Source organism: Topomyia yanbarensis, chromosome 3 (assembly GCF_030247195.1).
Source record: "Topomyia yanbarensis strain Yona2022 chromosome 3, ASM3024719v1, whole genome shotgun sequence".
In the NCBI taxonomy this organism is placed as follows: domain Eukaryota; kingdom Metazoa; phylum Arthropoda; class Insecta; order Diptera; family Culicidae; genus Topomyia; species Topomyia yanbarensis.
In genome coordinates this window covers 112,115,278-112,187,366 of record NC_080672.1, presented here as the reverse complement: position 1 = coordinate 112,187,366, position 72,089 = coordinate 112,115,278, and the positions used below count along the sequence as shown (strand labels likewise).

At 38.0% G+C, this 72,089-nt stretch overlaps 3 protein-coding genes across 4 annotated transcripts; 2 read left to right on the top strand and 1 right to left on the bottom strand.

Annotated features, from left to right (window-relative positions):
- The first annotated feature begins 40,624 nt into the window (after positions 1-40,624).
- On the top strand, positions 40,625-41,991 carry LOC131690647 (ribosomal RNA-processing protein 8). Its single transcript, XM_058976578.1, has 4 exons — positions 40,625-40,785; positions 40,842-41,353; positions 41,410-41,646; positions 41,699-41,991. The coding sequence occupies exons 1-4, from the start codon at positions 40,699-40,701 to the stop codon at positions 41,910-41,912; spliced, it is 1,050 nt and encodes a 349-aa protein (XP_058832561.1). The 5' UTR covers positions 40,625-40,698; the 3' UTR covers positions 41,913-41,991.
- Positions 41,992-42,009: 18 nt separating this feature from the next.
- On the bottom strand, positions 42,010-44,126 carry LOC131690646 (acetyl-CoA acetyltransferase, mitochondrial). Of its 2 annotated transcripts, XM_058976576.1 has the most exons (3): positions 43,987-44,126; positions 42,594-43,804; positions 42,010-42,397 (listed from the first exon to the last, which is right to left on the bottom strand). In XM_058976576.1, the coding sequence occupies exons 1-3, from the start codon at positions 44,002-44,004 to the stop codon at positions 42,115-42,117; spliced, it is 1,512 nt and encodes a 503-aa protein (XP_058832559.1). In that variant the 5' UTR covers positions 44,005-44,126; the 3' UTR covers positions 42,010-42,114. The 2 variants fall into 2 exon arrangements, with proteins under 2 accessions (XP_058832559.1, XP_058832560.1); XM_058976577.1 differs by lacking the exon at positions 42,010-42,397 and having other exon boundaries at positions 42,434-43,804; positions 43,987-44,107.
- An 11,819-nt stretch (positions 44,127-55,945) lies between these two features.
- On the top strand, positions 55,946-58,715 carry LOC131690698 (baculoviral IAP repeat-containing protein 7-A). Its single transcript, XM_058976630.1, has 4 exons — positions 55,946-56,274; positions 56,341-56,618; positions 56,727-58,053; positions 58,114-58,715. Exons 2-4 carry the CDS (start codon positions 56,442-56,444, stop codon positions 58,200-58,202), a joined length of 1,593 nt encoding a protein of 530 aa, XP_058832613.1. The 5' UTR covers positions 55,946-56,274; positions 56,341-56,441; the 3' UTR covers positions 58,203-58,715.
- Positions 58,716-72,089: the final 13,374 nt, after the last annotated feature.

Here is a 72,089-nt window from a genome sequence, read left to right as displayed (position 1 = left end):
CGCAAATATTTTCTTGTTTTCGAATTCAAATATAATATTTCGAACTCAGAATAAATTTATCAAGTAATTTATAAAGTAATCTTATTTAAATCAATGCTGTGTCTAGTCCTTTCTGCAGTTTTCCGAATTGTAGTTCAGTCATAAGGCTGTGCTTATTCTTTGCAAGAAATGTTTATCAGTCAGTTGTCAAAATAATGCTCATTTTCATCCAAGATACTTTTCCGAAGACACAAATCCTTCAGGATACATACCCAGGGCGCTAGAGGATTTGAGCGTCGAAAGTAGCATTCTGCCCACTGTGCCGTCCTGTAGAATTCTAACAATCTTCGCGCACTTCTCGAGTGCAATTCCCCTCATTACGAATATGTAAAATAGCATTTAATTCGAATCGCTTTTCTTCGGCCCACTGAACGTCAAAACTTGAACAATTCACTGAATGGTAGTGTTGATTTCGCTCCTGGGGCTGTTATGTCTTCTTTCTGAAAATTATTGAACAATTTTGTTTAAAAAACACAGCTCTTTTAAAAAATTAATAAATTTATTGCTTCTCCATAACTAACCCATCGTTTATCTTTCAAATGGAATTGATAGATTGAAAATCGAACTGCAATGCTTGAAGATATTTAGGTTTGAAGAAAACCATTTTTGTTGTAAAAATCCCTTGCAACTTGCCCATATTATAGGGAAAAGTCGTCGGTTGTTGGCACTGGTCGGTTGTCGGCACCCCTATGTAGCTTTTGACAGAAACCAGATATGGACATTCTGATAAATATTATTTGTGTTATATATTAGCGCGATCTTTTTGTGCCGATTGCTGAAGCAGACTCGAATGTTCTGTTCTACAACCAATATATTTTTTGAACAAGTGAAACTCTACTCAAAAGTTTTTTTTGATGATTTGCTTAGTGTAAATCGATCGAAAAAGTATGTGCATTGAATATTTACGATGTGAATTTATTCTATTTTGTGATTCAACGTTGAATGGCGCCGAAATGTTCGTCACAAGTTTTCTTTTGATCAATTTTCAAAAAGGTTACTAAAATCGGTTGTCGGCACTCAAACATGGTCGGTTGTCGGCACCCATTTTTTTGTGGCAAATGCTCTCAATAACCTAATCAATATGGGTATTTTGGAACGGGCTTTACGAATAGATACCAGAGATCGATCTTTGGCATCATTCTGAAAAGCAGGAGGGCGACTTCCGGTTTAGCGTTTTACATTTACATGAAGAAAGTTGTTTTCACCGCTAGGTAGCACCGTATATACCAGATTGTCACGACAAGATAATTTGGTGGGGGGCCCTGTAGTCCCTCTATCGTTTTGACTGACTTCTATCTGATCTGTCTGAAGCTTTGGTAAAAAACTGGAGTGCCTGAAACTAACTCAATGGCAGTGAATGCGATCCGTCAGTGCATTAGCAGTGCGTAATATTCGCACTAGTTTTTCACATACACATATTGTGCTTCTGATGAAGAATGATGTTCATAATACCTTTGATGGGTATTGAACTGAATAAATTTCCTTTTCCCTTTGAATCGTGATGATCATCATGCATATTTTTCCATTTTTAGTAAATTTTTTTAGGGTGCCGACAACCGACATTTTTCAAAATGGTAAACAGTTATCATTTTACTAAATTGTTAATAACTTTTTTTAAGTTGACAAATGAAATTTAATTCTTCGATAAGTGTAAAATATAGGTAACCCTTAAATACATAACACTGTTTTAAAACAACATTGCGAAAAACATCTCAAAATTATCACAGTAATGTATTGAAGCTATGAGACAATTTTCACAATATTAAAAAATTGATTTGCGCCTTTGAGGGTTAATATGACTCCCATGTTTGGAAATGAAGTCAAATGTGATATAAATTGATACAAAAAAATATCTTTTGCACATTTCTAAAAGACTTGTTATGACCAACAAAAATGTTGCCAAAAACGGAACCCATTTGTTGCCAAAATTGGAGTGTGCCAAAAAGGGAGCATGCCAAAAACGGAACGTGCCAAAAACGGAATCTTACTGTACATAAATTATTGTCAAACTGAAAAAGAGAGAGAGGTAAAGTAAACGAAAAAGAAAGCTAAAGTAAACACCAAAGTGGCGCAAAACTGAGATTCCGCCAAGGGCGCCAAGAAGACCACGCTACGGCCCTGTCAGTAAATGTCTTTTGTCTCTTTTAAAGTTACTGGTAATGTTGTGAAAGGTAATGTTGTGAAAAACATAACTCATAATCCAAGTTACGTGTGCCTTACTGACAATTTGAACTAGTTACAATCAATAATAAGATAAGTGGAATTCCAGGAAACTCAAGTTCATCAAAATGATCGTTCGACCGGTTTATGTGATTCTAATTTTTATGTTCTAAAGTTGACTTGCTCAAAATCACATTCATTGTTATGTCTTTCAAATTCCTTACCCGCCGTTTATCGAGGAAAGCCAATAAAAATCGGTATGTAATAAACCAAATGTTTCCTTTCGTCGCAATACTCGTAAAATATACACTAAATCATAACTTTTGTGATCGTAAACTTGCTCGGTCGATTCAACGTTTTATCCAAAAACATATCATGACGATTAGTATCATCTAATGACGTATCAATATGGCACACTGAATTCTAAAAATAGCACAACTTGTCTAATCAAGCTTATGTTCTTGATCTGGTCTAATCATAACAACATAAAACGATCCATAAAAATCCGTCATATGTTGCTCCTACTTTATCCGCCGTTAACTTTTTTATTAGCATTAGTTACACCAACTACTGTTGGTATACCTGACAAATAGGATCCGTCGCAGGAAATTGGTTGAGCTATTCCACGCGTATGTAGCCACTTAGGAGTTTCACGAAAAGTTCATCAGCTTGAACACCCGATCCCATTATAGCAAAGACGAAACCAATTAACTACACCGAATGACTGAATTAAAGTCACACAAAAGCAGGAATATGCCTACCGATAAACTTTTGCTGGTGAACTTCTTCAAGTTTATGACGTACACACAGCGCAAAAGTTACACTTCAAGCATTCGGGTAGTGCTGGCAACGTCATTTTCGGGAGATGGGAACTTGTATATGTGCATGTTAACCGATCCATTTGCAACTTTCGGAACGTCAGGCGGGATTAACTTCTTTTTATTGCAACATCTACAACGTTTGGGGCTTGACTAGTAAGATGTAACGGAAAACATATTGGGGGTATTGTTCAAAATTCTACTTGAATTAGATGGTAATCACAGGAAGTATTTTTGATCTCACAGTTTTTTTTCTGAATATTGATGTCACGTAATTTAATAGCATCCCCCGTGCTCACGGTTTGATGTACAGGCCGTTAAACGAGTGAACATCTTCTGCCCGCACCTCTATCATGCCCGAAGCTATGCCTCCATGCACCACTAAAAAGTAGAAAACTGTGTAAATGAACTTCCGCCTGTGGGTGAGGTTCGTCGCTCGTAACAGCCTTTCTCCAACTAAAGAGGGAGATGAAAAAATACGGCAAACTTTGAACACGGCAAAGGGAAAACTTTCGCCGCTCTTACTCCGGATAAATATGCTTTGCATTATTAAGGTTTACATGCTGGCGCTCGAAAATTGCACTGCTGATGGGTTTGGCTGATTGCCACCGAAATTTCTTTCTTCGTGTTTGAACTCGAAACTAAAAGGCAGAAAAGAAAATATTCACTCACTCCTTGCGACAAGATGACAAATGCTGCAATTACTTTGTGCAAGAGGCAGCGCGTTTTATCTCAGTGGTACTTATCGCTACCACGCAGAAATCGTACTCGGAGTATTCTGGGTCAATGCTACATACAATTCTATGAACAAACATTTTCATGAAGACTTGTTTACACAAGCTGTGGAAGCGAATTTAAACGATTTATGTATGTTTTAAGTGTTCCATCGCTTTTGTTTGGTTGTGGCGTTGACGTTCGGTGAATTTGTGAGAAAAAATGTAAAATTATCTGACCACGAACGGCGTTTCTGCGAACAGTTTACGAATAAACATCCGTGTTGGTGAACATTTTTGTGATAATCATATATTCATTAGTAGATGAAACATTTTCTTTATTAAATTTATGTTGGATTTTTTATTTGAAACTCGTCGATTTTCACTCTTTACTCTTCATTCTTCACTTTTCACCCTTCATTCTTCAATTTTCACTACTCACTACTCAGTCTTCACTGTTCACTGTTCACTGTTCACTGTTCACTGTTCACTGTTCACTGTTCACTGTTCACTGTTCACTGTTCACTGTTCACTGTTCACTGTTCACTGTTCACTGTTCACTGTTCACTGTTCACTGTTCACTGTTCACTGTTCACTGTTCACTGTTCACTGTTCACTGTTCACTGTTCACTGTTCACTGTTCACTGTTCACTGTTCACTGTTCACTGTTCACTGTTCACTGTTCACTGTTCACTGTTCACTGTTCACTGTTCACTGTTCACTGTTCACTGTTCACTGTTCACTGTTCACTGTTCACTGTTCACTGTTCACTGTTCACTGTTCACTGTTCACTGTTCACTGTTCACTGTTCACTGTTCACTGTTCACTGTTCACTGTTCACTGTTCACTGTTCACTGTTCACTGTTCACTGTTCACTGTTCACTGTTCACTGTTCACTGTTCACTGTTCACTGTTCACTGTTCACTGTTCACTGTTCACTGTTCACTGTTCACTGTTCACTGTTCACTGTTCACTGTTCACTGTTCACTGTTCACTGTTCACTGTTCACTGTTCACTGTTCACTGTTCACTGTTCACTATTCACTCTTCACTCTTCACTCTTCACTCTTCACTCTTCACTCTTCACTTTTCACTCTTCGCTCTTCGCTCTTCGCTCTTCACTCTTCACTCTACACTCTCCACTCTCCACTCTTCACTTTTGATTTTAATTCTCCGCTCTATTTTTTCAGCATAACTATTTTTGCTATACCACAATAGTTTCCTCTCGAGCTACAGAAACGTAAAAATTCAAAATAACATTCGCATACATTAACATATGCAGTGTAGATCTTCGTTAAACTGCATCTTTTGCAAAAATAACAAGATTCCCAACGGGAGGGAAAATGTTTTCTTTAAAACCTGTCCGTTTTCCAAGCCGTTTCCTTCACAAGAAAATTTATGTTTCCCTCTTGGTTCAATGCATATTTCCCTCACAAAACCGAGCGGCTGGAGGATGCGTATGATTGTGTTGCCGAAGAATAAGATTCCGAAAGAAGTGTGGGTACCTAAGAAGCCACTGTCTGCTTGCGAAACTCTGGCCTGTCTGTTGTTTCCTGAGCACAGCGTCGAGAAGGAGGAGTCAACCAGCAGCCAGGCGGCGGTTTTGGTTTCTATCCGCAAATATTTGCAACCCACTTCTCGCTAGGATGTTTTGCTAGTTGGACAGCCATGAATAAGCTGCAGAATGAACCGCTTTCAACGGATACATTATTCTGAGGAATGTGTAGCTCTTGCTGCGGTTGCTGACTCACGATGGCACGCTACGAAAAAAACAGTGGAAACTATGCTAGAAATGATTGATATAAACTCCCATATTTTGTATACCGGTAAGATTCAAGCGATACAGACAAACTTACTCTAATGGTGCAAACATCAAAGTATTTTGCATATTCCGAAGGTATGCCTTGAAGTGTTCCTTAAGAAATGACAAATTTCATGTTCATTTATAACTGTGTTGCGTGTTACCGGCCTGCCCGGAGGAGTTTCGTTCAAGAAGCTAAAGATTTGTCTAGACAAATTTACCACAATCGTTCTACCGAGGGTTTTGGCATTCTCCGACCCACGTATGCGGTAAGCGGTTTGTACAGACAGCGTTTATTTCGACGGTGACAAATGATTGAACATTGGAATTGTCGAGCGTAAAGGTAAACTTGGTCAAACCTTCAACGTTATAAAAGCGTGAACCGAGGGTCCGGGTAACCCGTCATTGGTTATTGGGAAGAGAAATGTTTTTATGCAGTTCGTTTATTTGATAAGGCACGTTTGCGTTGGCTTGAAGATACCAAATTCTTTGTTCTACATTTTGAATTTCCTAAAACTCGAGGATTACATATTGAAATGATTTGTTTATTGTATTTTAAAAGGGAAAATTTCACAGCTATCTTAAGGCTAGGAATACGTTCCGATATACAAGTAGAAGTAATTGAATTTTATTGCAGGGCCGGCGGTTAATGTGGGTAGTATAGGTAGTCCTACCCAGTCGAAAGTAACAGAGTGGGTAATTTCCCGCTCAAAATTTTGGACTAATTAATTTGAAATCTGCCACACATGTGTGAAAGCTTCGATATACCACGATCCCATTTGCATAAACACATCACAAGTGATTTTGTGTGATTGTAATGCAAGCGTGTGCAAATCGCCAGTAATGGACCTCTCATCGTATGATTATCTTTACTACTCACTCGGGCTAAAAGTGTAACGCCGTCCCTGTTTTATTGAGATAAGGTGGATCGTTTAGAACTTTGGTTAATTAATGCAGTTTGGCATTTTTTTAGTAACAAAGATTATAGAAGCAATTAATTACATCAAACTAATGAGAACAATTTTACAATAATCTTAAGGGGTCATGGAGTTTTTACCCTGTTTTGTGACACATTTTCAATTTTTTTTTCTCAAAAAGTTTTACGAAAACCGCTTCACCACCATTCTCCTCCGGCTCTTTAAAGTTGCCAGAGCAACAAAAATATTGAATTCGGAACCATAGATTGGCGCTTGAACGTAAATTAAAAACTCGAAACGGATTTTAAAGCATATTAAATTTTCTAATTCTTTGCCCATTTTTTAATTCAATTATAAACAAAATGGTAGGTATTTCGTAAGTTAATGTCACACCTTTTTCTCAGGGAATTCTTGACCGATTTTTATAAACTTGGTTTCAAATGAAAGATACAATACTCCCATGGACTGTCATTGAATTTCATTCATATCTGACATTTGGTTCCGGAGTTACAGGTTTGTTATTGCGACCACATAGGAATTTCCCATATAAACCGGTACAATCGTAATACTTCATAGGTTAAAATTCCATTTTTATTTGCACGTCTAGGAGCACATCATTTCGTTTTGCAAGGCTAGATCTTTGATGGCCAATCTAAGATTCTTTGAATATAATGTCCACTTTCGACAGTTCCGGAATTTTCGGGTTCTGGACGTATTCCAGAATTAGTCACATCGATTACTCGATGATGACTGAACCGATTTTCATAAACCAAATCTCAAATGGAGGGTATAATTTGTGGGTGGGTGTGGCATTCTCCATCAGCCCCCTCTCAACTTCCCCTCACACTATCTCTTTCTACATCACATCCCCCTTCTCTCCCCTTTGACCTATATTCTCTTCATCCGTTATATACATTTTTAGAGAATTTCGTCCCATAGCCATATATTATAAGTGAATTTGGAGTCGCTCAACTCAAATTTGATATCGAAAAGATCGGATCGATTCATCTTATAGTGAATTGTCACACATTTTATGATATAAGTTTTGCCAATAGTTGGTAATGAATACGAATGAGAACATAAATAAACTATCCGATTTCATTATCGTCAATTAGCTTTTTGCGAATTAGATTCCAACGTACTTTTGTGAACCGTAACTTTTTTTACTGCAAATTTTTTATTAAATGATAGAATCTATCGTCATTCTTACTATGACTTTCTGAACTTTACTAGCAGAATTTTCATAACAACTTACATCAACTTTAGACAATTCTAATACAGTGAAGATCCATTTTGAACAGCCCTTTGGTGAATTTTAGGCTGTTAAAACGGGGATATTGACAACATCGGGACATATATTTTTCTATCTTTTCAACAAACCGAAGCTCTTAAAATATTCTTCTTTAGTCCCTAGCTCCATAGCCCTTTCCGATTATTTAGTTTAAATTCCGATTAATAGGATCAGACAGCGCAAAATTTAAAATAAAATTAAAATTTGAATTTTTTCATATTTAGGATCTCTAAGATAAGAAAAATATGCTCAAGAAAAAATTTACTCGAATTCAATTTGGTTCGTCTGCTAGAGTCCGTCAAACTTCCAACCATCAATTTCCATATGAGGCTGACGGAAATTGGATAAAAAAGCTGACAAAATTGGAGGCTGATAAAATCGGGTCTTCACTGTAATCTATCAATCGTACAATGTAATGGAATCGTTCTCTCTATAGTGTAGATATGTGCATTGAAGGTACCTTGCTTGAAATAGTAACAAACATGACAATAATGTTCCATAAATACCTTATCGTCTCATTGCGACTGTACTCTCCGCAAGATAGATCTTTGTCACACACGCATATAGCGAACTAGTCCATTGTTCACATTGTTTCTTCCAATTGATGTTCTTTGTGTGTTTCAAACAACTCGCATAATTAAAAATCATATTCGATTTTATTCTGTTTGCTTTCATCCATTTCTGGACCGCTAGTTTATAAAAGGAGCAAATGAGTTATTTTAAATCTTCAATCTTTTCCTAATACACTAGTTAAAACACTATTTGTTACTTGTATGGACTTGTCAGCTTCAGATTCGTCCAAATCTGAAAAAAATCAGATCCGTTATGTTACCTAATTGCCAGCTTATAATTGTTGCTGAAATAATACTATTAATGTTAGAAGTATTATTCGAACAGCATCATCTTGAATATAGCCAAACATGCTTACCATGTTCTTGAACATCTATTACGAAAAAATATTTACACAGCTGAACTAAATAGGCAACCGTTCAAAGAAGCTACAACTAGAAAAAAATATTTCACAAACAGTACTACTTTTATTAGTTGTTTTCTCAAATCAATCGACCTATCAAATATTTCATTACGAAACAAATCTACTTTGACGAATACTGATAGGAAATTAGTTTGGCTTGGAAATATAAATGATGTTTGGACTTCTTATATACATATTGGGCAATCGCTCCAAAAAATCGAGCTGCCAATCGAGTCCCAGAGGGCTAAGTGTCACATACTATTCGGCTCAATTCGTCAAGACCGCAAAATGTCTGTGGGAGCATGTGTGTGTCAAAGCCGCTCAATTTTCTCAGAGATGGCTGTACCGATTTGCACAAACTTAGTTTCAAATGAACGGTTCTAACGCTCCCACAATCTGCTATTGTATTTTTTATTGATCCTACTTCCGGTTCCGGAATTACGGGTTGAAGACTGCAGCCACATAGCAAATTCGCGTATAAACTTGCATAATGAAGATGTCCAAATGATGCAATACATATTGAAACGGATTTAAGGTTGAACAAAAAAAGGGTAAAATTTGCAAACGAAAAAAGCAGTTTTTTTCCACACCGTATGTCAGATTTTCATAAAAATCAATCAGCAGTACTGTAACAACATTCTACATACGCTGATTGATTTGTACGAAGATCTGACATAAGGTGTGGTAATTGCTTTTTTTTCGTTTGCGAATTTTGCGCTTTCTCTGTCCAACCTTAACATTACTTGGATTAGCGGGCCTAGATTACTAAAAACCAATCAAAGTAGCTTTGGCCATATTGGCCACCTCTTAGGGGGGTGAAGATAGCGTAGTTGGTAAATTGGACTTCTACGTAGGTCACCTGGGTTCAATTCCCAACCCCGAACATAGGGTTAGAGATTTTTCTAAAGAGATTTCTCTAACCCGACAAAGAGGCGAATGACCCTAAGGTTAAAACCTCTATAATCAGAATAAAAAGCATATTGGCCACCTATGACAGTTCTTGATACTCTCGGGGAACTATCAAAGTTCGTAAGATAATGTCACACCTATTCCTATTTCTCAGCAAATTCTTGACTGATTTTTACAAACTTGGTTTCAAATGATAAATACAATACACTCATTGACTGTTATTGAATTTCATTCAGATCTGACTATTGATTCCGGAGTTACTACAGTTACATAGGAATTTAAACCGAAACAAGGTACCGGGCATATTCCAGAATTAAAGTCACATCGGATTCGGTAATGACTGAATCCATTTTCACCAACTAGGCCTCTCTCACATCCTCTTTTACAGTTATAATCCCTTTCCCCTTCCACTGCATTCCAAAATATGTTAACACGAAAACAACGTTTAATTCATGCTGATTTATTCACTTAAATGTATTTTTCAAAGGACGTCATCTTAAACATGTTGCTCATCAGGTTCGTGGCAGTTGTGCCCTTGTAAATACGTGCAAAGTGTAATAAGAATGTAATAGACATTTTCATAAATATGTTGAATATAACTTGCCATTAGATAAATGAGAAAGGCAAAATATTTGTCCTTCATTCCATTTAGAATTTTCAAATCTGAAAACGGATTCGTAATAAGCGACCTCGAAAACCCCAATACCTACATTTAACTTCCTGTATGCGCATTTTTTGAGAAGAAAAGTTGAATGGCCCACTTCTCCCTACAATTTCAAAAATATCAAAAAACTTTTTTTTTAAATCCATAAAAAATTAATTCCTTTTTTGAATATATATGATAGTAAAAGTAGCGTTTTTTGGTCTCCGATCGATTTAAAAGAAATATCGCGGAAATTTAGATTTTTAATAATTTTACGACCAAAAATCAAAACGTAGCCCGCTTCTGTTACATTACTCTACCCATACAGAAAATACAATATTTCTTACCGGATAGCTCGGCAGTGAAACCACTTGTTGAATTAGATTGCTCAAAATTCATCATTGTCGAAGGAGAGCATTCCTCACCGATGCAATCTTCGAGGTGTTGCACTCGTTGCTCTATAGTGAAAGTTGAACCTATATTAGTTGGTTCAGTTAGTTCTAGAATAGGAAAGTAAATTTAATTATTGCAACCTGATCTCCACAATGCTTTTATTGGCTGTGCTTCAAAAAAGTACATTTCAACAGACTTTCTCAATTTCATCAACTAACAAACCGCATTCCGATAGCCGGAGGAAACTCAATAGATACTTCTTCAATCGCAAAAGACATAGTTTTAATATCGCATCTACGGAGTGGAGTTAACGGCATATCAACCACTTCAGGCACACTTTTTCAAATTTGTAACACGAATCTAAAAGTTAAATATATAACACAAGCCAGAATTTCTGAAGATAAATATTAGATAATGTTACCTTCTCATACCATCTCATCGAAGGTAACAGATCCTTCACCGTAATCATCAAACACTACTGGTGAAACAACGTCCAGCACTAAATCAGACACTTCCAACGAATCACTGGTTGGTTCCCGTATATATCCTGGTTCCAACATATCTTCGGCAAAACAGTTCGGTCTTGTTCTTTTCCGGATTTTGCGAATGATGGCTGCCTTCCTTTTCTTTGTCGGTCGAAGCATTTTGGAATATTGCAATACTTTAACTAACTGTTTTTGTTTTTTTTACAGTCCCGATTAACTTGGCAGTGTTGCGGATGTCTTGGAGTAAACATTTTGCTAGAGATTAATGTTGTCGAAACCGGTGTTATTATTGCTTTGGGAAATATATATCACAACAGAATCGAAAGTATGGTAATATTTTTCTAATAATTTTGATTATTTGTAGCGCTGTGAGTCATAAAATATAAACATATGAGGAATTCTTTTTCATTTCTTTGAATCAGTTTTGGCACGACTGCCGATAAAACTGGGTAATATTACCAATACTAAATCACAGCATGCGTGTTGGTAGGTACCGTCGCGAGTGTTTACATTGCGAAAAATTGGAAACTGAAACAAAAATTCAAACGCACAAATAAGAGTTTTCGGACGTTTTTCTTCGGTAATTTGCACATTGGCACAAATTTGAAGTTTTGATAGCAATCGCGAAACGGGTTTTCCTTGCTTTAGTGTATGATTAAAGTGCATTTGAAAAGGTGCAGTGAAAATTAGAAGAAGAAAAATAAGTGTTTTGAAAAGAAACCCCCAAGTGAAGAGGGGTGAAATTTTTGCACAAATGAAGAGCTAGATAGTATTCTGCCAAAAAATCGAGTAGAGTATATTGGAAAGTGTTCCAGTTTGTTCAAGTAGCATTTTCGTGGCACACCGGCTAGGTTAGTGTGTTGAAAAATCTATTTTTATTTTCGCTCATCTCTGCTACAGAGTTTGGCAGGGGAAGGAGGGGTGTGTGTGGGGTAGGAGCCATGTTATGGCTTGCTTGTATAATGTCCCTAAAACAAAAAGAAGGGCCTTGCAAAGTAAAACAACTTTGTTAAACATATTGTAAGGCCAAGTCATTTAATTTTGGCAAAAAGTTAAAATTCCTGTTAAATTCACGTTCTGGACCACTGCAATGTCTATTCCGTTACAAATACACGCGGACACGCGGAGTGACTTAACAAAAAATCATAACATTGTGATAACACTCTTTACCGGCGTTGAAAATCTATTATTTTTAGTTTATTAATATCACGATAAGGTCTAGTCGTGCCAAAAAATCTTATATTAGAATTCGCTGTTCACTGATTTTGCTACATTTTTAACTGGAGCTTTGCCGACAATATTCACAAAGATAGCTTCAGTATTTACTTCCCGCCTTGTGATGTGCACTTTTTGTACTCTGCCTCTCATTGCACATAATTTTACTTTCCACTCTTGACTGCGGGGGAAACAAACCCACGTCATTCACAGTCGGGATAGAAGTGGCAAAGAAAAAATAGCATTGCCGCTCTTGTTCGCGAACAGTTTCAAAGTTCTTTTTTTGCATTTTTGACACATAAAAAAACCAAATAGCCCTGGCGGTGACATATTTCCGCAAACACAATGGAAAGTGAAATATATTTCTCCGTTTGTCACGCTAACATTTCGAACTTTCGGAGCGACCATGTAGCTGACTGATGGAACGATACACCTATCAGGAAAAGCGAAATTATTGAATTGCTTGCTTGCTGTTTAATCAATATTCCTGCACAATACGAGTTCTTTTTCAAAAATATAAATAATAGCGAAATTCTACGTACTTTAATCTTTAGTATTACTAAACTGTCCATTAAAGCATGAGCGAAAAATACTCAACTTATCCATTATGATACTCTTCAACAATAGAAACTATCCAAAATTCGAAACAGGTTTGATTTCATCTAAGCTTATCGAAGCACACAATAGCACTAGAATGACCGCTTTCCACTCTGCGAACAGGTTTGTTTATTTTCGTTCCTTTGTGTTGCCTTATATAGCAATTAAAATATTTTGCTAAACAATATTTGTTTTAGGTTATTTATATTAAATTCAACCATAGACAGACAGGTACCCCCAGAGCTGTCCACAGCAGGCCCGTTTGATTTGTTGAAACTATTTCTCTATAGAGCTGCTCGCTGCGGCTAGTGAATGCTATTGTTGTGTCCGGTAGCTCATGTTTGTGGCTTATTGGGTCAGTTGGCACGAGAGCCGGGACTGAAAATGTATCAGTTACCGAAAGATCAGATGAAAGTCGACAAATTGGAATTGGGTTGTGGAAACATGCTATGACGAGCCTATCCCGGTTGGGAAAAATAATCTACAGTATCAATTTGCGGTGAAAATGAAAAGTTCATGCTACCGGTGAAACTGAAATTGATAATCGACCTAAAACTTTAAACTCAATGGCTTGTTTAGAATGGTAAACATATTTAATTGTATCTGATCTCTTGATTATGCAACAGTTGAGCATTAGAGTGACAAGAAAAAAATATCTCTATCGGCCCACCCCTGAACCGATTCATAGTCCTACCAGGAGTAGTTGCTCCAAATTTGAAGCAAATCGGACAAGTCTAGCTACCGGACCAGTGCCTGAAGTTTGTATGGAATTTTTCGACAATTTACATAGAGAAAACTCACTAGCTCGCATTTTCACCGCTTGGTGGCACTATATGCATCGTATTATCACTGTAAGTGAAAATAAGAAAGAAAATTTGATTGGCTACAACTTTACCGAAGACTGCTAGTAAATCCGGCTTTAGTAAAAGAAGTTATTAAGCTTTTAGCAAAGTGATGTCTGAGTTAGTTTTGCATAAGGCCTCTTAGCAATGCATGGTTGTGTATCAGTAATAGTTTCTAACGAATTAAACATTTTTGTGAAATAATGGCTAGATTTGGCTGAATAGTATTTTAGAAGAATTGTAATACAATTTTAAACATGGTCCGGTAGCTAGACTTGTCAAATTTGGAACAAGTACTCTTGGTGGGACTAGGATTCTACACAAGAGTGGGCCGATTGAGTTTTCAATAATATTTTTCTGGGCAGTCTATCGAGCATATTTATCTTCAGTAATTATACACCCCGGTGCCTTTGTCGAACAACTTTAAAAAAATGGCTAAAATGTGTTGTTCAACAACTTCATTGAAAACAGTCAAGCCCTATCTCGAACCGTTACAAAGTTTAAATTTAGATCTCGCTAAAATTAAAAGCATCCTAGCTTCTGTTTAAACGAAAAGAAGTTTCTTCCTCTCTTCTAAAAAATACAAAAGAAAAGTTTTATTGAGGTATTCGTGTATTCGAAAATTGTTTTTCCTCGGCTAATCTTCAGGGAGTCCATTTCGCCTATGATTCTTTTTTACAAAAAAAAATACCGCGTGGTGAATTCTTTTATGATGTTTCAGTTGATCAAGTCCAATCTAATCTGACGAAGCCCCTCAGAATACAATAAGTCTTCTGAAGGATTTCGTTACTACAGGTCTCTGATCGATATAAACTCACAAAGGATTTTCAGTAGTGTCAACATACAATCCTGTTATTTTTCGTGCAAAAACAGACATCAAAATTACAGAAAAACGAAGTAATATTAATATTTTGCTTTAAATTCAAATGTTAATTCAATCCCAAATAATCGAAAAGATCACACAAAAAAATAATGAAATTTAAACGACATGTAAATCAATACGCATGTAAACATACACAGATTGAATCAAAACCTGATTGAAAATTACGTTAAAACCAATGCACTCAATTGGAGCATCAAAAAGCATACAATTTTACACTTTCATTCGTGTAATATTACATGTCATTCATTTTACAGCAATATGCGTGTAAAAATACATTGAAGTGCATTGGTTTTCCGTTTAAAGAAACTGTAATTTTCAATCCACGTGTAAAATTATAGTAAAATTCGTTGAAGAAAGCACGACAAGTCGTGTGGATTTGTGGTGGCACTTAGTTTTACATTTATATTCATGCTCCAAATATGTGCATGAAAATAAATTTAAAGTTACAAAATATTTTTTTCTGTGATATCAAAGTTTGTTCTCATTATGCTGCACTTATTTGCTCTTTTATTTTTTTTCGGCGAAATATCAAATTGAATACTTGCTTTGTTATCATCAAGAGATTTCAATATATCAATAAATTTTTAGTTTACTTTCACTGATTGCACTAAAACAAATTGTGTTTGATGTCATAGCAAATTTTTCAAGTCACAATTTTGTAGTATTAAAATTTAAAGTGATAAAAACGATAACAACCCGAATGATTAAGCAACACCACAACCTCCATTTGATAGAGTTTTAAAATCCGCGTGATTTGATAATTGTATAATGACAGCGGTAGAAGCCATTTCGAATAGTCACACTGGAGGCCCTTCCAGGCAACTGTATGCCCACACCACATATAAAGTCTGCATCTTTGAAGAAGAGCATGTACAGAAATGTACCCATACTGCTTCCCTGTGTTACTCCAGATCTGTTACTAAACTGAGCAGAAACACTAAGACCTAGCTGCCATTTTGCTTGACAAATAAAATGCCAGCCAGTTAGTAGTCTTTCCATTGAAATGTTTTGATGGTCTATTCGCCCGTTCACATTTAAATTGGCATCGTTTACATTTCACTGATTGTTACTATGTTTTAATTGCCGCAAGGTTCTACTGTATCGATTTTGTTGGCTATTTTCGGCAAATTTGAGACTAAGAGAAACGAAAGCAATGAAATTGATAGACGGATAGGTATTCTAGAGCGAATCAGTTATAAACTTAGAACGGAAAACTAGAACTAGGCAGGCTCATATGGGCATGATCGAAAGGAAATGTGAAGAATTCTTTGCCTTATGCAGAGTAGGAGTTGGGCGTTGCACTCAAGTCTACCGCATGGTCTATGGTAGAACATAACTCATCATCATGTTTTACCGCCGACGCCGGCAAAAAATTCTTCACAAATCCTCGCCTAGAACGACCATGCGATCATTCTTCTCCCTTTCTGCTAGCATCAAGCCGTGACGTATGCATTCAATCGACATCAAGCTATCGGTGTCGCACCGATCCTATTGTGATTGAACTACTTATTGATTTTTTCGTTCCGCACACACGGATGGCTGATAGCAATTAATGACACAGCTCAGCTAGCAGAAATCGAATTTTTATCTACTTTTTTACCAACTAGTTTATATGTTACTATGTTTTAATTGCCGCAAGGTTCTACTGTATCGATTTTGTTGGCTATTTTCGGCAAATTTGAGACTAAGAGAAACGAAAGCAATGAAATTGATAGACGGATAGGTATTCTAGAGCGAATCAGTTATAAACTTAGAACGGAAAACTAGAACTAGGCAGGCTCATATGGGCATGATCGAAAGGAAATGTGAAGAATTCTTTGCCTTATGCAGAGTAGGAGTTGGGCGTTGCACCCAAGTCTACCGCATGGTCTATGGTAGAACATAACTCATCATCATGTTTTACCGCCGACGCCGGCAATGTTCTGCCATAGACCATGCGGTAGACTTGGGTGCAACGCCCAACTCCTACTCTGCATAAGGCAAAGAATTCTTCACATTTCCTTTCGATCATGCCCATATGAGCCTGCCTAGTTCTAGTTTTCCGTTCTAAGTTTATAACTGATTCGCTCTAGAATACCTATCCGTCTATCAATTTCATTGCTTTCGTTTCTCTTAGTCTCAAATTTGCCGAAAATAGCCAACAAAATCGATACAGTAGAACCTTGCGGCAATTAAAACATAGTAACATATAAACTAGTTGGTAAAAAAGTAGATAAAAATTCGATTTCTGCTAGCTGAGCTGTGTCATTAATTGCTATCAGCCATCCGTGTGTGCGGAACGAAAAAATCAATAAGTAGTTCAATCACAATAGGATCGGTGCGACACCGATAGCTTGGTGTCGATTGAATGCATACGTCACGGCTTGATGCTAGCAGAAAGGGAGAAGAATGATCGCATGGTCGTTCTAGGCGAGGATTTGTGAAGAATTTTTTGCCGGCGTCGGCGGTAAAACATGATGATGAGTTATGTTCTACCATAGACCATGCGGTAGACTTGGGTGCAACGCCCAACTCCTACTCTGCATAAGGCAAAGAATTCTTCACATTTCCTTTCGATCATGCCCATATGAGCCTGCCTAGTTCTAGTTTTCCGTTCTAAGTTTATAACTGATTCGCTCTAGAATACCTATCCGTCTATCAATTTCATTGCTTTCGTTTCTCTTAGTCTCAAATTTGCCGAAAATAGCCAACAAAATCGATACAGCATTTCACTGATTTAGGAAAATTTTTCGTTCCACGAACTGCAGATTCCCGCGTAATTAAACCAATTTTAGTTCAGCACAAATCCAAGTATGTACAAGTGTTGATTGAACCACATTCATTAAAGGTCAGCCTGTTGAGAGGTGTTGTTTCTCAGACGTTTTCCAGTTTTTTTAAATCCAATAGTTTAAGGGGTTGGTACCTCAGGCTCTGTCTTAGTTCAAATTCCTATTAGTTTCACACTAAAAAGTTTCTTAGGACCATTGATCTTTAGTTTATTCGTCAAAGATCTATGCCACCATTATGAAAAAAAAACCAAAAAAAAAAGATACATCGTCTAACTAGACACCCAGTTGGTGCTAGTTACTGACGAGGAGAATCCGAAACACTAAAACAAAAACCATACTTCATGTAAGGTATTGTGTCCTTATGCACAAAAAATTTGGCATAGTCCAAAAAAAAAATTTCCCATTTGGGAATTTGCATAATTACAGGCGTTTGGGTCTTCAGACCATAAGACAGTTTCGGTTCATATTCCTCGTCGGCAAACAGAACTTCTGTGCTTACTATCGAGACATCACTCGGTATAAGCCAGTTGTTTAGTGTTCACGCAAGACGTGTGACTTTTTGGATTTTAGTGTCTAACTAGTGCTAACTTGGGTACTAGTTTAGATACATCGTCTAACTAGATACCCAGTTGGTGCTAGTTACTGACGAGGAGAATCCGAAACACTAAAACAAAAACCATACTTAATGTAAGGTATTGTGTCCTTATGCACAAAAAATTTGGCATAGTCCAAAAAAAAAATTTTCCCATTTGGGAATTTGCACAAAAAAAATGCTTGGTAAATCTGTCTCCGAGAAGGCTACAAAATTAAACAATCAAACCGAGCAAGTAAACAACCTATCAGTAGCCTCAAACAACAAAAAACGGTCAGAACCCTGCCCCGTCAGCTGTACAGCCATGTTTTGACGAAACTCGATGAATGTGTCTGGATCGACGACGATATGCGAAAGACGATTTCAAGTAAATATCGGGTCTCGATTTTCACAAGGTTGCGCAGTTTCCGGTAGATTAAAGTTTGTTTTCGAGAATATATTCTCGAAAAAAATATGATTTGGTAAGGGAATTGTTCCTGTGGCAAGAAAATCGGCGTTTTTGTGACAGATAAGACTAAGAATTCGGAAGTATATAAATTAAATTCGCTTCAACAAACAGATTTTACTCTTTATTAAGCCCCATGATGGTCAAGTTACATGGGGTCCAGCTCAAAAAAGCTGAATTCACTATTTATGTCGGCACACAGCGAATAATGTAAACCAATCAGAACATTACTTATGAAACATTCTCAAAAAATCACGTTTTCTATACGTTGTAAAAACTTTGAAGTCTAATACAAGATCGTTGTAATTATGTTCGACCCAATAGTTAAAATATTCTATTCAGTACGACAGAAGTTATATATAACCAACCGTTGAACATGTAATACCAAATTGCTGATCGATATTTTGCAATGGGCTCTCATACTCCATAAGTCGTCAAATGTGGCCCCATCAAAGAGTAAAAGTCTGAAGTAAAATTAGTTTCAGGGAAGCGCCTCAGTGCAAATGCGCGTTTTTTACTATGTTATACGTTATTTAATTTTTCAATGTCATGATATGAAAATCTATGATTTTATCCATTAGAATCCGTTCTTAGAGATATTTCTGAGCAGTATGTGAAAATGTATCATAAAATGGCTACATTGTAGGTGTTCAAAACCTAACCACTTTTCGTTTAATTTACAAAGTACACCCTTCTATCGAAGATAAAGACGTAGTCGTACGTCAAAAAATTGCGTTTTTTTACCGACCTCAACATATAACCCCTTAACGTAGCAAATCTCTTACCACATCTACATGTTGCCAAACTGGGTCATTAAGTCATATACTGTTTGTGATTTTTTCCAATTCATCTGACGTTGAAGATATGTAATCTAACTTTTTTCCACTTTTTAGTACACAAAATAACAAATAAAATCTATTTTATAAAATTGAATTATCAAGCCCACACCATCCATTGACCTACCTTGATCCCTATCCTTTTGCTGGGATAACTGTCAAAATGCTAACACATGTGGCTGAATTCACTGTCAAGAAAGAGCGATAGTGTCAAATGAGGACGTGTTTGCATTTTTTTTTGGAAAATTTATTAAAAATCATTCTGATGTTTTAAAGATTGAACATATATATTGTTATATTTAGAAAGATGAGATCTATTGGATTATGAAATAAAAGGAGAATTTTATTCTACATTTTATGACCCAATTCCACGTCATTACATAATGTAGAATTGAAGACGTGTAATGTCCCGTATTGTGTAAGCTGGCGAATTTTTTTCTCATCGTTCATCACGCACAACTTTCCAATAACTACAGAAGTCGACAGCAAAAACTGCTTTGGTGATACTAAAAGAGATTATAACTACTAGAGGTCGTATGTCGCTGTTAACACTGAAAATTTATTATCTCGCTCTTACATATGCTAGGCCCACACATGTTAAAGTAATGGGATACAATATGCTAGAGCGAGACCCCATGTTTCAGTCCGTGAATACATGGAGACAGTAGCGCTTTGCTCCCTCTAATAGTTATAATCTCTTTTGTGATACTGCTTCATCCTTTTATGGTCAAGACATGCCACCAGAATAACTATAACCAACAAATTAAAATTTTGTAACTGTTCTCTACAACAAAATCCACTCACTAACACCACAGAGTCAAATACATGAAGTCATTAACTGTAGGAACTTTATGAAACAATATTGGCAGATGTACACGTTCGGGAGGGTACTAACGGCCTTCGACACACCTGCCCGTTGTCTAATTTTTGCAACGACGTGCAAAACTGAGGTATTTTTGGTCGCATTTTCCACCGTACGTGAGCAGCGACTATCCGATGTACGTGTGACGAGTGTTCACTATATTATATCTCCCTGGGAAACGACATACTCCTGACAAATGGAAACAATAGCCATGATTAAAAGCAAACAATGGTTCTGAACGAGTGGGTGACTCACGTTCTGGGCGGACACCAGAGTGAAAACATTGCAGCCTGACTAGGCACATTGCACCAGAAGTGAAACTAGTTAAATTTTAAACAGATTGATACAGCTAACAAACTACAGTGTACCTCCATCGGAATAATGCTCATGGGAGCAAGTGGTTTTCGTTTATCGATCAAAATTCAGCTCTAGAAAGTTTAGGCAATCACATTTCATTGCACCCATCCGACGCTGGATGGTTCAACATCCAAGCGAAACGCATCTTAATGCAAACTATTTGGGTTTTAATTCCCGTATTAGCAATTCAACCGAATATTAGCATAAAAGCAACATATACAGTGCTGTCATAAATATGACCCGGCCAACCTTGAAGCACACTACACTGGATCTAAAAACGGAGTCGCATTCACCATCGTAGCATCTATTAGTTAGTCACTGGAGTGGCAAATCACGGGTTTCACAGAAGTTCCGACTATACTTCATGAAGGTGCCTATATGTATACCGCGCCCAGCAGACAAAGCAAAGGTCTACATACATGCATACCAAAGACCGCCAGCTCGATCTTATTCGAGTATCCGAAACGAGCGTTCCCACTTGAGCGGGGAATACCAGCTGCTTCCATTGCGTCAGGCCGGATACGACCCCCACACCCACACATGCATAGCTGGCTGGACTTATTGGTCCTGACAGACGACTTGAACCGGATGAGATTTATTTGCATAATTTAATATTAAATGTTTCATACCTTGGAAAGTTATGGTGAGCTTTTACGTTAGCTTGAAAACTAACATTCAAGCCTGAGCATAGAACGCTGATGGCGCTCCGATGACAGGATCAAGGTTGTAGTTGTCGTAAAATTACTTGCAGCAACCGCGGAATGACATTTATGTATTGTTGTATTTATTAAGTTGCGTATTAGAGTGGTTAAGCTGGGCTCAACTATCGCGTCGTGAAGCCCTGTCATGAAACAGAAATGTTTCAGCTGAGTGAAGATGGAACTGTTTTAAAATTATGAATGTATTTTCGGGATCATTTTCAAATGCGGAACATTAAAATATCTAGATCAACATTGAAAGTCGACAGTCATGATTAGTTCGACACGCCATACTTTAGTGTAGTAAATAGTAATTACTCAATGGATATCATCTGTAGTTGCTAGACTATAAATATGTAATCTGGTTTGGATGCTAATTATTCGTTCACAGGGCCGGCGGATACCGTGGGTAGTATGGGTAGTACTACCCACTCGAAAATAACCGAAAGAGGAAATACCCACTCGAAAGTTTGGAACAAACTAAAACCTGAAATTAACCGCATATTTATCTTGCGCACAAAATGCATGCGTCCAAAATTCTCGATGCACAATAATTTCATTTTTTTTTATTGAGATGCAAATTTCTTTTGGCCTAAAATTTAAATTTCTTGGAAATATGTTATAATAATTAGGATTTGTTCAAAAATTTAAACTTATTTTTTTAGTAATATCAAGGGCACACCTACATCTTAAATCTAGGAATTTAGAACGCTATTCAGAAAAAATATTAATACAGACTAAAAGATGCAGTTAGAAATATTTTCAAAGACGCGAACTATTATTTAATTAATAATTGAAACAAGGAGAAACACAAATAGGTTTATTATAAGACAGGCAAAATATATACACAAGAGGAATTGATTTCAACAGCAGAGTAACAAAGAGCGTATCAGGAAAATTGAAGAGTGGGCGGATAACAATGTTAGGGAAAAGAAAAAAATAAACTTGCAGCTCTTTGGAAAACGGAAGAATACAACAGAACATCATGAACCGGACCGCCGACTGCCCTCCTTGGATCCGCTGGGAACTCTTTTGTGACCAGATTTCCAGGTAGCTGTTAGCATATCAACCAAATGAGATAACTAAATTTGGCTATCTATCGTGTTTAAAAATATGTATATGAGAGACATATAGGTACATCGAGGATAACTAGAACTCGGACTGAAACGAGGCTGAAGGGATTCGTTTTACGCGGAAATCTGGCGCTAGGGTACTAGGCTCACGACCAGACAACATGTTTAATGTTGCGATAATCGTCACCATAATTAAGCGCAGAGACTGCTCTCCACGACCCCACTACACCGGAGATGCTTATCCAACGTATAATGACTGAACATGACCCGAGGTATAATACGGATGAAATCACGAGCCTTATTCATCCCCTTGAACCAAGGTTTGTTTGTGCCTTTGAGATTCAAAAACTTCCATTGTTTCGCGAATTTTGTCAATTTTCGAGCGTCCTCTGATAAGAAATAATGAAAAACTCGTTAAAGCTACGTGATCTTTCGTGGATATCACCTTCTAATGCCTAACTTTTTGCCTTTTCTCATTAACCTTCTAATCTAAGTGCCCGCCTTCTCAATACCCGGAATGGAGCAATGCAAAAGAGCTCAAACTAAGGTAATCTGATATGATTTTTCAGATAAATAATCAAGGAACTCTAATGTTTTCCCTAGAAAATGCAAGGAGTGCTTTCCATGCTCCATCGAATGGAGAGCATCCTTGGAAATGTAACGATGTGGACATGGTCGTTGCTGGCATTCTGGCATAATAATTAGCATAGAAGCGGTGCATAGCTGTCATCATCTAACGAATGCCACAGTGATATGCGTACTACAATGCTTGGCGCGAGCATCTTTGCTGTCAGATAAATTGTGTGTTCAAAGAGCAATCATTACGTTTAATTAAAGTATTATCATTTCATCGAAAAACATCAATTGTTTGAGTGTAGATCTATATAGAATGCTGTTGTCGCCGAAAAAGGACTCTTGGCTCCCCGTATTCCAATCAATGGTTGAGTAGAATACACAACGTAGGACCTAGCCACCAGATGAAACATTATTCTTCTCGTTAATTCGTCGACAAACCGGTGCCAATAACCGCGCTTTCAGCATTAAGTTTTTCGTTTGCGTGGAAACGCATATATTCGGAACCAACGGGCGATCCGATATTCAAAAAGTCCTTGTAGGTCCTTTTCGCATACAATTCTGAGTGCTCTCTACACACCACGAAGTGGGAGACCGTCCACTACTGTTTGCGCTTGATCTCGTTTCGTCTGACATCGCACTGTCGATAATCAAGTCAGTTAAAACCTTGCATGTTTCTACCGGAGGAATGTCTTGTTTGAAAGTCGATTGTTTTGGATGCAGTTGATGCGTAGATGTTTCAATCAAAAGGCACACTAATTAAGGACGAGTACAATGATCAAACCAACGCCCTTGACCGCGGTGGTGTAGTAGTCATGATCATATTGAAATTGTCGCGAATATCATGCAGTAAGATAGATCGGTTATCAACGAGAAGGCAACACTATGGCATACCGTGTTGAAGTCTTCTTGAACCAGCTGAGCTGCGATGTATATGGAAACAATGCCTTCCTTTGATTCGGACTTGACAACCGACAACTTCAATATCTGGTACCGATGATTAACTCGGCCCTGGCGAAAAATGTTAAAATTGTGGAAGATCTACGTCGGAAGTTAACCAAATACTTCGTGTTAAACCTAGGAAAATCATGAGAATGAAATATAGGGACACTTGGGGTTTTTGATGGCCCATGAGGAAATTCCTGTTAGTTTCGAAGATTTCCGAGACAAGGAACCACTTACTTCGGTTTTGTAATAGCACCCATCAAAGGACACTCTCAGTCGTATACAGTGTAAACCGTGTTCCGAGATAATCGTTCCATTAACCAACCCCGCCTTAATGTAATGTTTGTATCAAATGGGTTATAACATTACAATAAGACTTTCAATTCCTTACATGAGGTAAGAAATCGGCACATATTTAATTATAATTTAATTACAAATTAGAATATGTTTATGGAAAAATATACCAGTTTTTCTATACTTTCAATAATACACAGAGAACTACATCTAGTCGTCGGCAGCAAATCCCTCCATCCGCCCCTTGCCTGCTGCGATGCAAACCGCATGCATTGGACATACTCGGTCCATACACTTGCCGAGTACTCACCAGAAGTACACTCCCCAGAATGGATAAAAATCACAGCAGAATAAAAGAGACGGAAATATAAAACATGCAAACTCTGCATTTTCCAGTGTGCACTAAGAAATAAACACATACAGACCCCGCTCGTCACTCACTCCCGTCGCACACACTCCGCCACGATTACCATTCACATCCAAGAATACAACAGTAAGCACTAAACGAGTGAACAGATCAGAAACGCCCAACGCACAAACTCCATGGCAGAAAAAACGAGAGACAGACAGAAAAAACATGTGGGTGGGTTTGTCCGTCTCATTTTCGTAATAGCTTGGTTCTTCTCGCACTCGCGTTCGCAGTAACAGCGTTTGTAAAGAAGTGCTGAGCGGCGGGTGCGGAGGTGTATTCGTTCGCCCCGCTTGTTTTCGCTCCTGGTGATGATTCTGCGGGGAAGAAAAACCTACGAAAAGCAATTTTCCTCGTCGTCACACTCCAGGAATCTATTTCCTCCGGCGTATTCCATGATGTTCGACTATCCGACGATCCTTTGATAAACTTTTCCAGCGAATAAACGTGCCAAACACGTCTCGAAATGACAGCATTATGGGTATTTCATTTCACACACGACCAACCGACACATTTTCGCTTGATGCCCTCCATCAAAGTCTTTACAGTGTCATCCGGAACCAGTTTCTCAGTTTTTTCCATTTTCTTAACATGTCCTTCTCGTCTTTGACTGTCTTCTTGCTCTTCCGAAGTTCCCGCTTCATCATTGCCCAGTACTGCTCCACCGGGCGCAGCTCCGGACAGTTTGGCGGATTCATGTCCTTTGGAACAAAATGGACATAATTGGCCTCATACCACTCCAGGACACTTTTAGAATAGTGGCATGATGCCAAATCTGGCCAAAATAGCGGAGATTCGTCGTGCTGCTGCAAGAACGGCAAAAGGCGCTTCTCGAGGCACTCAGATTTGCAGATCTCGCCATTTACTGTGCCCTTTGTCATGAGAGGCTCACTCCTCAGTCCGCAAGAGCAGATGGCCTGCCAAATGAGATATTTGGAGGCGAACTTCGACATTTTCTTCTTCTTAAATTTGTCGTCCACATAGAAATTGCTCTTGCCGGTGAAAAACTCCAACCCCAGAATTTGCTTAAAATCGGCTTTTATATACGTTTCGTCGTCCATCACACAGCAGCCATATTTTGTCAGCATCTTCTCGTAGAGCTTCCGTGCCCGAGTTTTAGCCGTCGATTGTTGCCGCTCATCGCGGTTTGGTAAGTTCTGTACCTTGTATGTATGTAGTCCAGCTCTCTTCTTTGCATTCTGGACGTAGCTCTGCGATATGCCGATCTTTTTAGCCAAATCACGGCTTGAGACGTTGGGATTTGCTTTAATCATCCGCTTCACCTTTCCCTCCGTCTTTTTGTTCTCCGGTCTCGGTTTTCTTCCAGCTCCTTTGCCATGGTCCAACGTCAACCGCTCCTGGAACCGCTTCAACACTCTGGAGACGGTTGAATGTTCAACATTTTTCCCAACTGCCGGTGCGCCAGGTCAGGAAATTCCAGGTGTTTGGAAAGAATTTGTTCTCTCGACTCGCGTTGGTTCACCTCCATTTTCGTTGAATCGTAAAACACGACTTCGAGTTTGACAGCATGTAAACAATACACATCAATGAGAAAGTGTGCGAAATTTGGTTGATTTTTACCCAATGGTAAAAAGTTATGCCCTGTTGAATGTGTCGCAATAATTTCGTGTTCGCCCTTTACAAGCCCGTTTTAGCGATTGAATTTATTATGCAACATGACATCTCGAAAAGAAATCAAGGGTCAGTTAATGTATTTTATTTACTCTCTCATTTGAATATAAACAGACTAGAATAAACTCCCTTCCGGGAATCTGGCAACGTCATCGATGATTAAACAGTATATTCGACATGAAAAATTCAGTGACGAAACAACGACATCAAAACAACATTCACAGCCCCACACATTTGCCATCCCATTATTACCTCTTTCATTTATCACTTTCAGGAGCAAGAGTGATGGGAATGTACTAATAAGGCGAACCTTTGCGCATTTGTTTTTCTTTTCCCTGTGAGCCGACCGTATGGCTGTGACAGCATGATTATGCTTCTGACAGTTTATTAATTATAGTTAAGATATTTCCCTTGATTTCTACCGGAGCATACAATCTCCAGTTTGTCTTACGTTGAGTTTGAGCTGAAACCTCTTATTCGCAACCGGGATAAATGCTACGCGTTTTGCTATGAGCCGGTTCAACTTCTATAGATAACGATAATTCACTGCAATTTGTTCCACAATCTGCTGCACCAAGTTAGATTTTTTCCTCCACCAAGTCTTTCCATTCCGCTATGAATATTTGAACATTGATATAACGATTTACAAATAAAAGAAACCTCTTGCAGAGCGCCCGCAGCAGTCGCACTACGGAGAAGGCACCTTCGTGCGAATAAGAAACTGCCAGAGGTTTGAAATCCTTTCTATCGAGATTCATGAACAATGAAACGTGCAAATTGTATTTGCTTCTCAATGAAACAACATCATGAACTTATATTGAAGTTTGTAAAGAGGCCCATATGCAAAAAAACGCTGCTACGAATACAGTAGGATTGATGGGCACTCATATAGAAAGGTTGTGCAATCACTTTGAAAAGCTCGTCGAGATCGGAAAATATCTGTGTGTATGTGGCAAACTTGTCACCTCTGTTTCTCAGAGACGGCTGGATCGATTTTCACAAACTTAGTTTCAAATGAGAGGTACAACCTTCGACTATAGGCTGCTATTGAACTTCAGAGTTCCGTATTCGGAGTAACGGGTTGAAGAGTTTCCAATTTTCCATATGAACCAGTAAAGTAAGGAAAATTTAAAAATCTATTTTTGATACCAAAAGTCTTTCAAATTCATGGAACGTCAAGATTTGATGTAATCTCGAAATTTTTTTTGACGAAATGTGACTTTATGTGGCTTGGTACATTTTTTACCTTTCTCATATAGAAAAGTTATGCAATCACTCTGAAATCGTCTACCTAATCCCGGCGGGCCAAATGGAACCGCAGGTTAATGAAAATGCACGGTTAGGTGGATAACAGGTTTTTTTTTTAAATTGACGTCAAGTTGGGTGAAATGAAAGTTTCGTTCGAGGAACAGGTTTTCTAAACAACCCAAATAAATCTCGTTCATAAAACCACTCATGGCAACTGGGCACTAAATTAAACCAGTGTTTCAAAAATCACTCCAATCAGCATGCGATGAAAAAAAATATAGTTTGACAAATCATTAAAATCCATGATTTCAACACTCATGGTTTTTTTGGCTCCTGAGGAGTGAAAACCGCCAATGAATGAAAACAGGTTACTACAATGAGATAAAATAACTATCGAAATCCATAAGAACAACTTATGACCTTGCGCTACAAGTATCCCATATAGAAATCATAAGTGTGTCTTATGATTTAAAAGGTAAGTTGGCTATCGAGTCACTTACGACTTTCATAGTCATATGAAATTCTGAGGATGTTCTTATGAGTTTTATGCGATAATACTTATATCATTCATCATGGTTAAATATGAATTTTTAATAAGAATTGTCACGAGATTCATAATTGTAAATAAAAATACAGTTTTATTTACTTTCTTGTCATATATTTTTAATAACTATAAACATCAATTTACATATGTACTCAAATAAGTCTCCAGTTGGAAAAAAATATCCTTTACAATTTCAGAAACATTATGACTCGGCTAAGTATCCACTCTAACAGATACAGTCACGTCACAAGTGTGCCTAGGTGCTGCAAAATATAGACAAAAATATCAGACAATGGTCAATAAAAATAAAATAAACACTTACATTTACTTCTCACTTATTTGAATCAGAGCTAGTTTAGTTGAACTGCAACACACCTAGCTTAAAGTTAAAGTTAAATAGTTCCATCAATTTTGTTTTGACTTATGACATTTTCACAATACTATTTTTTATAATAATCGTAAGACTCGTCTATGAATTCAATAATGCGAGCTTATGAAATTCATATATTGGCTTATGAAATGCATAAGGGATCATCCATAAATGACGTAGCATTATATGGGTGAGGGGGGAGTTTTATATTTTGTGATGATGTGTGACGACAGGGGGGGTAGGAGGTCATGTCATGCTACGTAGCTTTTTTAAAGGGGAATAACTAACATCGCTTTTCATTTTTTTTATTTTACGGAGACAAGGGGGGGGGGTGGAATTACCGTCAAGCTACGTAATTGCCAGGGGGGTATTTAGAGGTTTGTGACGAAATGCTACGATGGGGGAGGGGGGTGTTAAAAATTACTCAAAAAATGCTACGCCATTTATGGATCGTCCCTAAGTGTCTAATGAAATCGAAATTGTGCAGGTTCATGATTTATGAAATTCTTAGGTGCTTTTTCCTCGGTGTAGATTGTAGTATACACCGAGATGAAATAACTATTGAAATCCATAAGAGTCGCTTATGATTTTGCGCCACAAGTATCCCATATGAAAATCATAAGTTTGTCTTATGATTTGGCGAGAAAAATGGCCATCGACTCACTTACGGATTTCATAAGATATACTTATGGAATGCTTAGGTCGTTTTCATGACCTTCATACGAGTATTAATCATCGTCTTCAATTATAAATTTTAAAAGGGAAGTATTATGAGTTTCACGAATGTGATATTTTCACCTGATTAACAAATAATACTTGTTTTATTTATTTTTTCACACGTTTTCTTTAAATTAGTCAAAAAAGAAATATTTATATTTAGAAGTCTCCAGCTTGAAAAGGATCACCTGCCAGATACACCTACGGTCAAAACTTCTGTCATTTCACAAGATTAAAGATTTGCTGTAGAATAATAACAAAAAATGACGCAATCGTTAAATCATGAAAGAAAAATATACTTACATTTATTTGTTATTCTTTTGAACTCGCTTTTGAAGCAGGGCACCAGATCACAACTAAATCCCACCATGTTATCTTGACTTATGGCATTTTCACAATGATATTTTTATGATAATCGTAGGACATGTGTATGATTTGCATAAAGCGACTTATGAAATTTATATACATGTTTATGCAATGCATAAGCATCTAATGGAATCAAAATTATTCAGATTCATAAGTCAAGACTTATGAAATTCTTAAGTGCTTTTTCCTCGGTGTACAGTTTAAAAATCCGATGTTGAGTTCATTTTAAATTTTTATTTTCAATTTATCAAGCACAAAAGCAAAACAGAACCTTGATATAGTTCGTGGCGAAACGGATTTGAGATATGTTTCCCCGTGACTATTGTTATAATAATTTATTTGTTAAAGAAAATTAAATTGAAAACAAAGCACTTGCTTCAATATATGCGTGCTGCTGTTACAATTGAGAAAATAAACGTACAAATCTTGAAGAACTGATAGCAAAGTTTGAAATTAAATTCGTTTCACATGATTTTTTTTAAGTTAAAGGAGAAAAACAGATTCCGCTACCAGGGATCGTTATACACGCAAGATGATCTGAATTAACCAATAAACGTTATTTTCATTTTATGGATAACCGACCGATAGTTACATAAGGCTTACCAGACTAATGCAGAATTCTTTCCCCAGCACAAGAAGGTATTACGTTCGTTTGGTTGCGATACCTTTCTGCTTATCCATCATGTCCCATTTAAATTCATAATTGGTTATTGTACAGTCACATCAATGAAATGCTTTTTCGGATTAACTAAGATCATTTTTTTCTGCAGTTTTTTTTTCAAATTATCCATGTACAGGCATAGATGGCAACAGTGTAACACACAAAACATACAAAAGGTAAAAAATGGGCACCCAAATGTAGAATTATAATTTAAAATGAAAGTCATGGAGATGACAATTAGGGCAATTGAATGATTACAGGTTAAATGTATTTATTGCTATTACTTTTAACAATATTAACATGATGTCACTTCATATTGCAATTTGACAAAAGAGATTATAACTACTAGAGGTCGCATGTCGCTGCTAACACTGAAAATTTATCATCTCGCTCTCACATATGCTAGGCCCATTAGTTTGACACCTATTGCCCCGGGTACGCATATGTCAAAGTAATGGGATACAACATGCTAGAGCGAGACCCAATGTTTCAGTCCGTGAATACATGGAGACAGTAGCGCTTTGCTCTCTCTAGTAGTTATAATCTCTTTTAATTTGAAGTTCGTAGTTGCATGAGGTTCTTTAAGCATAGTCATATTCCGAAGTGTGTTTTAGATTGTTTTCGTAATCGAAGCGCACTGATAGTTATAATATTTATAAATAAATTTATAAAATTCTTTACATCAAGATAATTATATGCCCAACTTCGTTAATTGATTAACATACTTCAATATTTTAGTAAGTTCTCATCAAAGAAACGCATATATTAATCTTCATAAAACGGACAAAATATGGAGCAAATTTTATGTGGTTAATTTTAAACGTTTTTCGTCTTTATTGCCATTAAATATTTCAAAGTTCTCTTCGAATATGCTTATATTCTAACACTGCTGAACTGCTTTATTAAACCTCCACTACCGATCCAGACTCCCGCAATTTTGCATTGATTCCTTTTATCAGATTTTAAAGTATTTTTCCCATAATCGTGCTATCTATTAATTAAGCCTAAATCGTTAAATTTGGCTCAATGATGCCTTTGGAATTAAACGGAAGACATCTGCCTTAGGAGGGTTATTTGTCTTTGGAGGAATTTGTGGACATTATAAGCCCTTTCATAAAAGGTGTACGGAATCAAATTGAATCACTTTCAAATTTCTATAACTTTTGTTCCATTTAGGGTATTTTCCATTGAAATTTTGGGTGAAATTAGTTCAATGTGTATTGTTTACATTGTGTAAGTTTCACTAAAAATTGTGAAACTATTTCAAAAAATGGTGTTGGAAGAACATAGGCGACGTAAGCAAATTTTACCAAAGAATCCGGATATCTGAACGTGCCTGTAACAAGAAGCGGTGCAATGAACGTTTGATCATCGATAAGATAGGAAAAAAATTGTAAAATGGATCTCTACATAGTTTGAAGGATAACAAGCGTGTAGTCGAAGCCTGCAAGAGAAACCCCAATACTTCAGTGAGGGACGTGGCGTAACAACGGCATTTAAGCAAAACTTTTACTCAAGATGAAAAAAACGCTAAGGATCACACACGTATTAAGTCGAAAAGGCCCCGAGTCACGATGAACGGTACAATACAGTGGGGAAATCACGTACGCGGAAACTCTGCAATCATTTGTTGACGATACCACATTGTCTCATCGTTGACACTTATGTGAAAGCAAATAACCGGCAGATTCCTGAACTTCTCGTCATAACGACGTAGCTGATTTGCAGGCAATTTGCTTCTACCGATCAAGACATGGACGTGAACGATAACGCGAGAGGAGGCAAATGGGCTGTCACCCAAGTTGTAGTGGACAACACAGCTAATGCATCTCCGCCAAGAGAATAGTTCTCAACACGCAGTACCAAGCTGCATCCACAAGACCATCCTGTCGGTAGTAACTTTGTGATATTCTTTTATTTTTATATAATGTAAAACAATGCTCTACGGCGCAGTTAAACTAACGCATTGAGTTTTATCAAATATAACAAAAATAAATATAAAAATCGATGTTAAGCCGTGGGGGTCTGTGATACGAATAAGGTTGATTTCGAAGGGGTCCATGATACGAAGAAGTTTGAGAACCGTTGATCTAAAAAGTAAAACGTTGGTTACATTGAACCGGCTGAGTTTACTTCAATAGTGTACTCGAATGCATATAAAAATAGCAATATGTATATGCATTTTGCTTCTATAATTTGAGTGATTAATCCTGAGAGAAATGATTACTATTTGAGTTCCGAAAAAGAAATAGATGTGGGTGTTTCTAGTGCTACATTCGATGCAATAGCGTTTCTAGAACATGTATCTCAAAATAGCACTTGGTCCTCTTTGACTTAACACAGGCCAAATAATCAAGTAAAGCATTTTAGATGCTAAAAAATTAATATAAGTCATCACGATGCTGGTTGGTAAGTGTACGAGCAGGAAATAAAGCGCTATGTAGAATTGCCGAGAATTCAGATTCAAATCATGGCACCTGACAATTTTTACTATTGTTTTTTATCTGAAGAACAAATAAAAAGCTTTTCATCTTTTTAAACGATTGAGAACAAAACTCAAATCCAAATACTCGAACTGGCTCATATGATTTCGAAATCGGAAAATGGCCGGATTCTGTTCTTATGTTCAGATTTCATAAAGTTGCCTTCAAACGCATAAAGAAGAGGTTTATCAAATAAAACAGATCATGGCGATATTTTTGACCGATCTTCAAAGATATTTCTTAAATTCTTGACCCCACTGTTTCAATTCTACATATTCTACAAACTAGCGCTCCCTGCTCTTCATCGGCACCCGAGAAGTGTTATTGTTTCCGTTCGACATCTTGACACCTCTTTTACTGTTCAACAGTTGTACCGAGTTTCCATAAATGCCACCAGGGGACGCGTGATGATTCGAAGCAAGAATGCAAAACAAGCATAACAACGAAAGCGCAGATCACCGTAGCCTTCCATTTGCCAACAACGCGAGCACAATCACTCGGAAAAGCGATTCAATTTTTAAGGACAAGTCTGGTTTATGCGAGTGTGCTTTTAGCGCGCCCACTCGGTAGAAGAAAAGCGCGGAAACATAACCGTTGAAAGACACCCTCATAAATAATGCAATAAATCGGTATATGGAAGTGGGGGTATACACCACGGTACCTACCATCCACAAGAAAGAGAGCGCTTTCGATTCTTGAAAAATGGAGATCTCTGGAAGTCATATTTACATAAAAATGTGTTTATGATGCTCCATCGCATTCTCATAAATGCGGCAATGTTGGATCGTTACAAGCTACAGTCGTTTAAATATTAATCGTATAATGCCAGCTGGCATAAGGTATTCCTATGATTATGAATAAATGGAGTGGTGGATGATTCGCGCCAGGAATGATAATATCTGCAACACAAATGATTGGAGACTAATTTGAGTGCCAGACAGCTATAAATTAAGAACGAATGATGATGCACTACTCACTTGGTTTTTTGGAACTTTTGGGATGTAAGAACTTAGTCTACACTCAGAAAAAACGCGAAGCGACACAGACCACCGTCAGTAAGAGCAATAGGTGTTGTGTTTTGTATCGCGTCAGTTTTTGTGCGTGTGATTCTATCATCTATCATCTATCATCTATCATCTATCATCTATCATCTATCATCTATCATCTATCATCTATCATCTATCATCTATCATCTATCATCTATCATCTATCATCTATCATCTATCATCTATCATCTATCATCTATCATCTATCATTTATCATCTATCATCTATATCAGTATTTGTCCTTCTCTTCCAAATTCACTTCCTCACCTCCTCTTTCTTCTTTCCATCCGATTTTTTTTTGATGCCTGATGATTCTTATGTCCCATGAAGTTAAACGTTTCCCTTTCCCAAAAGTAACTTTTGGGCAACGATCTGACCAACGTTTCCACTGTGAGTGTGACACAGCATTCAAGGCTCGCGCATCTACCGGCATAGATACTTCATACTAATCCGATGCTCCAGAATGTTCAATTAATGATAATATTGAACCCAATTTCATCCCTGCTGCCTGAACGAGGTATGAACAAACACCAGGCGTTTAATTAGGACACGTGGAGCTTTGTGGCCTATTATATTCAGAGTTTAGTTTGAACGCCTAGGATTTGCTCATCGTAGAACCTTTGCTGAATCCCAGGGAACATCTTCGTACTGCGAATCTTATACACATATACATGAAACTATACATAAACTTTGATGCTTTCAAATTTAGCTTCGCCGTGTTTAGCTTAAGTGCCGTAATCGATTCACTTCCTGAGCTGAACTGTGCTTCCGATTTCTATGTACCCTAACTAGTAAATTATTCAAATCATCATCATCCGTGCACAATGAAAATTATATCACTACTATCACCGAAGGGTGACGGTTCAATGTAATGGTAATTACGCAGCACTCGGCAATAAATTTCATTGATTCGATATTGAAGCGGATGAGAATGCCTATTATATGGAGGACGCCACGGCATTTTGCGCGTGTCGTGAACCCCGCGACCAAAGCGACGACTATCAATAGTTTATGATTATCGAAGCTAATTACATTGTGAATAATTGGATAGGTAAATATCGATCCATCAACAGTATTTTGGATATATCGCAGCCGCATAAATAATATCTGTTTAAAGTAATACAATCATTGAGATAATTTGGATGCATTACAGTTTTCATTGCAAGTTTTAGTTCGCATTGATCAAACTATCGTTTTAAAAAGTGTTAATTTAAACTAAACGTGGTTAAATTATTAAACCTTTAATTTTCAACTTTTTTTTGGCAAATAAGGTCTTAGCTGGTCATATTGACCCGGATTTCGAATCCAATTTTAAGACACATTTTCAGCCAACTCTATATATACTATAGTACTCAAAACTAGAATGTACTAACAAATGGGTTTCAATTTTGAGTTTCTAGTAAATACTATCGATAAATTGATCAGTTCACCGGATGTTCCGTATTTTGCGGATGGCCATTATCCCTCCGGCACTCGCACCGTTGTATTTAGTGCAACACCTTCAGAAACTCTACCGAAATCTTCTTTCAGCACTGGCGGCTGCTCATTCGGGGAGATATTCGCGCGAGTGGGGAAGGGTTATGTGATCACATAACCACATATTTTCCACACATAACTACTAATTTTTGCAATTGCTACTTGAACCAATGTTTTCGAAAAAACTTCAGATTTCTAGGACTAAATTTAAGACTTAACGTGTTTTACAGATGCTTCGGATCTTCCAGAAGATTTTTACGTAGTATCTAGGAATTAGAGATTTTATATAAGCATCCAAGAGAATTACAAAATAGTAGGGTAATTTGGGGAGAGATACCGCACATTTCTTAAAATCGATCCTGCATCAAAGTAAACCATTCAATATTTGATAAAATCATTTTTATCAATTGCGACAAGTCTCGAAAATACTGTGAAATGCACTATGCTATATTTCACCCTAAGGAGGAAAATTTGGTAAAAACCAAAATTTCTCACTAGGGTGAAAATTTGTTGGTAAAAACCAGTCTGTGATACCACAGGGTGGGAGACCGTCCATGGGTATTCGCGCTGGGTACTGGTTTAGTCTGAGCTTGATTCGCACTGTCGAGAATCAAGCCAGCCAAAAACCTGTACTCTTCCTCCGGAGGGTGGATTCGATTTTAACGGATATCGCGGTCGCGTAACTCTTCCAATCAATGTTCCGTGTGAGGTCATACGAGACATTGATTGTTTCCGATGGTCTTGAACCGTTAGCAATTGAAATTACGATAGGCAAATGATCGCTACCGTGGGGATCAGGGATGCCACGCTAGTTTTGTTTTCCTAGCGTATTGATAAATATTGTGTGATTTCGTTTGTATTACAATGTCATAAAATAGGCGTTCGTGTTGTAGTACTGTTAATTGATGTAAGACTGTTTTTGATGTAATAAACTGTTGAATAGTGATCATGTTGGTGTTTTTGTGTATTTCTGAATTCGATTCGACCGCTAAACGATGGTAGTACCGGAGACATTCCGCTTTGAATATTTTTCTTTCAATTTTATGCAATTTCAATTTTAAATATTCTGAAACTTTTTGTTAAATAGATCAAACGTCAAACGCTTAGGGGCGATTTTCATTCCTCAAGCCATCTAGATATATTTCTACGTACAGATTTATTATATTTGAAGGTATGTATATCGAGTAAATAATATCAGTCAGAATAAGAAAAGGCAACTACTACGACCTTAGAAAAACTCGCGATCATGTCTTTTCTGATCGCCAACCAAAAAGTTCGAGTTGGTCTAAGATTGCACAACAATGCCATTGAACATATGAAAAGCATCGTTTTATCGTGTGCGGTTTAGCAGGGGGCTGTTTTTATGCCACTGGAATTTATTGTACATCAAAAGAAAACTTTTGATGTACAATAAATTCCAGTGGCATAAAAACAGCCCCCTGCTAGGCAGCCATTTTATACTAGCCAACATCTGCCTTTGTTAAAATCAAAGCAACCCAATGCTATTGCACGGGCAAAATAGTCCTAAAAGCGGCTAGGCTCATCATAAGTTGACTACTGTCAAAGTTTGCATATCTCCATAGCGGATGACAGGAGTGACACCCCCTGCATAAAAATAACTGCGTATGTTACAGTGCACAGGCATCATAGTAGAAGAAAAATCCTTCAACTGCTTTGTAACATGATGGGACTGATATGTAGGTACTTTTCATATGGGACAAACATGATTTGGTATTTCTTCGTATTTCACCGAACTAACTCGGGGTTTTCATACAGTGATTTCTTGATGTAAATTCGTGATTTGCTGCTTGGTGACTTTTCCACTGGCCCGCTTATCAGGGAGACCTAGACTAGTTGGACCTTTGTTCAATGGTTTTAACCATTTGAACGCCAAAATCTCATGTCAAATTTACTTTGACAATCAATCTCAGAGATGTGAACAATCATTTGCCTTCTGCTAACTAGGAGATGGGGGTTGCACCCAAGTCCGCATGGTCATTAGGGTGGGACAAAAAATTGAATCCCGCTCCCAGCAACTTTTCAGGTACCATTTGGGTCCTACAACAACTGTGCAAATTCTTAGCTCGATCGTTGAAACTATATTTTTGCGCCCACTGTTTAAAGTTTACATGGGATTTTGTATGGAAAAACTAACTTTCACAAAATAATTCCTCCGGAAGTCGCCCATTGCTTCCTAAAAATAAATCGTTATGTGGCTTTTATGGGAAATTTAACAAAGAAACAAAGTCTCGAAAACCACGAAACGATCTGACGCTTGAGAAAAAAGTTATTAAGCAGAAACCGATTGATGCTCTGACGATTGATAAAATATTCATTTTTTCTAGCACCACTGCTGTTGGCTGTCCAATTATATGCAATTTTGTTTTGATCTTCTCTTATTGTGTTTAAATCATTTATCTATGCTGTTTGGCCACTTCACAAGGGTTTTGGGGGATAAATTGAGGTTTCTTTTGTACATAATAAGAGAAAGTTAAAAAATTTGTATATTATTCGACCGTCAGCAGCAGTGATGCTATGAAAAGTGAAATTTTCATCAATCTTCAGGGCATCAATCGGTTTTTGCTTAATAACTATTTCCACAAGCATCAGATCGTTGGTCATAACTCATCATCATGTTTTACCAGAACATAACTCATCATCATGTTTTACCGGCGGCGTTTTTTACATTTTGATATTCTCAAAAAATCCTAAGGAATAAAATAGATTCAGATTTACTATCGGTAAAATTCAGATACATTAGAGTTTTTTGACATTAGTCTCAATTCCATATTTAATCATTAAATTGCACATAAGATAATGGAGTTTAGCAATAAATTATTATTTAATTAACTATTTTCAGTGTGAAAAACGTTCAGGAATCACATGGTAGATGCTTCATTTCAGAAAAAATACGGAGCATTTGATTAAAAAAATGGTTTCTAAATGTTAAAAAATCTGATGTTTCTGATCGATTCGATTTTTTTGGCTCAGTACAATATATAACCCCTTTAGGAAAGTTCAGTTTTCCCACCACAATTTAGATATTTTATTAACAGAGCATTAACAATAATTCGTTGGTATGTCTATTTTATGGGCCATTTTTTCGCTTTCCCATTGATTTGGTTTGAGATTTCTAGCACTGATGTTGTCCTATGCTGATTTGAGCGATTCTCTGAGTCCTGCCACTATCCCATGTAGTATGTGTTATCAAAAACATCGCGAAGCATCAAGTTCTAAATGTTCTCAAACGATATAATATCCGAAGAGATTGATAAGAGTTATAAGAAATGTCTCATCGCACTGTTAGGTGGATTAAAAACGTTTTTGTACAACAATTTCCTCCCTTCCTGACCGAAAATTTTGAATTCTATGAGAATCGTCGCTCTACATGAAAAACAAAATAGAAATTATAAAGTTCTAGGTACAAAACATAAATAGTTAGGACTTTTTAAGTACATTTTGGGTTATTTTGACCGCAACACCTCAAAAGGGTTAAACGAATCATGTAAGCAATAGAGATGAACACCCAAAATATTGAATCTGAAATGCAATGTGAACTAAATAAAATAATCAAACACAAACACATTAAAAAAACATAAGCTTAGTTTGGACATTTTTTAAATAAAACATGCATATAAGAATATCATCATCATTTTGAAGAATAAGTAAAAAGCTAATTGTTACTCTATTATTTTTAGAAATAGGAAATCATTCGGTATTGTTTCAGGTTTGATCACATTATTTTTTCAATTTTTTAAAATACTACCCGTATCAACACCCCCAGGTGGGGGACAAATTCCATATCAACATTTGAATAGGGCTAATAAGATTTGTAAACAAACTTTTGTTTTGCTGATTTCTAATTTATTATTATTTCAACACAGAAAACATTTGAAAATGATTCTACCAAAGGTAAAGATGTTAATTCATGTGTATTTTTCATGAAATTCAACTCGGTGGCGGAATAATGAGCGAAATAAGTTTGTTTACTAAAGTCTCATTCGCCCTTTTGAAGAATTACTATTGAATTGTAGTTTTAAGCTCGTCATAAGAGTCTAGAAGAAAAAAAACAACTGTGTAGCTGGTATTATGTGCTTGGCTTTTCTTTCTGGAGTCGATTTTGTCCGGATGTTCTTTGAGCTATATGCCGGTAGGGGAGACCGGGGTTAGTTGGCGGTGTTTTCAGATTTCATTTTTTACCGTTTTCATTTTGGTACATCTTGCAAAATAGAACACGCTACATAAAAGGGCAGACTGTTGGCAACATCTCTGATTTTTATGAAAATGATTGATACGTTGTCTTCATTTCTATAGACAAAAATATGTGACGCGGAAGAGCCGCCAACTTATTCCAGCCCCGGGGTAAGTTGGCGGTATGTATTTCAAAAGATTTTTGAACAATTCAAAATTGTTCGCAAATGTTTTCGTCAAAGGAGAATTAACGAAATCTGTCTAAATACTGTTGCAATAAATAGTGATCCTGCCCATTACGAAGATAAGATTAGATTTTCTAGGCAATACTCCCACGGTCGTCTGTGTGGAGATATAATATCTTTTGTTTAGGAACCATAGAATATTCTCGGTAGCCGGCTACCCACACTTTAAAAAGAACCAAAAACTTTATCTTCAGATGCATATGGAAAAGGTGTTGTGATTATGTTGATAATTATTTTACTCTTACCTTGTGTCATCGAGCGTAGAGAAATAAAAATATTTTACAATATTTTTGTAACACCAAGAAATATTCGCACAAGTATGATACTTCATCATATCCTCGAATTCTTTTTGCTATTCATACGTGTAAAGTTCTTACGACGTCAACAATGAAACTTTTAAGCTAGCATATTTGCATGGGATGCCAGTGTTTTCTTTCTGAAATAAGACCTGCCAGTTTTGCAGTTTTTGTGTCCGCCTATGAATACAGTAACTATAAACAAGCCTGTTGTTGTCTCTTTTTTGGGTATGTTCATGAGTTTTTCAGTTCTAGATTCAAAATTGACAATGACAATTCTATAAGGGACCAATCAGAAATTACGTAATGCTTTCAGGAGGGGAGGGGGACGGTACGACAAATTGTGACATGTTGTGATATATGGGGAAGGGGTAGCAAACGAAAACGTTATGTAACATGTTTTACACAATTGCCTTTCTCCAATAACAATTGTAGCGTGTTTTGTTTAGTTTAAAATTCATGTCTTGTCGCATCTTCAGCGTATGGGCGAATGGCCATTTAGTTAAAGCCCCCAAAAAACAAAATTACAAATTGCAATTTCTTCAGTCTGTGCTCAATACTCCCTAATCCCTATGCACAAAAAAACGCAGTTCTAAATATGTTTTAAATTAAGAAACAAATAGAACGGCGGCATATACGAATTTTAAATTTTAAAACGAAATTGTACGAAGTTATAAAACAAAACGCTTTGCTGGGTGTGATTGTTTCAGTTCCAGTTCTACTTTGGAACTCCTATGCGGAATAAAACGCTGCTGAATATGCTCTAAAACATATACAGAATCCACCAACTGGGTTTGACAGTTTAATCTGACATCGGCATGGCCGCATGTTGTTTTTAATTTTTCATGCGGGCTTAGCTCGCAAGAGTTTAGCCTACATTAACTAGATTTCCAATGGACAAAATATTTCAAGAACATCCTTGGGATGAAGATGACACTTTAACAAAAAGTGAACAAACAAATTATAGTTTTCCTACGCTAGTAAGTATAATTTTAGAAAAGTATCAACGAAAACATCAGGATATTTTCCGTTGAAGGTTTCCAAAAAATCCCAGAACAAGCGCGCAAAGGATCATAAAAAACAGCACTCTAATGAGCCGGGTAGGTTCGTGCGTACTTCCCTTGCAAATGATACAGAAACGAACACGATCATAAAAGGCAAAACTAAATCCCGCAAAAGACGTGCAGATGAGCCGTTAGAGAAGATTCAAGATGAGATAGGACAATATAAAATTAAGAAACAAAATTTGAGCGTGGAGAAAAAATCTACTGCAAAGCAGAAAGGTGAAGTGACACCGAAACTAACTGCTGCAAAACTACAATCGACAGATAAAAGTACTAATTTCCGGGATAGACTTGTGGACAGCTTGAAGGGTTCCCGTTTTCGTTTTCTAAACGAGCAGCTGTATAGAAACACCGGTGAAGAAGCTAAAACAATGTTTCAGCAAGATCCCGGTGCATTCCAAGCATACCACGAAGGCTATCGACATCAAATTGAGCAGTGGTCTGTGAATCCACTGGATCGGATCATTAAAAATATTCATAAACTGTAGGTATCGATATATCGTTTTTAATTGCTTAATTTATTAAATTTTTATTTGGTAGACCCAAGAGCCACGTCGTGGCCGATTTTGGATGTGGAGAAGCTCGATTAGCAACAGCTGTACCCCACAAGGTGTATTCGCTTGATTTGGTCGCATCAAACGACAGTGTAATAGCTTGTAATATGGCCAACACTCCTTTGGAAACTAATTCCATTAATGTGGCGGTGTTCTGCTTGTCCCTGATGGGGACTAATTTAAGGGATTTCCTACTGGAAGCAAACAGGGTTATGAAAATTGGGTAAAGAAAATTTAAAATTTTCCTGAAATTGTTCCTAATTTTAGTTTTCCAGGGCCATACTAAAAATTGCCGAAGTTTCGTCCCGTTTCGATAACGTAAAGGAATTCATCGATTGCGTTCACAAGTGTGGATTTCTGTTGGACAACAAAGACCTCAAGCACAAGCTGTTCTACTTTTTTAACTTTAAAAAAGTGCGAACGGTTGCGAAAAATTCCTTGAAAGGTAAGCATTTCAGCCTTAAACCGTGCCTTTATAAAAAGCGATAAAGTATAGAAGTGCAACCTTGTATAGAACCTACAAATTTGTTAATAATGCATATTATAGATATTATTTCACATATTGCAATTAACATTCAATTCCGTAAGTATTGTAGTTGTGAACTCCTGTTGCCAACAATCATTTGCTTGCAACGCACATGCTTTATATTTAAGTTTGAATCAAAAAATCTCATTCCGGTGTAGAAACCGTTTATTTCAACTCAAGCTCTGCCAATTTTTGCTCCAGTAGTTGAGAATTCAGACGATGCATACACAAGAATTGACCATTAAGAAACAGTACTGGAATGTCGTTCCGATAGAGTCGCAGATACTTGATGTTGCATTTCTCGGTAATATCAATCTTCTCCAATCGGTAACGTTCGGCAAACTTGCTTTCCAATTCTGTAACCAAATCATCACATAAAGAACATTGATTGTGGGTGAACAGTGTTAACACCGGTTTACATTGGCCAGTAACAGGAACAGGGTTCCATCTGCAAAGCAGAAAGAAATAAAAAAACACGGGTCAATACATAGGTAAAATCTTTTATTGCAAACAGGTTTATATGTCCTCGTTCTATCAATAATAAATGCACTTTTTTTCTTGCAAAATCCCTGTCAGTTTAGCGTAATTCTGTTAAACAGAAATATTGGAAGCCCTGTAATCTTAGTTGAGACAAGTATTCTTACAGTTTTTCGATCAGGATCGACGAAGCGCCTCCACCTCCGTTACAAATAGAAGCACAGCCAACCTCACCACTTTTCAACGAATGAGTTAGATGAGTGACCAAGCGCGCACCAGACATACCAATTGGATGACCCAGCGATACGGCTCCTCCATGAATGTTGATCTTAGCAGGATCAATATCCAACTTACGCTGATTTGCGACAACCACAACGGAAAAGGCTTCATTAATTTCCCACATTGCAACATCTTGCTTGCGTATTCCGGTTTGCTGAAGTAATTTTGGAATGGCCAGCGCAGGAGCAATCGGAAAATCAATCGGATCTGTTTCAGCATCGGCAAAACCAACCACTCGAGCCAGTGGTTTGCACTTGAATTTTTCTGCCGCTTCGGCGGTCATCAAGACAAGAGCGGAAGCACCATCGTTCAAGGTAGAAGCATTCCCCGCAGTGACCGTCCCGTTTTCCCGTTGGAAAACCGTCGCCAGTTGACCAAACTTATCAAAATTAACACGTTTATATTCCTCATCCTCCTTGACAACAATGTCTGGTTTGCCACGTTTTCCAGGAATAGTAACTGGTGTGATTTCCGCATCAAAAGCATTCGACGCCCATGCAGCTGCACTTCGCTTGTAGCTACTCAGAGCAAACTCATCCTGATCTTGCCGGGTTATACCCATTTTTTTAGCGGTATTCTCAGCACAGTTGCCCATATGAAACTTGTTGTACACATCTGTCAGTCCATCAAAAACAATACCGTCCTGTAATTGAACTCCTCCATAGGGCGTGGCTCCACGTTTCAGATAATACGGCACGTTGGACATCGATTCCATTCCTCCAGCAACGACAACTTCCTGCTGACCGAGCATCAAAGTCTGTGCGCCCAGCATCACACTCTTCATTCCTGACGAACACACCTTATTTACCGTAGTACAGATGGTACTTTTTGGAAGACCAGCAAATATTACCGCCTGTCTGGCCGGGGCCTGACCTAACCCGGCGCCGTTCACATTGCCAATGTATACTTCCTGGACGTCCTCTCCAGCGATACCAGCCTGCTTGACAACACCCTGCACAGCAATTGCACCCAGTTGGGTCGCGGACAGCGAGGACAGTGAACTCTGAAAGCTTCCAATCGGAGTCCTAGTCGCGGCCACTATTACCACATCATTCCGTTTGGTCGAGTACCGGCGAGCTCCTTGTGCGATAACCTTGAACTAAAAGACAAAAACCTTTCAGGCATCTCAATCGAGAATGTTACATAAACATCGTACGGTTAACTGATATTAATGCATATTTTGTATTGTGGGCAATTGATATAAAAAAACTGGTGCCTTGGCAACAATAACCACGAAGCTGACAGTGGTAAATGGATCAAACAGAAATAATTCGGACTTACTTTGTTCAGTTTGAGCATTTTCTTGCAATCCTTAAACGTGAAAACCCAATTCGACAATTCAGCGTACCAGGAGTGAATAAAGTATCTAATTATTAAATTCGATTTACGTACTGCAGTAACACTACCGGGTATCAAGCAAAACACGCTTTGTTACATAGCGGTACTTTCCAAGCTGCTAGCTACCGAAATGACATTTGCTGTACCCTTTGTTTACTTAGCTGATCAGCTGTTCACAGGTTTTCTAAGGAACAGCTGATCAGCTAATTATTAAACAAAGAGCGCGTAAAATGTCATTCCGGTTACACTGAACATACTACATACATTGGTCATGGTTACAATGGAGTGTTCAATATTACTACTATGGTACAAATCTTCTTCGCTTTTCTTAGTGTACGCATTAATGGGTACTTTTTTCATCAGTGTAATAACGTTTTCGTTGATTAGGCCATTCGCCCTCTTGTTTTGACGACTCTCACCCTCTACCCAGTAAAGTTCAGCCGGAAATGAACTGGAATTCCGGCTGGTTCCAGTTCGTATTCCGGCTCCAGTGACACAACCGATTCTAACTAGAATCGGTTGTGTCACTGGAGCCGGAATACGAACTGGAACCAGCCGGAAATCCAGTTCATTTCCGGCTGAGTTTAACTGGGTAAGAACGGTTGGTTCAAGGGTTGGTTTCAAAACTGTCCAATGAAGGACGTTCGTTGGACCAATTTGGACAACGTCCAAATCTCGACTAACATATGATTAGGGCCGTAAAGCCAATGATGTCAAACCGAGAAAAATGGGAATGAAGTTTAGCATATCTTTTTTTATTCATTAATTAAAGTGGTCTATTATGCCTAATGAAAAAATATCGCTATTTGGTAGATAAAACATTATTATTTCACGTCAAAATACAAAATAGAAGCAAAACATTACATATCACCACTTTTTTTAACAAAATGCAATTTACGTCCTTTTTGCGCACTACTGGCATCCCTGGTGGATTATCGGCCGTTTGCTCCACGCCGTTTACATCAATGCATTAGTTTTGTTTTGGCTTTCAAGTCCTTGCCTTGCGCCGTTTACTTGACTTGTTTGTTTTGTTTTGGTTTTTGAGCCGCAAGTTAACGGTGCAAAAGTTATAAAAAATTTGCTTGTTCCTGCTTCTGATTACGAGCATTCTGATTGTGGAAACGGCCCAAATCGCCCGGTGGATCACAAGTGAAACCGTACAGTCAAAGAATAACTGGGCCACGGGTTTGTGAATTTTGACGGTGTCTATTACGATGCCGTGGAGACCACCAGAGTTTAGTACGTAGTGCTCGACAATATCGAATGTGCCGAACCGCGGGAGTTTATGTGGGACGGGTTTCCCTGCGTCAAGTACACGGACCATTTTCTTCGTGACCACACTGTTGTACAGTATACTGTTGGAATTTCTGGGCATTTAGTGATTCTGTCTCGGTCAGATCGGTATCGCCGTCGAAAAATTGCTCACGCTGGGAGGCTTCGGAATCTGGTGGATTGTCGATATCGTGCTATTAATAACGAACAATCTGCTGCCCGGGGATGGGAGTAACTGGAACTGGAGGTGTAGCGTAGGGAGAGGTAAGTGGCTTACGGGTTTATCTTCAACGGAATGGGTGTTGATTGGTTGAATTTCATTTTAGTTATAGTGTGACAATTGAATAGAGGGAACAGACTGATCGACCATGGGAATGGATGATATGTTTCTACAATACAATGGCTTTCGAGGGCGCCATCGAGGAGCCGCCTGGATGTTAACGTAGGAGATGCCATATGTGCGCGACTGCTAATAACCAATCGGGATTTGGAACCGGAACTGATTTGTGTTGATTCCCGCCGGAAGAAAGGCAAAATTGGTGTACTTCGCGAGGAATACATTTTTGGTTGCAGCATCAATTTGGTACGGAAAACTCGTAGTTCAAGTGCTGGCGAAACAGTAATGGAAATTACTGCGGTCGGCAAAGCGATATTAGCCGTGGAATATAAATCTAACGAAGAGTTGAAGGAGTTTTGTGATGAAATAGGGAATCACCTAGCGGGATAGTGTAAGAATTTTATGATTATATTTTCTCGTTAACCGATTCTCTAGTTTGTAATTAATTTTTTAATGTAAAACTTTGCATAACATCTCTCCTTGTCCTGCTCCTGACAAATAGTTCATCCACCAGACTCTCGCTCGCTTAATAAATTTCAAATTACAATTGGATTACTTTTTAATGGCACGAAAAATCAGAAAGCATATCGTTACTGACCATTTTGGGTAGCGTCCAAAATCTAGTATTAAATGTTTTATTCGAAAGTAGAACTGTTTTATCGTTAAATTGTAAATAAATTCAGCTATTTCAAACAACTTTGTCACTGGGATCTACCAATAAGTGGTTTAAACTAAAGGGCTCAAACGCGCTTACGTTTTATTTGAAAGTCAGTCAAGGACTCAAGTTAACGGCTCAAAAGCCAAAACAAAACAACCATGTGAAGTAAACGGCGCAAAGCAAAGGACTTGAAAACCATATCAAAACAAAAATTTTGATTTGGCTTTTAAGTCCTTTGCTTTGCGCCGTTTACTTCAACATGTTTTTTGTTTTGGTTTTGAAGCCGTTAATTTGAGTCCTTGACTGACTTTCAAATACAACGTAAGCACGTTTAAGCCTTTTACCGTTGAAATATATATATAATACTGTTGTATTTTATGTAAAATAATAAACGTTGCATTTTTATTTTTATTGTCAGCATATACACAAACAATCATATGAGAGGATCACACTCGCTAAACAAAGGGTTACATCAATTTCTTCTTCATGAAGTTCCATGTCCATATCCATATCGAAGTTATCGGGAGCTTATTCACTGGTTTCCGACCTCTTTTTGACGTAGGACTTACGTCTTTCTTTACTATACTGGGTGTCATTTCAAAATTTTCAAAACGGATGCGTTACGTACACTTTGAACTCTAATAACTTTTCTCCTACTCAAGGAATTACTAATTTTGTTTCATAAATCGAAAGGAAAACGTTCAACGCTTGCTATTGATAACTTGTTTGCTATGTAAAACTTGTTTAAAAAGTTCAAAAACTACTTTTAATGCGAATCAACATTAATGCTAAAACCTATAAATATGGGTGTCACAGTTTTTCTTAAAGCCAGACGTGTGTAAGCCACAGAGCAGAACACACGTACGTGTGCTTCTCAACGAGAAGCTGCATTTTGCCCACCAACCAAATCATAGCTACTGCCTTATCGCTGCCAACCAAAAACAGTCGTCGCCCTGCGTGAAATTCATTGCTCTCAGAAGTGGACAGAGTTACTAATTCGCAAGCTGCTCTTCCAGTGCCTGGTCCGTGAGATTGCACAGAATTTCAAAACCTACTCTTCCGGAGCTCAGCCGTAATGGCCCTTTAAGAAGCCAGTGAGGCCTGCCTGGTTAGTTTGTTGGAAAATACCAATCTGTGCGCTATCCATGCCAAGCGAATAATCATCATGCCGAGCGGGAAACGGCGAAATAATATTCACAACAAACGGTCCTTATTAGGACCACAAAATCGTTCTCAGAAGAATTACAATTGAAATTTCCATTTCGTGCTTTGGAAAATAACTTCCCTCTTATCGGGTTAGTTATTTTCTATAATAATATCCGAAAAATGTGCGATAAAACCAATAAACTGACCAATTGGACAGAAGCAATAAAATACCTACAACAATTTGAGTCAGAAAAGTGATATTAACGGAAAAATGCTTCGATCGTTTCTAAGTGTTTGGCAGCTGAAGTTGCCGATTTGTTTTCCAACGTCAATTATTTGCGCTGTGCTGTACGGAACAGATTTTTGCGCGATTTGTTGGGAAATAATTAAAACAATTGTGTAGTAGATTCCGTAGATTTTACCGTAAATTTTGATAGAAATGATTTTGTAAAAGCATTAATTAGCCGTGCTTGGAATGGTGGTTTTTGCAAATCTTTCTAGAACATTAGTGAATGTGGAATGATGAAAATATTTTCATTTGTCGCACAAAGGGATGGACTACCATCTGCACTAAGAAGTTTATAAAAGAGATCGCATTCCGATATACAATGCTCATTCGATGTGAGCTGCGAAAGGGGAATGTTCGTGTATGTACGCAGCAGATGCGAATTCGGGCAAGGTTCGAATCGTTAGCAAGGATTCTCGTCTGGTATCACCAAACATAGTTATCTACAAACCGTTCTTTTTAGGATGAAAACATAATGGAGAAAGAATTGAATTAGAAAGTCTGGTATCACCAAAAATAGTTATCTGCAAACCGTTCTTATTAGGATGAAAATATAATGGAGAAAGAATTTATTTAGAAAGCTCCTTTTAATAACTTGGATTGAGTTACTGAGGATACATTATCAATGACACATATAAACCAATGTTTATCGAATTAATCTACAATGCAAATCTTTCTAGAACATTAGTGAATGTGGCAACCCTGCTACTAAGCGAATGCCACGCCAAAACGAATGATGAAAATATTTTCATTTGTCGCACAAAGGGATGGACTACCATCTGCACTAAGAAGTTTATAAAAGAGATCGCATTCCGATATACAATGCTCATTCGATGTGAGCTGCGAAAGGGGAATGTTCGTGTATGTACGCAGCAGAAGCGAATTCGGGCAAGGTTCGAATCGTTAGCAAGGATTCTCGTCTGGTATCACCAAACATAGTTATCTACAAACCGTTCTTTTTAGGATGAAAACATAATGGAGAAAGAATTGAATTAGAAAGTTCCATTTAATAAGTTTGCGCCTGTCAATTCTTGTGTTCATTTACCAGTGATTCATATAAGCAAATGTTTATCAAATTAATCTACAAACCCGAAGGTTTTTGCAAGTCCTAGAAAATCAGTGAATGTGGCAATCTCATTCGACATGAAATTTCCAGTAAACATTCATTCAAAAAGTGCATTGGCTCAAATTATCCATGAATGTCATATGATATGCCCAAGTTTAGTCCTACGTCAACACCGCGGTTACGTCCCGGACATTACCCACTCCTAGTTTTTTGGGAACTATTTCTTTGAGGAACGTTTCGTAGTATGGTTTGTTTTTAATATATTTTAATTGCTTCCTCAAATCATCCAACTTAGCTTGTGGCAAAGCGATTGGCTTTCTGTTAATTGGATCCGGTCAAACAACAGTTCTTATATTAGCACTCCCAAATATGAACTGTGACCAGGTTGGATTTGATATATCGTATTTGAGCTCAATACATCCGGGAAGTGTCGTTTGGTACCTGAAGCACATAATTTTTTGAAATCTTAAACCATTACCATCACTATCAGGAGAAGGCTTTTTGAATATTTTGTCCAAATCACCGGCAAAGTAAACCGAGCGTTTGAAGATTTTTCCAGATATTCGACAGATTCGGGAAGAATCCCTTGATGAGTGGACGGAAGAGATGATATGGTTAAGCTTTGATTCTGTTCGGGTATCGCCACACAAATTTATCGTCTTTTCCGTTGCTAACTTCTTCGGAGTATTACTTTTCGGCATAGCCAGATCTAATGGAACATCGCTAGTGTGGATCGTTAAATTTAAAGGTTGCTCGTTCTCAATCATTGATACTGACAGATCTAGTGGAAGTGTTTGTCGGGGATCAGTGAATGTTATGACTCTGCTTCTTCTTATCGGCGTTGACGATATAATCATCGAAACACCTTCGAGGAAAGTGTTGTTTGTAGTTTTGTTTTCAAATTCTACTTCCTCGAAATTTGCTACCGTGGGAGTATCAGCAACTATACTTGCCACCTCTTCCCCAACTGGAGGGTCAGAAATACCAGCGGCCACTGAAAAAGAAAATAGTACATTGCTTTGTGTATAGACAAAACAGTAAGTTGAGGTAATACTTACGAAGAAGTAAGTCGAATCCTGTTGACGAGAACATTATTACAAATCGTAAATCGATCAGTAGTATTCGGGAGGTTTGCTTTTTTGCCGTTCACTCTGTTTGTTTATGTTTGTTTTCGTACAGTTTTTGAGCCGTTGAATGAATTTTGAATATAGCGTAAGCGTTTACTGTTAAATTGTAAAAAAATTAAGCTATTTAAAAAAGCTTTGTCACTGGGATCTACTAATAGGTGGTTTGAACTAAAGGGCTCAAAAACGCTTACGTTGTATTTGAAAGTCAGTCAAGGACTCAAGATAAAGGCTGAAAAGCCAAAACAAAACAAACATGTGAAGTTAACGGCGCAAAGCAAAGGACTTGAAAGCCAAATCAAATCATTTTTATTACTTGGCTTTCAAGTCCTTTGCTTGGCGCCGTTTACCTCAACATGTTTGCTTTGTGTTGGTTTTGCAGCCGTTAATTTGAGTCCTTCACTGACATTCAAATATAACGTAAGCACGTTTGAGTCTTTTAATATATAATATTATAACAAAGTTTTACTTGGTTTTACTGTTTTTGTTAGCAATGTTGCACAGGTTATTTACAAAGAAAATAGTGATGCAAGAAGTCCATTATTGTTTGAAGGATCAGGCAATAACAATTATTTACAAAAATTGGAAAAAACGACCAACCACAAATTTGACATATTAAATATTAATATTAAATTTTTTACATTTGATACGATAACTCAATAATAAAATCCTCCTAAAATAACTCACAAGATTATATAAGGACAAAAAGTAAAGGTCCGGAATGCCAATTCAAGCGCTTAATGCAGCTAAGCCGTAAACTGAAGCAAAGGGCGTGAAAACCATTCGTTTAATATGGATTGTGCGCCGTTTACTGTGAACTATAATAACATAATTTTGATAATGTTTTTCGAATATAAACTCACAATAGCGTAAAGAATGAATAATAAGGATGCTATTTATACAATAAAACGAAAAACATGAATTTGGCTTTACGGCCCTAATCATATGTTAGTCGAGAAATAACCGTTTAACGAACGATTTTGAAACAATTTTTTGGACTTCTCAGTGGGTAATTTCGCCCTGCAGTGTCGCCAGAAAACAAGAATCAAATGTGGTTTTCGCCGTGCTCGCCGGAAGGGAAAATTTGTTATTAGGCAATCCATGAGACGTTTCTGATCAGCTGATTATTTCTTGTTTACTTATTCTGACGTTACTCCGAGGGGTGCGACGTCCGACAATATCGTTGATTCGATCCAACATCAAACGAATCGGACTAACAAAGTTGCTTGTCGGACGAGTTTTTCTGTTCGCAGGAGTAGACTTGTTGACAAAACCCACCGCTGAATTGTCAAACAGACGTCTAATGGATTGCCTAATTCCCCCGGGGCGTAAAATGCAGAGGCGTAACCCGCCTGGAGGTTTGTTTACAGTTGAAAGTCGAATCCGCCGTTTTGTTTTTTTATTGATTTTCATGAGTTTTTAAATTTATTATGAAGTATTTTTACTCCTCTTTAAGATATTATTCAAATCTCCGTTTGTGTACATTTGTTATTTAGGCCAATGTCGGTTCACGATCGAGTTCTTTTAACTTACTTTTGAATTGTGCGTCGCTTTCGCACTTATTAGTGTTGTCAAAAACAAAACGAGATTCGACTCAGTCGAGGTCTTCCGTGGAGGAAGGTACTTTTGAGTGGTTTGGGCTATACTCAAAATTAGGTAAATTCAACTTAAATTTTAGTATATTGAATTCAAGGTTAAGGATAAAAAACCTATCAATGAGTTGTGATTTTTGCCGTGGTATAATGGAAACTACCTTCAACACGGTTTACCTAATTTTACCTTCCTCCTCGATACCATAGATTAAGTCAAAAGAACTCAATTTTAGGTAGTTTTTCGTTTGCGTGCATTTTGCTTAATCCCAATCAAAAAAGGCGGTGATCAATATATGTCAGGCGAATTGAATATTTTGACATTTTATTCTACACTGCAAAAAAACATTTCCCTTTTTATATATTCAAATTGTCCATTTTTGGAAGTTTCGAACTGTCAAAAATGGGTACTTTTTTGTTTCCAACAATGGGTACTTTTTATCCATTTCATAACCTCTCGATGAGGTATGCGAATGGGTATATTGATCCTGATAATGGGTGAAAAATCCTTTAAGAATAATTTCAAGCTAATTAACCTGCAAATTGTGGATCGCAGCGGAACCTGCAAATCGTAGCCGAAACCGTGGCGGAATCGGAACATTTCGGCAAAGCTCTGAAAAAACAGCAATTTAAATCCCTAAGGATGTTGCAAATATGCGCCAATTGGGTCATTAAGCTATATATAGTTTTCCGTTCCATTCGATAAATTTTAGGTCCAATATACATAATATAACATTATTTCAAAAACAATTTCGTTGTAATACGTGAAAACGATTTTTTGTTTTTTAAAATAAATCTTATGTAAACTTGGCAACCATACATAGGAAAACTGCGGTTGTTTACATCTAGCCTATCAAGACAACACCCAAAACGAAAAAAAACTAAATACATTGAATGGAGTTTATGTCAAATAAAAATAACTGCGGGAAAACCGGGAAAACATGTCACGCGTGTTTTTTGAAAAGGGCCAATAAGCATACTGTCAAAATTTACTTTGAGAGGAAATTCTGGCCAATCGCCGATTATTAGTACCAGCAGTAAACGAAAGAGAAAACTTTTCTCTTTTATAAAATGCCAACGTCCACTCTTGGCGAGTTACGGTTTGTCCAGAATATTCTCTCAAAGTGAAATTTGACAGTATGCTTATTGGCCGTTTACAAAAAACACGCGAGATGTGTTCATTTTTTCTAACAGGGCATCACTTGTCGTGAAATTCGATATGTCAAATGCTTCTGATAGTGTCAAATCAAGACCGTCAACATATTTCGTTATTTTAAATTTAAATTTATTTTCATGTTTCCTGAGTTGGAAAAAACATTGTTGAAATCACGAAAATCAGCTTTATCGATATATGCAATAAACAAAAAAGATTTTTTTCTCATTTAATGACCCAATTCCCAATTTTGGCTGCTTTGGAATCCAACAAAAATGTTCGGACCAGCGACAGGTTTTATTTAGTTTTGTGGCTTTATAACAGAACACTTATCGAGATTCGTATACTTTTGGGAGGGAAATATGTAATATCACAGATAACAGACGTTTAGGCTAGAACAAAATTTCTTCAAAAACCTGTGTAAACTTTCAAATTAATAAACGTTGGAAATCCGTGTTTCACTATTGCCATCTGCGCAACTGTTTGCTACACGTGTTTGACAGCTGCACTCTAACTGCATTGTATCGATCACTGCGCCATCTGCAAACGTTTGCCAAACGTGTTTCAGACGTCTAATTTATTCGGAATTTCAGTAGCGGGTATTTACACACGATTCAAATCGAGCCTAAACGTCTGTTATCTGTGGTAATATGAAATTGATGTTTTGTAATGTCTTTTATTATATTCAGAAATAATTATATTTTCAATATTTTTCATTTTAGGGCTATTTTCATGAATGGGTATTTTTTACGCATTTTGTTGTAACTGTTCTGTGAAAAATAATGGATAAAACGTACCCAGGTTGACGTACAAGGTCTGTATACATTATTGAGTACAAGCTCTTTACCCATTAAGTGGGTTATTCCACTTTTATTCAGTGTACTCGCCTGTGCGAATAGCCCCTATGAACAAATGCAATTTGCGAATGCGATATAAAGGCAATTTCAATACTGACACAAACATTTTCGCGGCTGAAATCACTTAGGCTGAAGTGGACTTGATTACCAATTTCACTATTGACTCTTCGTTTAGTTTAGTCTAGAGTTTGGCAGTGATTCTAGTATGCTAGTAAGTTTGTGTGGGTACATAAATAATCCGAAAATAGGAATTATTTACAATAATAATAATAACAATTACAATATGAAAACTATTTTCATATTAGGCAATTAAGGGCGATTACATGGCACGTTCCGTGGGCGGTTTGGTGGCGATTTAAGGACGCGTAGGGCGGCAAAAAAATGAAGAACAATCGCCCAAATATTATATTTGAGATAGCCCCCTATTTGCCCTCAATTTGCCGCAAATTGAAGGGCAAGTAACGCATCCAAGTTGGCAAATAGCCCCCGTTAGCCAGCAACTTGCCCTTTTTGATTAGGATACGGTAAAATCTGAGAGTATGAAAGCAATAATTAGGTGAAACGAATGTAAAGTTCCCATGCGATATGTTTTCCTTTTATGGAAATCTATGCAAACGTTGGTAAAATCAAGTTGTGGGTAAAATAGAAGATAATATAGAAGATCAAGACTCTCAAAGGAAAAGATATGTTAGTACAAAATAACATCAATAGTGTAATAAGAATAAATAAAAAAAAAATTATTTTAAATTAAAATCATTCTGAGCATCAAATTTAATAGAAAATTTACGGTAAAACAACAAGTAAAATTGTTATAAGAACTGAAACAACGTTTTGGCTTCCGAAAACCACAAGAGAATAACATGAAAAATCGTTGTAATTGGTTTCAGAATGCATGGGAAAAAGTCGATTTTTTTCATTGCCTCATCACTTAACGACCCCCTTTTTTCGATGTTTACAATGAATATGAATATAGAAACAACAAATTTGATTGATCATTGTACATTTTCCAACACATCTAATTCTTTTACATTGTTTTTCATTGCGATGTAACGATGAAAATCAATATAATTCCGTTATAAAATTCTATTCGGGTAATTCAGCACATAAACTCTAAAATGACGACCATTTTTTTGGGGTTTCACTCGAGGCACCAATTGAGCGCGAGGTCAAAAATTGAGAAATTGTTTTACTAGTCTGTGCGTTATAACCTAGGGGCAGATCACTTGGGTGCATTTTTAAAAATTAGAGAAATTACATGCATTTCTTTTCATCAAAAAAGAAATTTATAATATATGTTGCGTTGCGTGAAAGGCGTCAAAACCCATACAAAAAACTAGTGCTACATTCAATAACGACCAATTTCTTCACTGGATGAAAACCGGTTTTCGCTGAAAACCAGTTTGCCGGTAACCAATTAGCCGAAAACTGGTTTACAACGAAAACCGGTTTTCATCCAAGTGAAGAAATTGGCCGTAAAACGCCGAATTAAACTAACTTTTTTGTGAGGGAGTGCAAAGTTGATGCAAAAATGGAAATTAAATGCATTTTTTCTAATTGGATGCAAATTTCTTATACATTCCTAGAGTGATCTGTTCCTAGATTGTAACAGCAAACTCAAAATCTGTGCATTAGAACAGAAAACTGTGGGAATCTGTTGAGTTTTAGAAATCTGTGCACGGTTAAATAAAACAACCTGCAGAATAAGTTCTTTAACTTACTTTTGAGTTGTGCGTCGCTTTCGCACTTATTAGTGTTGTCAAAAACAAAAGGTCTTCCGTGGAGGAAGGTACTTTTGAGTTGTTTGGGGTGAACTCAAAATTAGGTAAATTCAACTTAAATTTGAGTATAAAAAACCTATCAATGAGTTGTAATTTTTGCCGTGGTTAAATGGAAACTACCTTCAACACGGTTTACCTAATTTTAAGTTCCCCCACGATACCACGAGATTGAGTCAAAGGAACTCAATTTTAGGTAGTTTTTCGTTTCCGTGTGCAGCATATTGACAATGAATCTGTGAAACACAGATTAATCTGTGCACATGCCCAGTAAAGTTCAGCCGGAAATGAACTGGAATTCTGGCTGGTTCCAGTGCGTCCACGCGTGAATCAAACGTCGCGGGCTCCAGTGACACAACCGATTCTAACTAGAATCGGTTGTGTCACTGGAGCCGGAATACGAACTGGAACCAGCCAGAATTCCGGTTCATTTCCGACTGAGCTTAACTGGGTGGCATTCCTGCAGGAATGCCACCCAGTTAAGCTCAGTCGGAAATGAACCGGAATTCTGGCTGGTTCCAGTTCGTATTCCGGCTCCAGTGACACAACCATGGCTCTGGTCATCAGCTGATGGGATCTATTCAGTTATGTCGACTGTACTTTATTCAGTTACCTCTTGACAGTATCCTGAACTGTCAGAGTGCTGAATTTAGAGAAAAAAACTGCTTCTGCAAGGGGATCTTTTCCACTCATTAGACTACAAAAAAAATTATTGATTATTTACCGTTCAATTTTTGCCAGTTTATAGTTGAATATTATGATATTTGAAGGAAGTCAGAGATAATTGGTATAAAAATGTACTTTCTGTAAAGCAGTTCACTGTCCGCAGCAACCAAATTTAGAGCAATGAAGTATACGTTTCGTATAGAAAACTTATCAACATACAAAGCCAAAATCGACCGTGAAAAGTGTAAAAGCAGCCAATCGTGAAGCAGAACAACGAATATACATTGATTCAATCAGTCCAGGTGGGTATTGTAGAAGTTAACATGAACGCAATGTTAATAGTTAAATTTGCAACCTAACAATTCTAGAATCATATGGCAAAAAATCTCTAAGGTCGAAAGGGTCGAACAATCTGAACGGTGTCATTGTTTTCATAGTAAAACAGTGCTTTGGTCTGTAAGCGAGAGCAATGAACGTCGAGTTTAATCGACTTCGCACCTACGACAGATGGGAAGATGCAGAATGGACTATGGACAATCCTTTTGATGTGTTGGCTAGTGCTGGATTTTATGCAACCAATCAGTTCCTGGAGGTGAAATGCAACTTTTGTGGGGTTGTAGTGTTCATTGGGAATTCGGCAATTAACGTAAGTAATACATTGCCATATCTTTTGAAGCGGCCTGTGAGCAGAAAGCTTCCTAAATTTTATTCATTTTCTTTAAATCAATCTATCCAATGTAAAATATATTTTTAGATTGTCGACAAACACCGTGAGCTGAGCCCAAATTGCGACTTCCTGTTGCATCCTGATCGCACGGATAACGTGAAATGCTTCGACGCTAACGAACTCAAGCGAGAAGAATGCCGTCTGGCAACCTTCGCAACCTGGCCAGTCGCTCATATCAGTCCTAGCTCGCTGGCCAGAGCTGGACTCTACTACACGTACAATTCCGACCAGGTGAAGTGTGCTTGGTGTGAGGGAGTCATTGGTCAATGGGAAGTTGGCGACGAACCTTTCAGAGAGCATCAGAAATTTTTTCCAAATTGTCCAAAAGTAATGTCCAACAGTATCAGTTCCAATCCTGCATTAGATAGCAGCATCGGAATACAACCAGTTAAGACTCCCCACGCTCCGCAGTTTAGTTCGTTGGATTCGAGAGTGCGAACGTTTGAAAATTGGACAACGGGTCACATTCAGAACCCGGAACGTTTGGCTCAAGCTGGATTCTACTATCTAGGAAGAGCTGATGAGGTTCATTGTTTCTATTGTGATGGAGGGTTACGCTTCTGGTTGGCAGATGATGATCCATGGTATGAACACGCTAGATGCTTTCCCAAGTGTCAATTCGTACAGTTGGTAAAAGGACAATTGTTCATTGAAAATGTTCAAAGTCAGATTAAAAATAGCAGCAGTCAAGGCCAACAACAGCAGATGCAAATAGGAGCTCATACGACGATCCCAATGACTCTGGAAGAAGCACTTGGAACAGAACCTGTTCAGTTGGCATTATCTATGGGACTAAATGCGGGTCGTATTCGAGCCGTTACAAAAAGGCACTTGGAGACTACCGGCCAACCGTTTTTGGAATCCCAGGCCCTAATCGAAGCGGTCCTCGATGGTCAAATACAAGATGAAGAATTGGAACCGACCAGCTCATCAAGAATGGATCGTCGCATCGAAACTGAAGTTTCTCGTTTGCTCTGGTCGGCAATATCTTCTTCTGCTGCACCCAATCTGTCATCCTTCAGCTCTACATTCTCGACACCATCGCCTTCGTCGGATTCAGCACAAGGTTCTAGCGCTGCATCGGATGAACCCCGAATCATTGGAACTAGTTCTGCGATAGAAATTCCTACCTCTAGAATAGTCAACTCGGCTGCAACAGCAAACTGCAAAACCGTACCTGAATCGTTGGCTCAGATGGCCATGACAGCCAGTTCTATGTCCGAGCCAGAAGGCATAGAGGATGCAAAAACCCTCAGGTTGGAAGAAGAGAACAAACGATTAAAGGATGCACGTGAATGCAAAATTTGCATGGCAGACGAAGTGGGTGTAGTGTTTTGTCCTTGTGGTCATCTAGGTAAGTTTGTTGCAGCGCTGTTGAGCTGAAGGCAATGTCTAATATTTAATTAATTTTCAGTTTCTTGCGTTCAATGCGCCCCAGCGGTTACAAATTGCCCTGTTTGTCGTGCCGTCATCAAGGCACGAGTACGTACTTTCCTATCGTAAGCTGACGAAGACACGTGTGCACTTTTTTGGATAAAGGGTAACAATGCTGGATATGATGCACAAAATAAACTAATCACAGGCTTGTTACCTATAAGGTACCCAATAGATGTACAATCAATACTGAGCAGCGATACACTACAACTGCACTATTGTTAAGTAAATTTTTGCCCAGTCAAATTGTTTGAATCATCACATTCATTTGCGTAAGTAGCAGGATAACCAACGGATTATTCGAGTGATAGCGGGCAAAAACTCGGTTCACGATTATCATCAGTGAATATTTTTAGTTAGTAGGAGATGACAATGTAGAAATTCCATTTAACAAGTTTTATTGAGAAACAGCAGGTCTATTGATAACGTAGGTGATACAGTGTAGTGTATTTTATGTTCCGATAGCGTGGTGTGATCTACGAAAAATATAACGACGGACATCGTGTTGTTCAACTGAGCTGTCTACATAGTATTAATGTTAATTGATTAATTGCAAATATAATACACCATTGCAAAAATAAAGCTATAGCTGCTTAATTTATTTGTGTCCATTGATCCTACTCCCTTTCTTCAATCGCAAACCCTATGTGCGGGGTTGGAAATCGAACCCAGATGGGCTGCGTACAAGGTAATCGATTTACCAACTACACTATGCCCGTCTCCGATTGATGTTTTTCTTCCAGTGCTTTTTGTCAACAACGTGGCTTAGTGGATTGAAATTAAAATTTGCATTTACCCTACAAACAACCATATAACAATAGATGGGATGCGACACCTTCCTTTTTTACATCACTGCGCAGTGGCGGGTCCTCGAACAAAAGTCGTACAAAACCAGAAATGTTGCCCAATCTGGCTGAAAATTATATGTTAAGGTTATTTTGGGGTGAATGGTTATATCACTGATAACTGACATACAAGTAAAGTTTTCAGCTTGTGTAAGAAATAAAACTGTCGCTTTGAAATGACAGCAGCAAGTAGCAACTTAACTGGCTGGCGCTTCGATCGGCCAGCAATTGCTATACGGGACTTGTGTGCAAACTTGCATACAATGGTGACTCACGCATGCGAACCTGTATGCGATGGTGATTTTCAACGTATTTTCATTTAAATGTTTACACAGGTTTTTCGGGAAAGTTTGTTCTAGCTTATATGTCTGTTCTCTGTGGTTATATGTTAAGGTAATCTTGCTGAACTCATTTTTAATGTCAACAGTAATAAAAGATGAGAGAAATTTTCCCGTACAGTGTTACCTAACCTTTCTTATTAGCATAATACCATTTTTATGATAGATCTTTTTTTACTGATTAGCTATATCAATAACAACATAATAATTGGATAAAACTACATTCCATCTCTACAGAGTGTTTGTTTACGTTTTATTCAGTTCATATTTTGCACTAAACAACATGCTTCTCCATATCAGCAAACATTTAAAAGTGTCGATTTTAAACCCCTCTGGGCAAAAAGGGGCAAAACGAGACCTTGAAATTCGAAAAGTAGAGATAATTTCTCGTAGAATGTACAATAAGTGACCGTTTCGAACTGTTTCACCTGATTGTAAAGAATATATTTGTGAAAAAAGAATTTACTATCAACCCACTTAAGGCATATTTGTAATATTGGATCATAGTTAGATCAAATTTGACAAATATGTTGAGGTGATCAACAAAGTTCTTTAAATGTCCTTTAAAATGTGCTGTGTGGTTAGTTGTGCTCAAATCGGATTAAAATTGAAAAACCTGTTTTAATCCACCTAGCGGTGCAATTGTGCCTTTCTCATTTCTCTAAACTATGGCACGGAGGCTTTTTATGTTCAACATAATTGTGGAAATGTCCAATACATTCTTAGTACACTTTGCACTTATACACAATGGCATGCCAACCACGAACTTGATGAGCTACGTGTCGACGGTGAAACACTTGAAACAAAAAAATATCATACTTCATTAGCCCAATCAGCATTAGATCAATGTTATCTGCTTTCTAACTCATTTTGTCATGCGGGGGTGGGAATGTGAGGAGGGCGAAAGTCCCATGAACGAACGACTCCCCAGCTTAAATTGGTATGCTTTGTGATATAGTGGTGGTTTAAAGATGATGGGGTTGAAAGGGAGGGGTATGAGGGCTGGATGGGGTGGTGGTCTGAGGGGTGATTTAAGGAGATTTTTAAAGGAGGGGAGTGAACAGTAGAGGGGGGATGTAACCCCTCTCCGTAAATCATCAGGAATCAGAATATATTGGCTCAAATGGCACGTTCCCCGTACATAGTCGGGGATTTGTGCCTTGCCGTGTGTTTTCATCATTTCCTGAGCGGAAGGTAAGGACAAGGACGAGTGAGGAAGTAGAATTGGAAGGGTGGGAAAAATAACAGCACAAAACAAAAATAAACAACAGGTAAGTTAAACTCACAAGTAGTTCAACTTGCCTGCGAATAAGCCTAAAGCTCTTTACCACATTGGATAAGAAACTTTAGTATGTCTCTGAGTTTCAGTCGACCAAACATGGTTTCGTCTATATAAGGACGGCTGAAGACTCGAAATCGCAATTGCGCTACCGCTGGACAGTTGCATATCAGATGATATGAGGTTCCGTAGTCAGATTCACAAAGATCACATGAAAAAGACTCAGCGCGCTGAATAGTTGCCATGTGATAATTGAGTTTGCAGTGGCCGGTTAAAGCCCTGGTCAGCATGCCGCAGTGGAGCTTCGAAAAATGTAAGAGATTTTTCGAAACCACTGGGCATGGTTGTTCTAGAAACGCCTTTGTTTGGCGACACGTTTGTAGATTTCTCCAATAATTGCGGTGCTCGGACGAAGCCCAGGACCGTATTTTTTCCCGTATCCAACTTGTCGAAATTGGCAGCGCGGGCTCAGGACCAACGAAGTCAATCGCTGAACCTGCCCTGGCCAATTCGTCAGCCCATTCATTTCCAGTAATACCGCAATGTCCGGGCACCCAGACAAGGTAGATAGTGTTGACAATGCTTAGTTCTTCGATTTGGGTTCGGCACGCGATCACTAGCTTGGACCGGGATTTGTCTGAGCTAAGGGCCTTGATTGCAGCCTGACTATCGGAGCAGAAGTTTATAACTCTGCCGGACAAACTCAGTTGAAGGGCCGATTGCACCCCGCACATAATCGCAAAGATTTCTGCTTGGAATACAGTACAGTATCTACCTAGTGAGTGAGATTGTTCCAATCTCATTTCACGACAGTAGACACCAACACCGGCACGTCCCTCCATCAGAGAACCGTCAGTGTAACAGACTACTTGCGTTTGTTGTTGTCTTTCCATAAAGCCAGACAACCACTCCTCTCGAGAGGGAATCTTCACATGGAATGTCCTGTAAGGAAAACTACAAGTAAGTGTAATGTCGCTGGGAGCAAGAATATCTTCACCCCATGTAACAATTTGTGACCACAATCGTGTATGACTGTTAGCAAGATCAACATGATTACTGTTCCAAAGCCCAGTAACCTGCAGTCTGTATGCACATGATAGTGCTTCTTGTTTTAAGTGTATGTGTAATGGTTTGATATTTAAAAGTGCCTCAAGAGCAGCAGTCGGAGTCGTGGTGAAAGCACCAGTCAACGCCATGAGCGCCATTCTTTGCAGATGGTTTAGCTTTGACTGGACTGTCACCACCTCTCCCCTCTGCCACCACACAAGGCATCCGTATGACAGTATTGGATGTACAATTGTCGTGTAAATCCAATAGATGTATTTAGGTTTGAGACCCCAGGTCTTTCCAAAAGTTCGTCTGCACTGCCCGAAAGCCATGCACGCTTTCTTGACTCTGAACTCAATGTGAGCAGACCAATTCAGTTTGGAATCCAATATGACTCCAACGTATTTGACTTGATCTGCACACAGTAGCTCAGAATCAAAGAACTGCAAGGGACGAACTCCGGCTGTTATTCGCTTCTTCGTGAAAAGAACCATTGAAGTTTTGCTTGGGTTATCTGATAGTTTAACCTGTCGACACCACTGTTCGACGGCTCTTAATGCCTGTTGCATTCAGTCAAAGATTGTTCCGATGCAAAATCCAGTAATTAGTATTTGGTAATCGTCAGCAAACCCGTAGGTTGGAAATCCAAGCTCATTGAGTTTCTTCAACAAGCCGTCAGCTACTAAGTTCCATAACAAAGGTGACAGAACGCCGCCCTGAGGACAACCGCAAATACTCAACTTCCGTATCTCAGCCTGTCGCAGTGACGAGCAAAGTATGCGGTTACTAAGCATTGCGTTTATCCAACCTGAGATACATGCAGGTATCCCATGACCGCGCGTCGCTTCCAGAATAGACTGGAAGGACACATTGTCAAAAGCACCCTCAATATCTAGGAATACACCCAAGCTAGATTGCTTGAGCGAGAAGGCTTTCTCAATGTTGTAAACAACATCGTGAAGCAGAGTGATCGTGGATTTCCCACACTGATATGCATGTTGCATTTTGTGCAGTGGATATTCAACTAAACTAACGTTCCTGATGTGATGATCGATTATCCGTTCCAAAGCTTTCAGAAGAAAAGAACTTAAGCGGATAGGCCTAAAACTCTTGGCTTCTTCATAGCTTGAGCGCCCCCCTTTGGGAATAAATCTAACAGTTATTTCTCGCCATGCTTTCGGGATATACCCGGTAGCAAGACTGGAAAGCAAAATCTTTTTCAAGACATGTTTAAGAATATCAAATCCCTTTTGCAGTAGCACGGGAAGTACTCCATCTTTTCCGGGTGATTTGTATGGAGCAAAGCTGTCAACTGCCCACTTGACCGATTCAGTGGAGACCAATGTGCGTGCTAACGCCCACGAGTCCGAATCACCAGAATGAGATCTGTGAACATTGTTCAACTCTGGATCGATACAACCTGGAAAGTGTGTGTCGAAGAGACAATTAAGAACATCTTTTTCGTCCGTCACATAAACACCATCTCTGGTTTTTAAGGAGTTCATCTGAAAATCATTCGATTTGGAGAGAATTTTATTTAATCTGCTAGCCTCGTTCAGACTAGAGACATTAGTGCATAGGCTTTGCCAGCCAGCCCGTTCTGCAGATCTAAGACATTTCTTATATGCACTACGAGTTGACCTGAAAGCCCTGGAGTCATCACGCTGACGCCGGTTCCAAGCTCTTCTCATAACTTTCTTCATTCTTTCAAGCTCAGCCCTCCACCAAGGGGTTCCCCTAGTCGATTTAACAGTACGAAGTGGACAAGCTTCTTCGTAGGATGCTAATATGAATGAGTTTGTCGTATCCACGACGTCATCTAAGTCGTCTAGTTGACTAATTGTTGGAAAATATCCATGAAATTTAGTCGCCAAGTTTTCCAAAAAGAGGTCCCAGTTTGCAGATTTAGGATTACGATATGTCACCACATTGAAGGTGACATCAAAATGATCGAAAAATATATATTTATGATCGGATAGAGACGGTTCAGTTTCATATGGAACCTGCCAATTTCCCAGTTCATGCAAAATTCTATCAGAGCAAAGTGTTATGTCTAACACCTCCTCCCTACCAGACCTCGCAAAAGTTGGTCGGTTTCCCACATTCAGAATATGGAGATTTGTACTACTTATGTACTCCATCAGTTCAGAGCCTCTCAGATTGATGTCCGAGCTGCCCCAAATGATGTGATGAGCATTCGCATCACTGCCGATAATGAGCGGAAGCCCATTTCTGCTACAATATGATACAACGCTTTTGAAATCATCAGAAGGAGATGATTCGTTATGCGGTAGGTATGCTGAACAATATATATATTTTTTGTCTACGTTTCCGACAGTCAGTGTAACTGTGAAAACACAGATATCGCGAGTTGTGAGCTCCGATATGAGACACGCGTCAATAGCCTTATTTGCAAGAATGCAAGCACGAGGCATTTCACGTGGGTTAGTCATGCCTGTCTTGTTGTAAGCAATGAAGGCTTTCCAAAATAGAAGTTTCCTTTATGGAAATACGGTTCTTGAACCAATGCTATGGAAGCTTTAGCTTCCTGCATTAGTCGAGATAAATTCATAGTTGCTGTACGTTTATGTTGGAGATTGATTTGTGCTATTCTAACCATTGTTGATTAGAGAACTGTACATTTCATCTCCAACACAAATTGCACAACAACTAGAGGACACCAAGCGAGTTGGGATGTTAACGCATATAGCGAGCCATATCAGGTTTAAATGGGACATGATCATTTAATTCCCACGATTTGCGAAGAAAATAATGGTCCACTGTGTCAGAGATTCGCATAACACAGTAAGGGCAAAACCCAAAATGCTCCGTGCGCGACTGGCATATTTTAGACCATCCAGTCATTAAGTCCTCGGCACGGAACTACACCTTGACTTAGGGTCTCCTACTTTCAGTCGCCTCCTACGACATGGGAGCAGGACTCCAGTGGCTCAATTCTAGGCCGGATACCACACGGCCTCTGGGCAGGTTCATCTGTACACATCGAAATTTGATAATCGAAACTCAACAAAACTTCAGCGAACTACAATCAGCTGAGAGTCTCAGCAAACCCCCAGCCAACAAAAATTCGGCGAAATTAAGTGGATCATCGGTGAAAAAAAATCGGTGTGTAGAGTGAACGTTCCGCTGCGTAATGCAGCATACTGGGGAGTTCGCCCAACTCTTCCCAGGCTCCGTTCGCCATTGAGAATGTTTTAAACCCCCTCAACAATTTTACCCATGGCACGGGTCGCATGACACTATTCCCTGTTTGGTAGATTTTTACCACTGAAACAGGTAGTCCGTAGTGTAATGCTTAGCCGGTTGAAGCAACCACTACCGACACTACACGGCTTATCTAGGCTGTTCGGTGAAAGAAGCTGACATTGAAGAACAGCTTCCATATTAAGATGGGCAAACTACGCCCCTGTTAAAATCCAGAAACCTTATGCGAGTTGAAAAAAAAAATTGGGATTAGGTTGACGTTTTTCAGAGTGATTGCATAACCTTTCTACATGAGAAAGGCAAAAATGTGCCAAAATCCAAAAAAGTGAATTGTCGTCAATTTTTTTTGGAGTTTGCATCAAATCTGGACGTTTCATGCACCTTGAACATATTTAGCATCAAAAATAAAAATTCTATTTTTAATTTTTCCTATAGTTTATATGAGAAATTTCTGTGTGGCCGCACTCTGAAACCCGTAATTCCGGAACCAGAATTCCGATCGATCCAAAATTCAATAGCAGCCGATGGGAAGGTTGCACCTTTCATTTGAGACTAAGTTTGGGCAAATCGGTCCAGCCATCTCTGAGAAAAATGAGTGACATTATTTGACACATACGCAAATACATACACACACACATACGCACACATATACACACACACATACAGACTTTTTCCGATCTCAACGAACTGAGTCGAATGGGATATGACACTCGGCCCTCCGGGCCGGGATTAGGTTGACATTTTTCAGAGTGATTGCATAACCTTTCTATATGAGAAAGGCAAAAGCAACATGTTTTTGAAGTGAAGATAGATACTGTGATTTCTAAAATGAATTTCATTAGAATTGTCTGACGCTGCGATGTTGAAATTACTATTAAAAATCTAATTCTCATTCGGTGGTCACAAAATTTAGAGAATATGTCATTCTACTGTCGTGATCAGAGCTTTTGCGTCTGCTCTTTCCTTCCAAAAACTGAGGCTATAGATTGTCTGTCACAACAACCAACGCCTGCTTACCTTAAATCTTTTTGCCTTTCTCAATAGAAAGGTATTGCAATTGCTCTGAAAACCGACTTTTTAACGGAGGCCCGGAGGGCCGAGTGACATATACCGTTCGATTCAGTTCGTCGAGTTCGGCAAATGTCTGTGTGTGTGTATTTATGTGTGTATGTATGTATGTGTGTGTGTATGTGTGTGTGTATGTGACCAAAAATGTCACTCATTTTTCTCAGAGATGGCTGAACCGATTTTGACAAACTTAGTCTCAAATGAAAGGTGCAACGTTCCCATAGGCTGCTATTGAATTTCTAATGGATCCGACTTCCGGTTCCGGAATTACAGGGTGATAAGTACGCACACGTAGAAAATGTCGATTTTAATAAATTCTGTAATGAATGTATAAAGGTGAAAATTTTTCCAAAATATGACCACAACTGCTTCGATTTGTAGTATTAGGTCACTAACATCCATTCAGAGTCTATTTGGCCACATTGGCCACCATCCTCGGTTCCGGAAGCCCCGGCGGAAGTATCTAAATTCAGAATAACAGTCACATCGGTTTCTCGGAGATGGCTAGACCGATTCGACTAAACTTGGCCTCAAATGAAAGGTATTGCGTCCCCGTAAATAGCTATTTTATTTCATCCCGATTCGACTTCCGATTCCGGAGTTACTGGTTGTGGCGTGCGATCACATAGCAAATTGTGATTCAAACCGATACTCCGATGAAAGCAAAAAAGGTAAAAATTTCGCTAAAATGTCTCTCAAACAACTTAAATTTGCTGTTCTAGATCACCGACGGCCAACCAAACTTTCGTTGACTACATTGACCACCATAGACGGTTCCGGAAGTGACCGAGAAAAGCGGCCATCTTTCAAAATTTCTAAACTCACATCAGTTTCCCGGAAATGGTTGGGCCGATTTTCACAAACTTAGTCCCAAATGATAGCTATAATATCCCCACAGATGTCTATAGAATTTCGTACGGATCGCTTATATGGTTCCGGAAATATAGACTAAACCGTCCGGTCACATATGAAATTCCCATATAAGCCGGAACTCAAATTTTTTTTTCAATGGGGGGACCTCATGAAATTTCAGAAATCGAATTCGTATTTATGATGCCAAACATCTTTAAAATGTATGAAACGTCGAGATTTTATGTTATCTCGAAAATTTTTTTTTTATAAAAATCGACTTTTTGGGACTTTGCCGATTTCGCACCTTTTTTCAGTTCAATATTACCGTGGCTGTTTTTTCTTTTTCAAAATTTTAGAACTCGAATAATGATTTATTTTCCTGTATATAGTTGTCATGTGATGTATAATAATAAAATGTAATATATGCATTTAAAAGTTTTTAATGAATATAAACAACGCACACATTCTCCTGATTCATGATTGAGAAAGGCACAATTGCACCGCTAGGTGGATTAAAATAGGTTTTTTCGTTTGATTTTATTCTTTCGTTTTTGATTGAGATTTGCACGAATATCGAATACAATTAGTGGTTAAGAAAAAAGTTCAATATTAATTTATTATTATAGTTGTACTGACTCATATCCTACTCTCTTTAAGAATGTGAATCAAGAAGGCAAAAATACATTAAATCACAGACTAACAGACATAACACTTAAAAACAAAGCTTCGCCCGCTTCAATGGTCATTTTAAATATATTTGTAGTTGGGACTGTGGCCCCGTTTGAAATTATGGCGCCACTGACATATGAACATGGGGGATAGTCAGCTAGTAAAAAATTGCTCCCAAACCTGAGGGGTAGCCTACCAGTATATGAGTGTTTGGGACCGTGAATAAAAGGAGGAGCTAGTGTTCTGGGAAAATAGTCGGATCGATGTTTTTTGAGGGAATTCCCTCATAGTGTTATGTCTGTTAGTCTGTGCTTTTAATTCCAATATCAGTAGTAGTATCTTGGACTTAACAGTACTCTAGCCTGGTAAATCATCTTTGTTCTGGGGTTAATATTTCATCGTTTTACAGTAACTCAACAACAAATTTGTTCAAACCCGAAAAATTCTAGTGCTAGCCGATGCTCACACTCAGCTGCTTACCCAAGTAACCATCCCACGTAACCATAAGCATTAAGCCATTGCACTATATTGGCTATACATTTACACTACTGTTGCATTGAAACTCCATTACAGCATTAACAACGCAATAAAGCTCTTACTAGCATCAATAATGCATAACTGCACAGCCGACATATAGCATTATAGCTTGCTCTATATGCGTATATAAAGCTGATATAACGCGTACATGCTTCAAGGAACTTTAAAGCATGTAAGCTTTACAAGTGCATTTAATGCCATTATAGAGCAAATAAAAAGCTGATATAATGCTATTGTAATGCTGTGGGTTTATTTGTTTTGCAACTCTTCTTGAAGATTATATTCGGCATATTTCATTTCAATCCAACATATGCAATATAGTCCAGGAAGCAAACGCAGCGCACTTACCGTGAAGGACGAGGCGAGGTACCTCAGTTCGAGACTTACTAAAGGTAATTTTCGTAAACATTCATATCATGTGAGAACGAAAACCCATTAAGGATATTCATTACAATGCATTAGAACAGAGTCAATTACGGCTTTAAACAGAATATTTTATTTTAAAATTTTTCCTTTTTCCTCACCATACCGAAAGAAAACATAAGAAATGGTTTTAAAACCATGTCGGACGATGCCAACTAACTGAAGCTTTTTAATAGCATTAGTAGTGCCAATATAAGGCTTTCAAATTTGACATTTGTACGCTTTTGCTATATAATAGCATTAGTACTGCAGAAACGAGCTGTCAATCTCTGCACAGTAATAGCACTATATTTCGCCTTTTCTGGCATAATATCAGTATTATATAAGTATTTAGGGCTTCATGGCTTTTTAGGACAGCTTTATATGTGGACCTAAAGCATTTAGGCTACGTTATAATGCTTATTGGTTACTTGGGTATAGCCCTTGTGAAGATGTGCTAAACTCATGACATAGAAAATCACTGTTTTTGAGACCAGGGAAACTTAAAAACGACCTTTTTACCAACGAGGGCAATGATCTCGCCGCTGTTCAACTTTAGTGGACCGGACTTCTAATATCCATGGGCTTTACGAGGATTAATTGTAGATTTAAAATGCTGCTTTTAGGATTACAATCATTCTTACCACATCTGAATCTGTCATTACTATTTTTTTAAGCCAAATCCATCAAAGCAACCACATGTCATTCCAAACTCGCAGTCTTATTCTTTTCTCTTCTAAACGAGCTTTTCCATACCATATATCAAAACTATGAGTCATCTACTCGATGATCGCCATCGTTGTGGACCTGCGAATTGCGTTCTTGGTAATTTTGCTATTCACAGCAAAAGCTTTCCCATTCGGGGGAAATCATGCGTTGCTCAAAGCAATTGCTTTTCCACTCGTGGAAATGTTTTGGTTACTACACGGAGCAATAATTGTTCTATTCGGGGGAATAATGTTTTGCCATTCGGGGCTTTCTCTCTTAGGAGACTTATTCATGTAGCAACTCGGAACTACATCACGAAATATCAACATTTTTTTCGGTTTGAAAGAATATGTAAACTAGGGTTACCAACCGTCCTTATTTTAAAGGACATTATTTTAAAGGTCCTTATTTTCGAGGTTTTTGGAAAGCGTCCTTATTTTACTTCAAATGTCCTTAATTTTAGTCTCAAAACTTGGCATATACAGGGTGGTTCAACATGAAGTTTTTAACAGGGCATTTCTAGTAGGTAACGGGTACTAACTGCAAACTGTCATGCTATTGTAGTTTAGTACCCAACAAACATTTCGTGGTTTTATAAACGTTTTAACAGTTGCTTTATTCAGCTCTAGCTGAACATTGGAAGTATACGTGTAATCATATATCGTTTATTCCACCCTTAAACATCCGAGATTTGGAGAATTTATTCAGCTTGTCTGATTAAGACACATGAAAGAACAATTCTTCAGCACGTATACAGCCTGAAGAAAACCACAATTCAGCTTTATCAATAAACCTTTTCGTTACCGCTATTCAGCTGAGAGAATTATCATAGGAAAATTGTTAAAAAAAGACATTTATTTCAAGTTACACAACGCCATCAATCTCTTTGGAAGTCATATTCTTTTATTAGTGTTACGTTACAGTTAGAGAAAAATTGTATTACCTTGTTGGATATCATATCACGTACCTGGATCCGAACCAGCAACCTGTTGAATACTAAGCACTTACCTTACTGTCTGCACCAATCTTGCATACATCGAATGCTTAAGATTTCACCGATGTACCGACAAGTCTAGGCTGCTGAATAGAGTCTGTACAAAGGCTACAGTAGCCTTCTATAGATTTGAGTGAACCTAGTTGGCTTGGGTTCGAATCCCAACCTACGATATTTTTTTTATTTCTAATTTTTTTTTGACGTAGGACTACGTCTTTGTTTTCGATATGGGGGTGCACTCTGCAAATTCTACAAAAATGGTATGTAACGAAAAGTGGTCCAATTTTAAACGCATATAATTCAGCCATCTCACGATAAATTTTCAAATTTTTTGCGCGAATCGCCCCGAAATACTTCTAAGAATAGATTCCAATAGATAAACCCAAAGATTTTTGATATCATAGCATTAAAAAATTAAATAATATACAACCTTGTCAAAATATCGCGCATTAACACACAGAAGATAGCGCTTCCCAAGCCCTGTACGACGGTTTGGTGTACCTAGCGCGCTACGCTTCTATGAATGACGTCATCATCGACTATTTAAAGAACGGACTTGGCCAGACACGCTCAGTTCCCTGTTGAACGGCTGGCGAAGCAGATCACTGCGCTGTGTTTTTTACAGCCAGTGTAGCTGAGCTAGACGTCCGTTACACTGGCTGTGGAGGGACGCTACCTTGTGTCGTCCAACAGGCGACCGCTCCAACTGCTTCCTAAATGCCGCTGTAATGTTGCCAGTAAATTTTTGGTTTAACTAGCACATGTATTTGCTATTTGCGCTTGAAATTAAGTAATGTAGTGGTAGTAATAAGCTTCCCATTTTGGTTTAAACGCAAGGACAGTTTTTAAAACAGGATTTGATTAATTAGTTTAGCTCATCTAAGCAATTTTATCAATTCTGCCATTTAAAAGGAATTTTACGGAACTTGGTGAATTTGGCCCCACTTGCAACTAGTATAATCAACCTGCACAAAGTGTTGCATAACGCAGGGCTGTTTTTGGAACAAAATCATTCAGCCCTTTGCTATGCAAAATCACGATATTATAACAGATGGGCTAAACGCGGCCGTTTCTTTCAATCGGGAAAGGCCGCGTGGAATTTTGGTGAAACGCGCTAATAGTGTCGTGGTGGTACTAGTTGTCTCTTTCGCTCTACCCATCATCATCAGCGTTGACTCATTTTGCATTGTGCGCTTGGGTTCAATGTTTGGAGCGAATGTGCAAAGCAAAGTCATTATTTTCTAACTAATAAGTGAATGAGATATTACAATCACCTTATATGTTTCTTGTTAGACATGTTTTGTACATATCTGGTAAAAATAATTCGTCATAACCACATTTTTTCAAACATGATTCTTGATTTCTAAACATGTCCAAAAATAAGACATGTTTATAGCAAGTGGGTAAAATGAACATGTGGCGGTGGTAAAATGAACAGCTTCTGGTGACCTGCAAAATGTCCTGTATGTATGCAATGCGCAGCGTTGGAAAGCATTTTCCGATCAATGCTAATACCCAACAAATCATGAGCTTTGCATACACACAGGGCATTTTGCAGACAAAAAAAAATAGTCACGGAAGAATTGAATTTTCATGACGTAATATTTACCATTTTACAATCCTGTGGCATCGAAAACACATCTACAAACTTGGGGTTATCCATGGGTGTTTGAACTTTTAGGATCTGTTTGAGAGCAACTAGAAAGTTTGTCCTATACATGAGATGTGATTATATTGTCTAAAATTTGATTTTTCTTCACCGGTCCGGGTGTTTTTTCCCACACACTAAATATTTTACATTAAGTAGTATAGTCCTACGTCTACAGCTCGTGCAACCCCATAGGGCTGCCCCTTGTAGTTTTTAATTAATAATTTTTAGAACATTCGGGAATTTTAAATCAGATAATTTATTTATTTCAAAAATGATGATTATAGTCGTTTTTGTTTCCAAAAACAGGTTTTTGGAATTGTGAGGATTTATGGTTGTCACAA

Bases quoted from the DNA above. Each gene is read 5' to 3' on its own strand.
- LOC131690647 (XM_058976578.1), top strand. From the start codon at position 40,699: ATGGACAAAATATTTCAAGAACATCCTTGGGATGAAGATGACACTTTA. The intron at 41,354-41,409 runs GTAGGTATCGAT...TTTATTTGGTAG, and splicing joins ATTAAAAATATTCATAAACT to ACCCAAGAGCCACGTCGTGG. The intron at 41,647-41,698 runs GTAAAGAAAATT...TTAGTTTTCCAG, and splicing joins AACAGGGTTATGAAAATTGG to GGCCATACTAAAAATTGCCG.
- LOC131690646 (XM_058976576.1), bottom strand. The intron at 42,398-42,593 runs GTAAGAATACTT...TCTGCTTTGCAG, and splicing joins TCGATCCTGATCGAAAAACT to ATGGAACCCTGTTCCTGTTA.
- LOC131690698 (XM_058976630.1), top strand. From the start codon at position 56,442: ATGAACGTCGAGTTTAATCGACTTCGCACCTACGACAGATGGGAAGAT. The intron at 56,619-56,726 runs GTAAGTAATACA...ATATATTTTTAG, and splicing joins TTGGGAATTCGGCAATTAAC to ATTGTCGACAAACACCGTGA. The intron at 58,054-58,113 runs GTAAGTTTGTTG...ATTAATTTTCAG, and splicing joins TTGTCCTTGTGGTCATCTAG to TTTCTTGCGTTCAATGCGCC.